Genomic DNA, 72,089 nt, shown 5'->3' with positions numbered 1-72,089 from the left:
CTTCATGGCTAAAACTCAGCCTGTATTAGAGGTAAGTGGGGTGCGAGCAGTGCGACTCCACCAGCAACATCTTCATGGCTAAAACTCAGCCTGTATTAGAGGTAAGTGGGGTGCGAGCAGTGCGACTCCACCAGCAACATCTTCATGGCTAAAACTCAGCCTGTATTAGAGGTAAGTGGGGTGCGAGCAGTGCGACTCCACCAGCAACATCTTCATGGCTAAAACTCAGCCTGTATTAGAGGTAAGTGGGGTGCGAGCAGTGCGACTCCACCAGCAACATCTTCATGGCTAAAACTCAGCCTGTATTAGAGGTAAGTGGGGTGCGAGCAGTGCGACTCCACCAGCAACATCTTCATGGCTAAAACTCAGCCTGTATTAGAGGTAAGTGGGGTGCGAGCAGTGCGACTCCACCAGCAACATCTTCATGGCTAAAACTCAGCCTGTATTAGAGGTAAGGGGGGTGCGAGCAGTGCGACTCCACCAGCAACATCTTCATGGCTAAAACTCAGCCTGTATTAGAGGTAAGTGGGGTGCGAGCAGTGCGACTCCACCAGCAACATCTTCATGGCTAAAACTCAGCCTGTATTAGAGGTAAGTGGGGTGCGAGCAGTGCGACTCCACCAGCAACATCTTCATGGCTAAAACTCAGCCTGTATTAGAGGTAAGTGGGGTGCGAGCAGTGCGACTCCACCAGCAACATCTTCATGGCTAAAACTCAGCCTGTATTAGAGGTAAGTGGGGTGCGAGCAGTGCGACTCCACCAGCAACATCTTCATGGCTAAAACTCAGCCTGTATTAGAGGTAAGTGGGGTGCGAGCAGTGCGACTCCACCAGCAACATCTTCATGGCTAAAACTCAGCCTGTATTAGAGGTAAGTGGGGGTGCGAGCAGTGCGACTCCACCAGCAACATCTTCATGGCTAAAACTCAGCCTGTATTAGAGTTAAGTGGGGGTGCGAGCAGTGCGACTCCACCAGCAACATCTTCATGGCTAAAACTCAGCCTGTATTAGAGGTAAGGGGGGTGCGAGCAGTGCGACTCCACCAGCAACATCTTCATGGCTAAAACTCAGCCTGTATTAGAGGTAAGGGGGGTGCGAGCAGTGCGACTCCACCAGCAACATCTTCATGGCTAAAACTCAGCCTGTATTAGAGGTAAGTGGGGTGCGAGCAGTGCGACTCCACCAGCAACATCTTCATGGCTAAAACTCAGCCTGTATTAGAGGTAAGTGGGGTGCGAGCAGTGCGACTCCACCAGCAACATCTTCATGGCTAAAACTCAGCCTGTATTAGAGGTAAGGGGGGTGCGAGCAGTGCGACTCCACCAGCAACATCTTCATGGCTAAAACTCAGCCTGTATTAGAGGTAAGTGGGGTGCGAGCAGTGCGACTCCACCAGCAACATCTTCATGGCTAAAACTCAGCCTGTATTAGAGGTAAGGAGGGTGCGAGCAGTGCGACTCCACCAGCAACATCTTCATGGCTAAAACTCAGCCTGTATTAGAGGTAAGGGGGGTGCGAGCAGTGCGACTCCACCAGCAACATCTTCATGGCTAAAACTCAGCCTGTATTAGAGGTAAGTGGGGTGCGAGCAGTGCGACTCCACCAGCAACATCTTCATGGCTAAAACTCAGCCTGTATTAGAGGTAAGTGGGGTGCGAGCAGTGCGACTCCACCAGCAACATCTTCATGGCTAAAACTCAGCCTGTATTAGAGGTAAGTGGGGTGCGAGCAGTGCGACTCCACCAGCAACATCTTCATGGCTAAAACTCAGCCTGTATTAGAGGTAAGTGGGGTGCGAGCAGTGCGACTCCACCAGCAACATCTTCATGGCTAAAACTCAGCCTGTATTAGAGGTAAGTGGGGTGCGAGCAGTGCGACTCCACCAGCAACATCTTCATGGCTAAAACTCAGCCTGTATTAGAGGTAAGTGGGGGTGCGAGCAGTGCAACTCCACCAGCAACATCTTCATGGCTAAAACTCAGCCTGTATTAGAGGTAAGTGGGGTGCGAGCAGTGCGACTCCACCAGGAACATCTTCATGGCTAAAACTCAGCCTGTATTAGAGGTAAGTGGGGTGCGAGCAGTGCGACTCCACCAGCAACATCTTCATGGCTAAAACTCAGCCTGTATTAGAGGTAAGGGGGGTGCGAGCAGTGCGACTCCACCAGCAACATCTTCATGGCTAAAACTCAGCCTGTATTAGAGGTAAGGAGGGTGCGAGCAGTGCGACTCCACCAGCAACATCTTCATGGCTAAAACTCAGCCTGTATTAGAGGTAAGGAGGGTGCGAGCAGTGCGACTCCACCAGCAACATCTTCATGGCTAAAACTCAGCCTGTATTAGAGGTAAGTGGGGTGCGAGCAGTGCGACTCCACCAGCAACATCTTCATGGCTAAAACTCAGCCTGTATTAGAGGTAAGTGGGGTGCGAGCAGTGCAACTCCACCAGCAACATCTTCATGGCTAAAACTCAGCCTGTATTAGAGGTAAGGAGGGTGCGAGCAGTGCGACTCCACCAGCAACATCTTCATGGCTAAAACTCAGCCTGTATTAGAGGTAAGTGGGGTGCGAGCAGTGCGACTCCGCCAGCAACATCTTCATGGCTAAAACTCAGCCTGTATTAGAGGTAAGTGGGGTGCGAGCAGTGCGACTCCACCAGCAACATCTTCATGGCTAAAACTCAGCCTGTATTAGAGGTAAGTGGGGTGCGAGCAGTGCGACTCCACCAGCAACATCTTCATGGCTAAAACTCAGCCTGTATTAGAGGTAAGTGGGGTGCGAGCAGTGCGACTCCACCAGCAACATCTTCATGGCTAAAACTCAGCCTGTATTAGAGGTAAGTGGGGTGCGAGCAGTGCGACTCCACCAGCAACATCTTCATGGCTAAAACTCAGCCTGTATTAGAGGTAAGTGGGGTGCGAGCAGTGCGACTCCACCAGCAACATCTTCATGGCTAAAACTCAGCCTGTATTAGAGGTAAGTGGGGTGCGAGCAGTGCGACTCCGCCAGCAACATCTTCATGGCTAAAACTCAGCCTGTATTAGAGGTAAGTGGGGTGCGAGCAGTGCGACTCCACCAGCAACATCTTCATGGCTAAAACTCAGCCTGTATTAGAGGTAAGTGGGGTGCGAGCAGTGCGACTCCACCAGCAACATCTTCATGGCTAAAACTCAGCCTGTATTAGAGGTAAGTGGGGTGCGAGCAGTGCGACTCCACCAGCAACATCTTCATGGCTAAAACTCAGCCTGTATTAGAGGTAAGGGGGGTGCGAGCAGTGCGACTCCACCAGCAACATCTTCATGGCTAAAACTCAGCCTGTATTAGAGGTAAGGGGGGTGCGAGCAGTGCGACTCCACCAGCAACATCTTCATGGCTAAAACTCAGCCTGTATTAGAGGTAAGGGGGGTGCGAGCAGTGCGACTCCACCAGCAACATCTTCATGGCTAAAACTCAGCCTGTATTAGAGGTAGGACATTGATATCTTTCCTAATACCTGTCCTGATATCTTTCCTAATACCTGTCCTGATATCTTTCCTAATACCTGTCCTAATATCTTTCCTAATACCTGTCCTAATATCTTTCCTAATACCTGTCCTAATATCTTTCCTAATACCTGTCCTAATATCTTTCCTAATACCTGTCCTAATATCTTTCCTAATACCTGTCCTAATATCATTCCTAATACCTGTCCTGATATCTTTCCTAATACCTGTCCTAATATCTTTCCTAATACCTGTCCTAATATATTTCCTAATACCTGTCCTAATATCTTTCCTAATACCTGTCCTAATATCTTTCCTAATACCTGTCCTAATATCTTTCCTAATACCTGTCATAATATCTTTCCTAATACCTGTCCTGATATCTTTCCTAATACCTGTCCTAATATCATTCCAAATACCTGTCCTCATATCTTTCCTAATACCTGTCCTAATATCTTTCCTAATACCTGTCCTAATATCTTTCCTAATACCTATCCTAATATCTTTCCTAATACATGTCCTAATATCTTTCCTAATACCTGTCCTAATATCTTTCCTAATACCTGTCCTAATATCTTTCCTAATACCTGTCCTAATATCTTTCCTAATACCTGTCCTAATATCTTTCCTAATACCTGTCCTAATATCTTTCCTAATACCTGTCATAATATCTTTCCTAATACCTGTCCTGATATCTTTCCTAATACCTATCCTAATATCTTTCCTAATAATTTTCCTAATATCTTTCCTAATACCTGTCCTAATATCTTTCCTAATACCTGTCCAAATACCTTTCCTAATACCTGTCCTAATATCTTTCCTAATACCTGTCCTGATAATTGTTTTAATATTTGTCCTAACATTTGTTTTCGCATCAGATAGGAGGCTGGAGCGAAGAGTTACTGATAGCAGAACATGCAGATTTCTTCGTAAAAATGAAAGCCGTGGGAAATAAAATAGTGTACTGTGACGATATAGAGGTTATAAATCAACAGGAGACTCCGGAGGAACGATCCAAAAATTATCAAAAACTCAGGTTAATAATTTACTATAGCAATACTATAGGTTACTATAGCAACGCAGCAAGTCACTATAGCAACATTATAGCTAAACTTCTAGTTACTTATTTACTACAGTAACGCTAAAAGTTAGCATCGTTACAGACAACTGGACAACAGTACAAGTTACGGTTCTTTTGCGATAGTCAAAACGCGACAACTAGCGCTGGATGGCGACAACTAGCGCTAGTTGTCGCTATCCAGCGCTGGATAACGCTGGCCAGCGCAAAATATATATGTGTTCGATAATTGTCGCTATCCAGCGCTAGTTGTCGCCATCCAGCGCTAGTTGTCGACATCCAGTGCTAGTTGTCGCTATCCAGCGCTAGTTGTCGCTGTCCAGCGCTAGTTGTCGCTATCAAGCGCAAAATATCAATTTTTGATAATTTTTCGATAATTGTCGCGACAAATAGCGCTGGATAGCGACAACTAGCGCTGGACAGCGACAACTAGCGCTGGATAGCGACAACTAGCGCTGGACAGCGACAACTAGCGCTGGATGTCGACAACTAGCGCTGGCCTGCGCTGGCCATCGATAGCCAGCGCAAAATTTTTGCGATATTACTCGTCAGCTAGCGCTGGCCAGCACAATGTATCAAAATCAATATCATATACTTGCGATATTACTATATACTTATTAAGCAATATATTATTACTATTAGAATAGAAATTCGGCGGAATGACAGGCTGAGCGCCGCCCAGTAAGTTGAGCTCCACCCAGCTAGTAAGCCAACGCTAACGATTGTAAATGTAGGTTTATAACCGTACCTTTAGTTTTAGTTTTAGTTTTTACAAATATTTGCGCACCGAGTTGGACTTGGATTTGAAAAATATTTCCAATTTTACGAGTATCAGACTATCACCCGTTAACTTTAAGCTGACAAAAAATATTGCAAATATATTGCGCTGGTCAGTCAGCGTCAGCTTCACATAGCCATGTGCCTACGCGTACTGCGTGCGTGACGCGCTTGTTGTCGCGCGCTACTGCAAGCGAGAGGGCTCTGGTTAGAGCAAAGCGTCAGCTGACGATTATAATAATATCGCAAATATTTGATTTTGGTATATTGCGCTGGCTAGCGAGAGCCGGCGCAAGCTGACGAGTAATATCGCAAATATTTGATTTTGAGTTATCATGGCATTGCGCTGGCTAGCGCTAGCTGACGAACAATATTATTATTGCAACTATATTCCGCTGGCCAGTGCTGGCTGACGAGCAATATCGCAAATATTTGATTTTCATATATTAGCTGACGAATAATATCGCAAGTATATGATTTTGATACATTGTGCTGGCCAGCGCTGGATAGCGCTGGCTAGCGCTGAATGGATGATGATTAATCACTCTACACTCGACTGTCACGTGACTTTTTCAACCCGTTCTCTAGCTGGTTCTGAACGACTTTTCGAAACCCTAACCCTCTAGTCTAATCTGATCCCAACCCTAACCCAATCCTTAACAAAAACATATGCTGAAACCCTAACCCTAACGAAAAATTAGACTAACTTCCTTATACGGTCATATCACGTGATCAAGACAGTTTTTCGCCAATATCTCGTCAGGGGAGCATTTTAACCCTATGTCATGGGGGGGGGGGGGGGGGGGGGGGTGATTCGGAATCAGCGTCCGAAAATACATCGATTGAAGTTGGTTTCAACCGTCGGGGGCCCTTTTAGAACAATCTCGAAGATCGACTGTAGAGTGATTTAGCACGCTCGGCGCTGGATAGCGCTGGATAGCGCTGGATAGCGCTGGATAGCGCTGGATAGCGCTGGATAGCGCCGGATAGCGCTGGCCAGCGCTAGCTGACGAGTAATATTGCAAACATTTTGCGCTGGCTATCGATGGCCAGCGCTGGCCAGCGCTAGTTGTCGCTATCCAGCGCTAGTTATCAAACTGTTTTCTGCGATGGCCAGTTGCGCTGGCCATCGCAAACTATCGCGTGCGACAGTGTCGCATAGCCAGCGACAACTAGCGCTGGATAGCGACAACTATTAGTTGTCGCTATCCAGCGCTAGTTGTCGCTGGCTAGTTGAACTAAGGCTGGATGGCGTCAACTAGCGCTGGATGGCGACAACTAGCGCTGGATGGCGACAACTAGCGCTGGATAGCGACAATTATCGAACATATAAATTTTGCGCTGGCCAGCGTTATCCAGCGCTGGATAGCGACAACTAGCGCTGGATGGCGCCAACTAGCGCTGGATAGCGCTAGTTGTCGCCATCCAGCGCTAGTTGTCGCGTTTTGACTATCGCAAAAGAACCCAAGTTACTATAGCAACACTAGAAGTTACTATAGCAACATCATAGCAACACTAAAAGTTAGAGTAAGTTAGAGTAAGTTGATGTTGCTTGTTCTCAGGTACGATATGGGGAGAAAGAACAGGATGTTCCGATTAATGAACGCTCGTTACAACGTTAACGGGCTGTTCTGGTGTTCAAAGTACGAAGTTGTAGAAGAAACTCAAGAACTTAAGTGTCTGGAAACAAAACACAAGATTGGATACTGCTAGGCTTTTTGACCAGATACCAAAAGCCTGCCCACATTTATATATCACAAATTGAGAGATCATTTTTGTGGGGCAGAAAACCGATATTATCATCAATATTATCACCACTATAGTCCGACTTTTGACTTCGAATCTGGAATCCCAAACTTTTTTACAAATTGTAATTATTTCGTTAATATTAATAACTTTCAGATAATAATTTGTTTTTCCTTTTATATTGTAAGATGGAGTGATTAGACAACAACTTTTATTTTCGGTTTGATCAGAGCGCGCATGTACTACATGCTTTTTCATTTTGGATATCGCAGCTTCCTACATGATGTAGGAAGCTGCGATATCCAAAAAGCTCGATCACTCCGCAAAACGATGTCGTCATAACAACGCGCAATTTTCAGCCTGATCACTCAGGGACAAGGTTAAATTTGCCGAGGGTGGAATTTCAATTCCAAATTGAGTGAACTTGATAGAATAGTTTGTTAATAAACAAAAAGCTTGATTAACCTAAGATTATTCAAACTTTATAATAAATAAAGGGGGGGGGGGGGGGGGGGGGGGAGCTTCGCGCCACAGCCTTATTAATATTTTTTGACGCTTCGCGCCAAAGCCAAAAATTCCAGGGTAAGGACAAAAGGAAATTGCAGCATGTTGATGTGCGGTATCGCGATTTTTCAGATCCTGGCATCACAAAATCTTACATGGGGGCCTCAGGCTATTATATTCATGTTTATAATCATATTCATATGAACATAAATCACCGATCAATAGAGATTCGATTTCGGCGGAATGACAGGCTGAGCGCGGCCCAGTGGCTCTGGCAGTAAGACAAATCGCGATTTTTTCAGTTCTCCGCGTCAAATTGTGCATTTTCCTTTAAATCTGAGGACCAAATTCGCGTATTTTCCTTCAAATCTGTGGGCCAAATATAACGTTTTTTATAATTAGTATATTTGACCAAAACCCATAATCATGAGTAGGGTGGACCGCTAGGCTGCCAGTGTCTCTCTTTCCCAAACAAAAGGATATGATATCAATTTGATTGACCGTTCTCAGAGGATGATGATTAATCACTCTACACTCGACTGTCACGTGACTTTTTCAACCCGTTCTCTAGCTGGCCCTGAAAGACTATTCGAAACCCTAACCCTCTAGTCTGATTCCAACCCTAACCCTAACCCAATCCATAACAAAAGCATATGCTGAAACCCTAACCCTAACGAGAAATTATATGGTCATATCACGTGATCGAGACAGTTTTTCGCCAATATCTCGTCAGGGGAGCATTTTAACCCTATGTCATGGGGGGTGATTCGGAATCAGCGTCCGAAAATATACATCGATTGAAGTTGGTTTCAACTGTCGGGAGCCCTTTTAGAACAATCTCGAAGATCGACTGTAAAGTGATTTAGCACGCTCGGTTCTCAAATGCAAAATGATACCGAGAATGAAATCGGTCGCTCGCTTTTCCCATTCATTTACAATTGTAATAGATTAAGAAGAACTACCCGAAGGCAGCTGTACTGGGAAACAAAGATTCAATAAACTTCAGCTAATTCACTAACTACCACCCTTATCCCGAAATACTAGGTATCGACCCGAACACAACCCAAAGAGATTTTGACAGCATGTGATTGATGTAATTAATCGAAACTTATTACAATTCGTAAGCCGTGAATGAATGGGAAAAGCGAGCGACCGATTTCATTCTCGGTATCATTTTGCATTTGAGAACGGTCAATCAAATTGATATCATATCCTTTTGTTTGGGAAAGAGAGACACTGGCAGCGGTCCACTCTACCCATGATTATGGGTTTTGGTCAAATATGTACAGGGTGGGCCAAAAGTCAGAACCCATACGTTGGGTCTTATACCTCCGCCGTGTTTTATATTTGAGAGCTGTTGCTTTGCAGATGGCATACTGTACTTATTACTGGTTCGAGGATTCCGTCGTCAAAATTTGAAAATTCGAATATTTTAGACCACGCCCATTCAATATTAAAACAACTATATTGTTTTCTCTGAACATGCTGAACGCCTAATTTTTTCAGAGACGGTAGATTATCAAATGTTGCATATGAGCTGAAAACATGAGGCAAAACGGATAAGAAATGACGAATTTATCAAGCATTTTCTGTATCTCGTTAACAAAATTGACTGGGTGATTATGTGACACCGTGACACGACACCTTAATTGGGCACCCTTAACAATTCCCATAATGTTTAACGGGGTAGTTAACGGGGTCACCTGGTAACTGAGCAGCCTGATAAGCTACACTTTATCAGAAACGGTGCTATAAAGAGTACTGATAAGACTAATAAGACTGCAGAATGAGCTTGTGTGTTTTTAATAATTGATTATTATTAGTGTATTCAAGTTTTTGTTGTGTGGAGGATGTTTTAACTCACTCTTGTGTGCCCAATCTTGCACTGTCAGTATTTCTCGACACTTTGAGCACACAAAACTGTCAGTTTTCGCGACAATTGTCAGATTTCGTTTTCAGTTCTGTCAATTTCAAGCGCTACTAGCTCTACTACTAGTAGTCTACTTCAGGTCACAGTAAAGGGAGTTTTCGTCGTGCGTGTAGCGCCCTTCAAGTTTAACTTGGACGGATAGGATTTATAAAACTTCTGATTATAATATGTATACTATATTGTATTTTGTATTTATGTATTTTAGTAAATGGTCATTAGAACCACCGGCACCGTCCGGGCCCAAAAAAACAAAAAACAAACACCTTATCACGTGATTAGGTAAACCAATCACCTGATCACACGTAATGAATAAACTCGTTATGCTTCATATCTCGGTCATCTGAGAAGCTACAGTTCTAATTCTTTCAGGACAAACGTAATTCGAATGGCCAAACACAATTCAATAACATTTAGCTTTATCCGACTATCCAAACTATAAAATAAATGTGAAAATGAACCTCCATTTTAAAAAAATTAACGTGAATATTTTTCGAGTTGACAAATTCCTCGAACCAGTAATGGTACTAAGTCATACCAGAAAGAAGTATTAAAATTGAGCACTCAGTGACTGAGCTATTAAGGCCAACGTATGGGTACTGACTTTTGGCCCACCCTGTATATTATATATATGTATGTATGTATCACGACAATCTATCGTAAAACAGGGGTTCCAGAAAACCCATTTCCCGATACTCCTGAAACACGACATTTTTTTACAGTCGATTTGGTCAACGTCTAGACGCCCTGTAAAGTTTCAGATCTCTAACTCAATTTTCACATGGTTTTTAAGGCACCTGAATATGGCGATTTTGGTTTTTTAACCTAATTTCGTATAACATGCTGGCGCGTATTTTGCGCAAATTTCTTTAAAACCTCCACATAACTATTTCTTATTCCTGACATCTTTAACATTGAATTAGAATGTTTTTTACCTAAATATACCTGCTGAACTACTTTCGATGAGTCTTAATGCCTGGAAAACAATAAAGGGGATATAATACTAATAGTATAGGGGGCAAATAGTATTGTGAATATAACGGCAACGGTAATGCTTGCCAGCATTGTGATATAATACAATCATTTAACTATCCTTATTTACCTGTTTCAATTGCAGTTATCTTCCAGATATAAATTCACATAAAATTCTAAAGTCCATAATTGCAATATAAATTTACTGTCCTAATAATTATCTGTACAATGAGAGTTTGGGCTTGAACTTCTTCCCTGAGTGAGTCTCAAACCGGGAGAACCATAACATTTAATGCGATCCTAATTTAATGAAATATAAGAATTAAATAATCTCTAGTAGTCATGGGAAAATAATACTTGAAGTAGGTAGTTTTAATAAGTTGAACGTGCTAAAATCCGAGCTAGCCCCTTAACAGGGGTGCACGATAAAAAATAAACTTGCTCGGATTTTCGAAATTTTTGTACCATTGTTTTCTAGAGACTGTGAGAATTTTCACAATACCAAATTTGTCATACCTTTTTGAAATGATCACTTGATCAGTGAGTTTCGCCTTGTTGCCATATTTGATGGTGCGCGGCTTTCGGAGCAAAAGTAGGTGTAAAAGTCGCATAATTTGACGAAATTCGTTGATTTTTGTCGTATTATTCTGTCATATCTTCAGTTCCTTGAATGAGATTATTCTGAAAATTGGTGAAGACCTTCCAATAGGGCATTCACAACTGTCCGAAAAATTTGGTGGATATTGGAGTTGATATAGTGATAAAAATGGGGCAAAATGGGGCAAAATACGCTACTTTTAGCTGTAACGTAATGTCTGATGGTTGGATATGCTTTACATTTTTCGGACACTTTCCTTGTAAGTGAAAGTCTATGAGTAAGCTAACCAATTTTTGTTAAAATTGGATAATAAATAAATTTATTATTGAACTATGCCTACAACAATTACAAGTGTTTCTTAAATTTTAATTGGTGGTATTTATACATAATTATGGGATTTTAATAAAATCATCTTTGTACAATTGAGTTGAAATTATATTAGTTCATAGTTTGTACTGTGCAGTGTAAACGTAAAATATTTAAAATTTATGTACCAGTTTCCCAAATGAGAAATAATATAATAAAACGTTTTGTTTCACTTGGCGATACTGATCTTTGTTAAATCATTTTCTTTTGCTTTTAAAACTTTCATCTCAATCATTTGGACTTGATCATGGCGACACTCATTTTTATTGATACAATTACAGGTAGTGTTAAATTGTTCAGGGGAAACTTTCTTATTTCTCCACTTCTTAGCAAAAACTGGTTTCGATTTTTCTTTGACTTTTTCTAATAAAGTTGTGGAGAAATCGTTGTACAAAATAGGGTTGATTACAGAGTTGATAGGTAAAAATACTATGGAGATAAGAGAGTAGTATGGTGTAGCGTCGATGACTGCTCCCGAGTGGAGACAGGAAACTATGGTAACTGGTAACCAACAAAGAAAATCCGTTGCTATGATCAGCGATATTTTTCGCTGCAATCTTCTGTTCCTTTTCCTTACTTCATGACCTGTATGTGTTTTACCCTGGGTAAGCACTTTTGACGTGGTTCTGGTTCTATTGTCGATGAAAATGTAGCAGACTGAAATTACTAAAAAGCAAACCATGTTTAATGATAGGATGCCCCAAGCATAAATTCGTTGAGGATCGTCTGCTTTAACAAAAAACTTGAATAGACAAACTCCTTCATTCCCGTAAAATTCAATCTTCTTTCGACCAAGTACATCACCTCCATAATCACTAGAAAACATACCATCAACAAGATCATTTATCACTCTCCATTTAAGATTTTTGCCCTTAATTTTGCCATAGTACTCCTGTAGGATGCTGAGATGGATTTGTTTATCGGGAGCTCCGATAAAGAGTCTTACTGAGGGTCTGTATGTCATGCCATTGACAAAGAAGTCTTCAAATTGAGGCACCAGAGGAATTACTGCAATAGTAATACAAATCATGACGATAATTAGTGCACCTAGACTAATTTTGAAAAGGACTCTTCTTGTAAATCGTTCGCTGATCCGAGTCTTATCTTTTATCACCCCCAACCTAGTTACGGCAAGAATTGTCATGGAAACAAGAGACATTTCATAACCAATCGTACTGATGACGCCTATTATGTTACAATGAGCGCTAGACAGCCAATTTATATGTTCGGAGCAGTATCCACTCCCATAAACTATTGTGTCCATTATTGCTATATAGATCAAATACACTCCGATCAGCAGATCACCGAGATTTATGAGAAGTATCAGCATCTTATTGTTCATAGCCACTTTTGACATTTCTTTGTTGAAATCGGTTAGAGTTCGATAGAGTGAAATCAAGTTAAGGAATATGGCTAGCACAGCTAGATTCCAGCTCAAAATCTTTAGAAAAATGCTTTGTAATATTTGTTTGCCACAGTGTAAGTTACACTCGTCTGAGAAATCCATGCAGTCAATATTTCCATTACACTTTTCAGTGATCGGGACCAGTTGGTCTTTGGAATCACACAAAAACACATTAGTACAGAGTATTTCGTCAGAACCATCCCCACAGTCATCGACCACGTTGCAAACTTGTTCATAGTTTAAGCAAACACCGTTGTCGCATCGAAAATAGTCATTTCTGTACGACTTATTACCTATTTTTGTCACGAACGAAAGGAAATTATTATCAGCAATTGTGTATATTCTATTTTGGTGTTGCTGAGGACAAGAATTGTATTGGATCTTTTTTTGCAAAGGGCAAACTGAGTCTTCACAATACCCTGCACAACTCAGAGTCACGTAAATATCTCCAAAGGTATGATCACAGTTAACTATTGCGTTAGGGCGGATAATTGTCAAAATGGATTGAACTCCGAAGACATCAAGTCCCGAAAGATTAACTTCATTGATAACGCAACGATTTGCTATTTCCTGCAGACTCTCGAGACCAGGCAAGCAATACATCAAAGTTTTCAATTCTCCACCTGATTTCTGCACAGTCAGTACACTGTCAAAAGTAGGATTGATCTTATGCGACTTCGCACATATATTCGTTTCAATACCACATGACGTATCAATCCCATCACATATATTTTTGAATTCTACGAAGGCTGCTTGATCATGTTTACAAAGAAACACCTCCTCGCACGTTTCATCTATTGACACTACGAATCGTTTTGTTGAACCAATGCCACAAGTTTTCCACACGTCCTCCTCGTCGATTGCATCTAAACAGTCCTCAACCCCATCCCTTAGCCATGCAATGGGAATTTGTAATGCCTGGTCGGGCTTGTAAGCTCTGTGACAAACCCTCTTTGTCATGGAGCGACAGATTGCTATGTTTTCATCAGCCCCGCTCAGACAATCTTCAATTTCGTCACACAGTTGGTGTTTATGTACCTCACAGGTGAGGGATACCTTGACACAGACCTGGTCTATTCCGTTGTCACATAATGTTGGAACCTCCTCTTGACCATGACACACAAAAAATTTGGATATGGTTGAAAGATAGCCGTTGATATAACAGGTTAGTGTTGAACGGCTCTGGTCTGTACAGTTGGTTTGATCTAGAAAGTTATCACAGATTGATACAGGGTCAACTAATACTTCAATTAGTTCAAAGCTGAATGGAGCGCCACACCTTGTAATATTGATAATTGGGATCACCGAAGAAGTTTGTCTTCCTGTGAATGAACTAAAGGTGGACCTTCTACATTTTTCGTGCCTTGGTAAGGAGTCTTGTTCTGGACAGTTCCTTTCGTCCTCACCATCTGGACACAGGTACGTCGAGTACCCATCGCACACTTCACTTGGTTTGATGTAATTGAGTCTTTGTTTCCAGCCAATGCAGTACAAACCGTACAGATAGCCACCACAGAAAGCCTCGTCCTCACAACTACGTCCATCACAGCGTCCATTGCAAACTGAGGACTTGCCCACTGTTAGTCCGCTTCTTAAAGTTAAAGATGTATGAGCTACATCTTCCTCTTCATTTTCTGCTGAACAAATGTTGTCCGGTAAATTGGAGCAGCTTTGTGAATAGAGCAAATTGTCAAATGCTGGGTCTAATTGCAATTGGCACAATATCGCTGAAGAAACTGTGACGGTAGACATAACACCTTTCGTCTGGAAGACGGTATTTTTCTTCACTTCGCAGACGTACTCGTCACAAATTGCAGCAGAGTTTGATGAGGTCAGTGAATTTCTGATACCACAGCTTTGATAGAAATGAGGGTCGTTGTCGCAGACGGTGTTAAATGTAGAGTGGTGGTACCCGGGTCTGGCTATGTAAAGCTTGTCAGAGTGGTGACATTGAAATACTAAGGAGCCCAATTCCTCAATACAAACTCTCTTAAGGAAATTATATCGCTCCACGATTGGACAAGTGCCTTTAAAAGGACCGCAGAAGAGGACAGCGGCTGATGGTATATTTGAAGAAAAAGCTGTTAATTCCTTTATCTTTTTTATTTTAAACGTCGCATTACCAGTTACGTTGTTATCTGCTGGACAGAAAATATCGTCGAATGTAAATGCATGCATAGACTTTCGCTTGGTGTCAAGAACGGATTTTAGATCTGAGAACCAACTTATTGCAAACTGGTACCCCATCATTTGGCATATGTGGTTAGGCAGACACTCTTGATCGAATCCTTTGTTTCCTTCAAATAAAACATGGCCCGAGAGTTGGCCCTTCTGGACCCACAAGACACCAAGTCCATTCGTTGCTTGTGCACCCTCTCCGTTGATCAGGTAAAACTTTGCGTTACCTGTTTAAATTATTTTCTGAGAAATTAATTGCTTGCTGGTAAATTAGGTTGAGATTTCAGCCACCTAGACACGTAAACTTTCATATCTGATATGCCTTGAAGTTGATTAACTAATTAAATTAGCTGTCAAGACAAAGTTTTAAACTCTAAAAGCAACGGTTTTGTGTCAGTTAAGAATAATCTTGTCAACAATCCACAACATATTCTGAAATCGTTGGAAAGAATACCCACTAAACAACTAGCGTAAATACTCACTTTCGGGCAGAGTATGTAGAGATCGTATCAGTATAACTATTAGCAGCAACATGTTTCCAGATTTAACTATGCTGTATATTTCAAATAGTGAGGAGTGTCTCAATACCTAAAAGTACTTATAGTCTCCCGTTCCCCCAGATAATGAAAAAAAAAAACGCGTGAATTGTTCACTCGAAACATTTTAAATGCTAACATTGTTCGTGCTGCTACATATTTAGTAGCAATGGGGACCCCATCGGCAGATATATACATAAAATGTTCGAGATTCAATATTTTTAACTAAAAAAAAGTTAATGTGCTGTTTGTTAACCATTTAGTGAGGCGTTTTTAATCTAAAAAACGTTGCCAACAAAACACATTTTTCCGTTGAGCTTTTATTTAACTTCAACGTGAATTATAAAATAGTTGTAACATGTAAGATAAAGGCTTTATTCTCTTACGCAGATCAAAGATCCATTTGATTGACCACTGGATGTTTTGAGAATAGGTGCAGCAGAATATAAAGCCGTGATTTTTAAGTGGATTCGATAAATTCATCATGCCCGCGAATCACGATGGTCTTTCATTTATTGAATTAGTGAGCGTATCAAAAAGTGGAATCTTTCAAAATTATCAATTGTATTGTTTTTTTCCTTTATCTTTAGCCACCAAAAATCACAGTGCTGGCAAGCACGATCATAGTAAAGGGGGTAAATAATAAAGGGGGTAAATTGTAAAGGGGGTAAATTGTAAATAGTATTGTGAATATAAGACTCTTAACCCATATTCTTCCACGGTACTTTTAAAAGTACGGTTCATAAACAGTGACCTAACTTGTCTCGTGACAAATATTTTTTGATACAGTTTTTTGCATTAGGTAAGAAAAGGTCTGCTGATGATTTTAGCACCCTGGCCAGATGGTTAAAAAAAGCAAGAAATTTATAGGATGTTGGCAAAGGTGGTCAAAAATGGTACTTTGAAAAATGGTAAATTTCGGTACCACCAGCCAATTCTCCAACTTTGATGGATCCCAAATTTGGTTTTTTAATATTGCCTAAACGATTGTGCAATAAATAGGCAATAATGTGGGGCGACATAAAAATCATAAATTGCCTCTAATTGAGATGTTAATTGGGTGTACTTTTAAAAGTACATCATTCTAGACAATGATGTACTTTTAAAAGTACGTACTTTTAAAAGTGCATTATCTTCGAATATTGTACTTTTAAAAGGACAGGTTTCACGAAAAATGTACTTTTAAAAGTACAGGTTTATAATCTATTTAGACTACACAATGTGTGCTGGCATGATTAATGTCGGTAAGACTGTAATGGCAGGTAAATTGTTCTGAATCAGAACGGAAGTCACAACAGAAACTTTCTGTTGTGACTTCTGGGATTTAGTCGATCTTGAAGGATCCACGTTTTCACCCGGTTATTCCACGTCTTCCAGAGCGGCCTTCAATATACTCTTACTTAATGCGGGGGGTGGGTCATATTTTATTTGGGTTTTGAGGTTTTTTTCCTTTTTTTTGGGTTTTTTTATTTTGTTTCCTTTTTTTGTAACTTTTTATTTAATTCGACTGCATTGAAAACAAAACCCCTATTAAATAGTGGGTATACTTTGTCCATTTCCCAATGTTCAATGAGCTGTTTAAAGCAATTTATGGGTGGGTATCTTATTTTATATACCAAAACACAGTCAGTACCGTGATTTCTCAACAGTTAGTAGCGCAAAAGGGGTGGGTGTCCTAAATATTATCCGAAAAAAAACAGTTAGTACCGCGAAGGGGGTGGGTGGGTCTTTTTTGTAAATTCCAAAGTTGCACTTAGTCGACGTCACGTACAGCACTTGTTACCTGATCCCCCCCCCCCCCCCCCCCCCCCCCCCCCCCCTCAGCTTCTGCTACCTTCTCCTGCTCGTCTAGAACTCTCTCAGCTTCTGCTACTCTCTTCTGCTCCTCTAGAACTCTCTCAGCTTCTGCTCCTCTCTTCTGCTCCTCTAGAACTCTCTCAGCTTCTGCTACTCTCTTCTGTTCCTCTAGAATTCTCTCCACCTCTGCTACTCTCTTCTGTTCCTCTAGAATTCTCTCCACCTCTGCTACTCTCTTCTGCTCCTCTAGAACTCTCTCAGCTTTTGCTCCTCTCTTCTGCTCCTCTAGAACTCTCTCAGCTTCTGCTACTCTCTTCTGTTCCTCTAGAACTCTCTCAGCTTCTGCTACTCTCTTCTGTTCCTCTAGAATTCTCTCCACCTCTGCTACTCTCTTCTGTTCCTCTAGAATTCTCTCCACCTCTGCTACTCTCTTCTGTTCCTCTAGAACTCTCTCAGCTTCTGCTACTCTCTTCTGTTCCTCTAGAACTCTCTCCACCTCTGCTACTCTCTTGACTCTTCTGTTCCTCTAGAATACGCTCAGCTTCTGCTACCTTTTCCTGCTCCTCTAGAATACGCTCAGCTTCTGCTACTCTCTTCTGTTCCTTTAGAACTCTCTCCACCTCTGCTACTCTCTTCTGTTCCTGTAGAATACGCTCAGCTTCTGCTACCTTCTCCTGCTCCTCTAGAACTCTCTCAGCTTCTGCTACTCTCTTCTGCTCCTCTAGAACTCTCTCCACCTCTGCTACTCTCTTCTGCTCTTCTAGAATACGCTCACCTTCTGTTACCTTCTTCTGCTCCTCTAGAACTCTCTCGGCTTCTGCTACTCTCTTATGCTCCTCTAGAATTCTCTTTACCTCTGCTACTCTCTTCTGTTCCTCTAGAACTCTCTCAGCTTCTGCTACTCTCGTCTGTTCCTCTAGAATTCTCTCCACCTCTGCTACTCTCTTCTTTTCCACTAGAACTATCTCAGCTTCTGCTAGTCTCTTCTGCTCCTCTAGAACTCTCTCAGCTTCTGCTACTCTCTTCTGTTCCTCTAGAACTCTCTCAGCTTCTGCTACTCTCTTCTGTTCCTCTAGAATACGCTCAGCTTCTGCTACTCTCTTCTGCTCCTCTAGAATACGCTCAGCTTCTGCTACTCTCTTCTGTTCCTCTAGAATTATACGCTCAGCTTCTGCTACCTTCTCCTGCTCCTCCAGAACTCGCTCAGCTTCTGCTACTCTCTTCTGCTCCTCTAGAACTCTCTCAGCTTCTGCTACCTTCTCCTGCTCCTCTAGAACTCTCTCAGCTTCTGCTACTATCGTCTGTTTCTCTAGAATTCTCTCCACCTCTGCTACTCTCTTCTGTTCCTCTAGAATACGCTCAGCTTCTGCTACTCTCTTCTGTTCCTCTAGAACTCTCTCAGCTTCTGCTACTCTCGTCTGTTCCTCTAGAATTCTCTCCACCTCTGCTACTCTCTTCTTTTCCACTAGAACTATCTCAGCTTCTGCTAGTCTCTTCTGCTCCTCTAGAACTCTCTCAGCTTCTGCTACTCTCTTCTGTTCCTCTAGAACTCTCTCAGCTTCTGCTACTCTCTTCTGTTCCTCTAGAATACGCTCAGCTTCTGCTACTCTCTTCTACTCCTCTAGAACTCTCTCAGCTTCTGCTACTCTCTTCTGTTCCTCTAGAATTCTCTCCACCTCTGCTACTCTCTTCTTTTCCACTAGAACTATCTCAGCTTCTGCTAGTCTCTTCTGCTCCTCTAGAACTCTCTCAGCTTCTGCTACTCTCTTCTGTTCCTCTAGAACTCTCTCAGCTTCTGCTACTCTCTTCTGTTCCTCTAGAATACGCTCAGCTTCTGCTACTCTCTTCTGCTCCTCTAGAATACGCTCAGCTTCTGCTACTCTCTTCTGTTCTTCTAGAATACGCTCAGCTTCTGCTACCTTCTCCTGCTCCTCCAGAACTCGCTCAGCTTCTGCTACTCTCTTCTGCTCCTCTAGAACTCTCTCAGCTTCTGCTACATTCTCCTGCTCCTCTAGAACTCTCTCAGCTTCTGCTACTATCGTCTGTTCCTCTAGAATTCTCTCCACCTCTGCTACTCTCTTCTGTTCCTCTAGAATACGCTCAGCTTCTGCTACTCTCTTCTGTTCCTCTAGAACTCTCTCAGCTTCTGCTACTCTCGTCTGTTTCTCTAGAATTCTCTCCACCTCTGCTACTCTCTTCTTTTCCACTAGAACTATCTCAGCTTCTGCTAGTCTCTTCTGCTCCTCTAGAACTCTCTCAGCTTCTGCTACTCTCTTCTGTTCCTCTAGAACTCTCTCAGCTTCTGCTACTCTCTTCTGTTCCTCTAGAATACGCTCAGCTTCTGCTACTCTCTTCTACTCCTCTAGAACTCTCTCAGCTTCTGCTACTCTCTTCTGTTCCTCTAGAACTCTCTCAGCTTCTGCTACTCTCTTCTGTTCCTCTAGAATTGTCTCAGCCTCTGCTACTCTATTCTCATTCTCACCATTTTCGGTGTTCTTTAAGTTGTGAAAAGCGTCTGGCTATTAAGTGTGAAGTGTGTGACGTTGCACTTTGTGTGCTTTGTTTATCCTTAGCCTTATCATCAGTTAGAGTAAAAAGCACAAAACCTGAAAATTTTCGTAAAATTAATATAACCCTAAACGGTGTCAAGACTCAAGATACTAAAATAATAATTACCTATTTTATTGGCGTTTTTGACACCACTTAGGGGTCCAAGTTTTCTGCTCTAAAATCATTATTCCTTGGCCAATTTTTTATTTTTTCATGCTGATTTGGAGGCCATTAAAGCATTTGACCCAGCCAAAAAAGTTCCAGTTGTATATCTTTTACGGTTTTTGCGGAAAGTCGCGTTAAAGTTGATGCCATGGTGTCAGTAAAATGGCACGGATATATATCGTCTCGCTTTATATATAGTTAGATATAGCTGTTCCCACTATCATGATTTGTTTAGTGTACCACTTAAATTTTGTATGTATTGTTTAAATTTTATTCAGCCATTCTGACAAGGGCTTTTAGGTTAATTATCTGACCCTGAGTTTCTGTTTAATTAACTAACGTACCTCCAGAAGTACACTATTCATTAAACCCGTACTTTTAAAAGTACATTATTTATTAAACCCGTACTTTCAAAAGTACATCATTCAAATATGATGTACTTTTAAAAGTACGATGCAATGTTCCAAAAAAGCAAGCTCCAACAATGAACTTTTAAAAGTACGGGTCGAAAAAGCTATAAAAAATATAAATTTTTTCAAAATAATTATTGCACCGTCGGAGTTGGTACCTCAGTGCTTAGGAAACAAAATTTCACCAAAAAATTCGAACGTTTAGAGTTGTTGGTATTATATGGGTTAAGGGGGGGGGGGGGGGGGGGGGGGGGGTTCACCCTGATTTTTTGTGAAACTTGGTTTCGAGATAGCAGTTGACCAACAAACTAAAACCGGTGACCGAACTTTTGAGGGGGTCCCGGACCCCAACCGCCAAACGGTGCCCGCGGGGCAGCCACGCCCATATTTGGTCCAAATTAGGCCCAATTTAGCCAAATACCCTCAACATGCCCAAAACCCAGATTTTAGGTGCTTTACTTGTAGCTAGTGGTCCCCTGAACTCGTATACGAATTTTCATTAAGATTGGACAAAAAATGACTGAGTTATGAGCCAAAAACCATATGCCCATATTTGGGTATACGCACCAAATTTGGTCGATTTTGGCCCATCAATTGGTCAAATATCAATATTTTTGAATGAAACCAACTTTATATGGAAGGTAAGCCTATACTACACATTCTCTATGATTATCAGCTCAGTATCTACCTAACTGTGGATTCTGTGTTCAATTAATCGCAAAAAATGAACAAAATCGCCCATATCTCAGTTCGCGATATTTGCGAAACTGAATTCGTTCAAAACAATAGAACTCAATAGGGTTTCAATATTTTTACATGAAATTTTCAGAAACAACGTAGAATCGCATTTCGACCTTAAGTTTTAATATGGAATTTTGAGTTAGGCCTTTAAAAAAATTGGCGGCCAAATTCTAAAATTTGCCGGGCATTTTTCAGAATTTGGCCGCCAAATTTTTTTAAAGGCCTAACTCAAAATTCCATATTAAAACTTAAGGTCGAAATGCAATTCTACGTTGATTCTGAAAATTTCATGTAAAAATATTGAAACCCTATTGAGTTCTATTGTTTTGAACGAATTCAGTTTCGCAAATATCGCGAACTGAGATATGGGCGATTTTGTTCATTTTTTGCGATTAATTGAACACAGAATCCACAGTTAGGTAGATACTGAGCTGATAATCATAGAGAATGTGTAGTATAGGCTTACCTTCCATATAAAGTTGGTTTCATTCAAAAATATTGATATTTGACCAATTGATAGGCCAAAATCGACCAAATTTGGTGGGTATACCCAAATATGGGCATATGGTTTTTGGCTCATAACTCAGTCATTTGTTGTCCAATCTTAATGAAAATTCATATACGAGTTCAGGGGACCACTAGCTACAAGTAGAGCACCTAAAATCTGGATTTTGGGCATGTTCAGGGTATTTGGCTAAATTGGGCCTAATTTGGACCGAATATGGGCGTGGCTGCCCCGCGGGCACCGTTTGGCGGTTGGGGTCTGGGACCCTCTCAAAAGTTTGGTCACCGGTCCTAGTTTGTTGGTCAACTGCTATCTCGAAACCAAGTTTCACAAAAAAATCAGCCCGGCAAATTTCAGAATTTGGCCGCCAAATTTTTTTAAAGGCCTAACTCAAAATTCCATATTAAAACTTAAGGTCGAAACGCTTCTACGTTGATTCTGAAAATTTCATGTAAAAATATTGAAACCCTATTGAGTTCTATTGTTTTGAACGAAATCAGTTTCGCAAATATCGCGAACTGAGATATTATATGGGCGATTTTGTTCATTTTTTACGATTAATTGAACACAGAATCCACAGTTAGGTAGATACTGAGCTGATAATCATATAGAATGTGTAGTATAGGCGTACCTTTCATATAAAGTTGGTTTCATTCAAAAATATTGATATTTGACCAATTTATGGGCCAAAATCGACTAAATTTGGTACGAAATAATAGTATTATTGTCCAAGATATGTATTTACTGGGCAGCACTCAGCCTGTCATTCCGCCGCAGCTTAATTTATAGCCCAAGTAACTCTGTACACTGTTTGTAATTGTATGACTACTTTATAATTTCTTCGATTTCAATTTCTTTCATCAGACTAAATCATATCAACATTTTGACTGCTTAACAAATATTTTTCGTGCTTGCTGTATTAACAAATTTATTAAAACATTATCGTTCAAATTGGATTAAAAGCGCCCAAAAATATGACAAAAATCTTTAATTTTCAATGGTTTTGAATTTGAATTCCTTCGAGCGGATAAGTTAAAATAAATCAACTAGCTTTCTAAAAATCTGAAAATGCAAACTTAATGGTTTTGTACACTGTATAGTAAAAACAAATTCGTAAAAACAAATTCCCTATAAGCGGAATACACTATATGTAAAGAAGAAGTAAAAACTACAAAACTACACGTGTCTAAGCAGTACACTCTAATATTTGAGCACGTAAAGCATTCCATTAGAATTGGAGGCGAGCAGTAGACGCAGACCAGTCTGAGAAACTGCTAAACACTTCATATCCTGTGATCTGTGGTTGAAGAACGCATAAACACACTCACCTGCGGGTAATATAGTAATAGTATAACTACATTATAGTAATTACCATATATAATATAGTAATAGTATAACTATGTATAACTATATTATAGTAATTACCATATATAACATAGTAATAGTATAACTAAATTATAGTAATTACCATATGTAATATAGAAATAGTATAATTATATCTTACTATATATAAAGCGAGACGATATATATATATATATTTATTTATCCGTGCCATTTTACTGACACCAGGGCATCAACTTTAACGCGACTTTCCGCAAAAATCGTAAAAGATATAAAACTGAAACTTTTTTGACTGGGTCAAATGCTTTAATGGCCTTCAAATCAGCATGAAAAAATTAAAAATCGGCGAATTAAATAGGTAATAATTATTTTATTCTCTCGAGTCTTGACACCACTTTAGGGTAGACGGGTTCCTGCTAGTTATAGTAATTGCCATATATAATAATATAGTAATAGTATAATTACATTATAGTAATTACCATATTATATAATATAGTAATAGTATAACTAAATTATAGTAATTACTATATATAATATAGTAATAGTATAACTACATTATAGTAATTACCATATATAGTATAGTAATAGTATAACTAAATTATAGTAATGACCATAAACAGGATTAAACAGGATTAAACATAAATTTGTCAATGAGAGCCCTAACACTCACGTCTTGACTATACATCAATATAATAGAAATAAATAAATAAATAATGTGCAAGAGTTTTCTTAAAATAAAAATTTAAAAATCATAAAAATTTAACTTCGTCACATCTTTTGTTGAAAGAGAAACAAGTGCAAATAAAATAATTTAATTCCCATGAACATGTTCCAAAATGATATGATATGGTGATCGTGATATGAAATGAAATGAAGCTCGACTTGACCGTCACGTGTCCGCAGAGGAGTTCTGTTGAGGTGTAGCGGGGACTTTACAGCTGGACTTCAGCAGATCCTTCTTAGTGACTTCCTTCTTCGGGAAACGCCTGTTGTTTGCTCTCACCAAGAACCTCGCTGTCTCTCTTATGAGGCTGGCATCTGTGAATAGCCCCTCTAAGTTAGCGAAAAGACAGGTTTTGGCTCTCTGACTAAAGCGGTGTCGGTAGTCTTCATACAGGGAGCAGGTCCGGAGGACGTGTACCTCATCTTCGATGATGGGGTCGAAGAATGGCATTTCTGCGAAATTTTCGAGCATGTCCATGTCCTCTGTTGAGCAAGCTTTACATATCCGAGGTACGATCTGGTTTCTTTTGTGGGTTCCATGACGTCCTGTCTCAATATTGAAATTGTGTGAGCTTGATCTGAATTGAGCCAGCTTTTGGATTCAGCGTGCGACAGATTCATATTGAGGTACTGCTCATAGCCAAAACTCATCTTTATGGTGTTGTAGAACGTTAGTTTCTTGTTGTTCCATCTCTCAGTGTTCCATATCTGCCTGAAGTTGGAACGCATCGCTTCTTTGGTTTGTGAAGGTGAGAGTTTTAGATGATGTCCATTGGGTTGGTTTAGAACCGACCGTGCAGTCTCGATGTTGGTATTCCAAGAAAGACTGAGGCTGCGTTGCTCTTTGAAGGCATGTCGCACAAGACTGTTAGATCCAGCTTTCTCCATTTTATCTAATCTTTCCCAGTAGTTATACACTTGGGATGATAGCTCTATCGCCAAAGGGTAGCGTCCTGTGTCATTCCTAGGTACGTGTACTCACGAACTGAGTCGATCGGTGTTAAACCAAAAGCCAAGATCTTGCTGTCTTTGAGTATACGACCAGCGCGGTTGAACACCATGATAGCGGTTTTAGACATGTTGACCACTAGGCCCCACTCCTGACAGTAGGGCGGTACAGAACAGAGGCGCATTATTATGTAGGCTTCAGGAATCCAAGCCAGAAGTACTTAAGTCCATCAGCCCAGAGCAAGATGTGTCACCTGATGGAGTTAAATGATGGGCACTTCGATGATATCTAGCTCGTTCAGTCTTTCGGGAGGGGCATGTACGAAGAATTTGAACAGTTCCGGGGACACTGGGGTGCCCTTGTTCAGTTCCACAGAGGACGTACATCTTCCAAGAGGCTTGTGGGAGAGGTTTTAGTTTTTGCAGATGAATGGGTGTACATGTGTTCCATACAATTGAAAAATCGCCCCTTGAACTCCTAGTTTTCCAATGTTTGTAGAGTAGCGCTTCCCTACAAACAGTGTCAAAAGCCTTTGCATAGTCTACAAAGCCAAGAAAACCTTCTTTTATTTAACTATTTTTAATCTTTTAACAATTTTCCTTTTACCCCTTAAAAACCCCCCAAAAATTTTTATCACACTAATAAATTCATTATCTTACAAAATTCCCCAAACCCCAAAAACTACTTACCCTATTTTTAAAAAAACCCCTTTTTATTAAATCCAAATTTCCCACTTAACACAAATACAAATTTTAAATCAAACACACAATTTCCCATAAAACTCATTAAAAACATAAATCTTCACACCCTTTATTTTTTTTTAAAAACCCCTATTTTTAAAAACATTTTAAAAATATCATTCAAATTTCCAACTTTTCTTTCCCCACCCCTTTTACCCTTTTTTTTTACCCAAACAAAAATTTTTTTAAATTTAAAAATTAACATATCAAAAAACTCCCATACTTTTTACACATCTTTTAATCCCCCCAAATTTTTTCCCCCAAATCCCTTCTTAAATAACAACCCTTTACTTAATTTTTTAAAACCCTACATCAATTCCTAATTATTTATTTTTTCCCAATTTTTTACTACCTTTAATCCCCTTTAAAATCCAAAAAAAAAATTTTTTTAAACCCCCTTTTTATCTTTTTATTTCCCTTTTCTTTTTCAAAATTTTAAACCCCCCTATTCCTTAAAAAACAATTACTATTAATTTATATCTTTTTTTTTTCCCAAAACTTAAACCTTTACCTTTAAAAATTTTTCACCAAATTAAATATCCCTTCTTTCTTTTCCCCATTTTATTTTCCTCTCAAATCAAAATCTACTACAAATTTTATTATACACTTAAAACACAAATTATTTTATCAATGCTTTTTCACCAAAATTTTTAAAAAATACCGCTTCTTTGGGGTCAAACTCCTTATCAATACCCCCCCATTTATTAAAATTAACTTCCAAAATTTCCCCCAAAATACACCCATTAAATTTTTATTTTTTACACCCCAGGAAGTCCATAAAAATTTCCCCTTTTGACTTTTTGGCCTTCGGGCTCTTTTCATGTTCCAAAACTTCGTTAAGTCTTAGATTAATCACTAGCTTCTACAACGTAGGGTTCCCTTACCATTCTTCCCCCAACCCGGATTCCCCCATATTTGGATTTGCTCAAACCCCATGATTTCTCTAATTCTTTTTGGGGGTTGGCCCACTCCCTTTGGCTTTATTTTGGTTTTGTATGAAACGTTTCCGGAATTCTAACATTAAAAATTTGAATTTCATCTCTTCAAAAAAGTCCCCTTTTTTAAAATTCGGGGAAACCTTAAAATTTAACCTTTTCCTTTTCCTGAGATGGCGGTGAATCCGATACGACCCCGAGCGAGAGTTTTTCTAGGCTATTAAAGCAATAGTTAGGTAAAAAATTTCGCTTTTTTTCGGGAAAAAATATTGACTCTGCACCCGCCGTCTACAAAACCCTTTTCCCTCCGTTTTTGGTCCCCCTTACTTGTCATAAAACGTGGACATTCCATGATATATTGGGAGTCTTGTAGACGGCCGTGTCTCTAAATGGAGATGCTTTTTAAAATTTTTGGGTTTTTTTTTTATTTGTGCGTCGAGATAGGTTAATTTTATTTTCGCGGTCTCGGTTAAACCAAAGGGGATTTTGTAGCGCATTTTTGAGGGGAGCCCAAGTTTTTTGCTCCTTGGGACGGAAGATGGTCCACCGGGGCTTCATTCCCTTTAGTTAGTATCCCCTAACTGTCTTTGCTTGAGGTAAAAAATGGGGGCGGACTTTACCTTGCCCTTTTCTCAAGTTCGAAAGAAGGTTGATAGACGATCATTGACGATTTGGGTGTCTCTTTAATTGGGAAACCCGGGGCAGGAAAATAAGGGTTTAAAAAAGATTTTTGCTCTGTTGTTCCAGGAGTTTGTAATGCTTGTTTGTTTTTTAGAAGCAGATCTTCGGCACTGGCTCTGCCAAAGTTCCGGTGTCCTACATTAGGAGCATCTCAGGTTTAAGTTCGCATTTGGGGGTTAGAAAAAACCCCCTTTGTAAGGATGTCGTCAACTGAGAACGCTCTGTACTTGTTTATGTCAAACTGTCCACTGAATCTGTCGCTATCGAAATCATCGAAGAGGTCGTCGTATACAATTAGGCACTTCCTCTTGTGGGGTGCTTGGTAGCACCTGACCGCCGGGGCTGAAGAACATTGGTATTCACGCGCACGGGGTGATTGGTATTCAGTTTTACTTTAAGAGGTGCTTTGTCGGTGACTTTAGCTTTGTTTTCGATCATAACACTGACCTCTGTCGGAGTGGGTGAGCTAGAAAGGTCTTTGAGTATTTCATTCATCTCAGGGTTTAGATTACCTTTTATGGGTATTGTGAGAGTGTCAGGGGATGGTGTTTTTAACACCGGTATCGCTTGAGGAGGTACTTCAATCACGTCATCACATTCCCACCACATCAGTTGTCTCACATATCTCTATTTCTTCTTCGCTAAAATAGTATTGCTTGGCGGTGGCAAAACAGTTGCCTCCTCCTTTTCTTCCTCAACCACGTGAACATTCGACTTTTTATCTCTAGCTTTTGAGTACCTATGATCAAGGTTGATGGTAGATCTTTGGATGTTTGCTAACCAGCAATTTTTCCTTTGGTACTCTGATTGATTCCACATGATTGCAAGTAGGCAGAATATTTGTGAAAAGTGCGCATTACAGTTTCCACAGCTGTGTGTAGGTACCATATATAATCACAATGCTGGCAAGCATTACCGTTGCCGTTATATTCACAATACTATTTACCCCCTATACTATTATATCCCCTTTATTGTTTTCCAGGCATTAAGACTCATCGAAAGTTGTTCAGCAGGTATATTTAAGTAAAAAACATTCTAATTCAATGTTAAAGATGACAGGAATAAGAAAGAAATAGTTATGTGGAGGTTTTTAAGAAATTTGCGCAAAATACGAGCCAGCATGTTACACGGAAATTAGTAAGTACAAACCCACAAAATCGCCATATTCAGGTGCCTTAAAAACCATGTTAAAATTGAGTAAGAGATCTGAAACTTTGCGGGCGTCTACGACCTTGTCCAAATCGACTGTAAACAAAATTTCATGTTTCAGCAGTATCGGCAAGTGGTTTTCTGGAACCCCTGTTTTTACAACAGATTGTCGTGAAGTATATATATGTATATAATTATCCATAGACACAGTGTTTCGTCCTATTAGGACTCATCAGTATGGCTCAAATCATCAAGGTTTGGTTTTGCCGATGGCGGGTATCGATTCCAGCAACCTTGCGATTACTGGCTCTACGCCGCGCCACTGGGCCACCAAGGCCTTAATAATGAAGGAATTACATAGGTACCAGAGTGCTCTAACAAACTCATTACAAGTTAGGAGCTTTGCATTAACGCTGAACGGTAGATCTATTCATTTCCTAGAGTGCTCAAGCTTAGTAAACTAGGCGAGCATATTTATCCATAGACACAGTGTTTCGTCCTATTAGGACTCATCAGTATGGCAAATCATCAAGGTTGTTTTGCCGATGGCGGGTATCGATCAGCAACCTTTGCGATTACTGGCTCTACGCCGCGCCATGGGCACCAAGGCCTTAATAATGAAGGAATTACATAGGTACCAGAGTGCTCTACAAACCTCATTACAAGTTAGGAGCTTTGCATTTAAGCTGAACGGTAGATCTATTCATTTCCTAGAGTGCTCAAGCTTAGTAAACTAGGCGAGCATATTTATCCATAGACACAGTGTTTCGTCCTATTAGGGACTCATCAGTATGGCTCAAATCATCAAGGTGGTTTTGCCGATGGCGGGTATCGATCCAGCAACCTTGCGATTACTGGCTCTTACGCCGCGCCACTGGGCCACCAAGGCCTTAATAATGAAGGAATTACATAGGTACCTAGAGTGCTCTACAAACTCATTACAAGTTAGGAGCCTTTGCTTTAAGCTGAACGGTAGATCATTCATTTCCTAGAGTGCTCAAGCTTAGTAAACTAGGCGAGCATATTTATCCATAGACACAGGTTTCGTCCTATTAGGACTCATCAGTATGGCTCAAATCATCAAGGTTGTTTGCCCGATGGCGGGTATCGATCCAGCAACCTTGCGATTACTGGCTCTACGCCGCGCCACTGGGCCACCAAGGCCTTAATAATGAAGGAATTACATAGGTACCAGAGTGCTCTACAAACTCATTACAAGTTAGGAGCTTTGCATTTAAGTCTGAACGGTAGATCTATTCAGTTCCTAGAGTGCTCAAGCTTAGTAAACTAGGCGAGCATATTTAACCATAGACACAGTGTTTCGTCCTATTAGGACTCATCAGATGGCTCAAATCATCAAGGTTGGTTTTGCCCGATGGCGGGTATCGATCCAGCACCTTGGCGATTACTGGCTCTACGCCGCGCCCACTGGGCCACCAAGGCCTTAATAATGAAGGAATTACATAGGTACCAGAGTGCTCTACAAACTCATTACAAGTTAGGAGCTTTGCATTTAAGCTGAACGTAGATCTATTCATTTCCTAGAGTCTCAAGCTTAGTAAACTAGGCGAGCATATTTATCCATAGACACAGTGTTTCGTCCTATTAGGACTCATCAGTATGGCTCAAATCATCAAGGGTTGGTTTTGCCGATGGCGGTATCGATCCAGCAACCTTGCGATTACTGGCTCTACGCCGCGCCACTGGGCCACCAAGGCCTTAATAATGAGGAATTACATAGGTACCAGAGTGCTCTACAAAACTCATTACCAAGTTAGGAAGCTTTGCATTTAAGCTGAACGGTAGATCTATTCATTTCCTAGAGTGCTCAAGCTAGTAAACTAGGCGAGCATATTTATCCATAGACACAGTGTTTCGTCCTATTAGGACTCATCAGTATGGCTCAAATCTTCAAGGTTGGTTTTGCCGATGGCGGGTATCGATCCAGCAACCTTGCGATTACTGGCTCTACGCCGCGCCACTGGGCCACCAAGGCCTTATATAATAATGTATGTATAGACGCTTTTGGCAGTCAATTGTAGCCTACATTTAGGTGGTCCGTAGATCCAAAAGTATATACGATACAGTCATCTCGAAACCACAGGTTTTAAAGATAATCGTTTAAGCTTTAGTTTACATTGTATTGAAAAATAATTTAACGTCATCATCATCACTTGATGACGTCATCAATTAAGTGTTTTAAAACTTAATTTTTGACAAAGTAACAACTTTTCAAATCGATTTTACACCATTAAGGAGTAATTTTATTTAAAATCTGAGGACATTTTTACCTAAGATAATTGTTTAAGAATTCCGAAAATCTAGCGGAAAAGTTTCCTACCTTGCTCCTTCATAAAGATATTTGCTATTGAAGTTAGTGCTTTTTTGAAGAATAATTTTATAAAAACACAAAGTTGTGAATAGTATTCTCTGGTGTAGGGCCATTCCTTGGGGTTTTGGAGCTCAAATTTGCTTTTTTAAAGGTCTAAATTGTGTTATAGGCTAGTTTTAAAGTTGAAAATCGAAAAAGTTGCACACGTGGGGACACGCCCAAATTGATTTAAAATAGCTAAAATCACTAAAAATTTTATTTTCACGATTTTTAATCAACTTTGGAGGTCCCGTTGTGATCCAAGTTCTTTTGAAATCTTCTGAAACTTTGCATGCTTATCAAACTATATATTAAATACCACTATGCAAAAATTTACCGGTGATTCAATATTGTATGCGCACGCAACGTCCGCTCAAAGTTTGCACGTGCGAAAGGTGAGGAATTTTGCCATCTTCGTGATTTCGAATATATTCTGCTTTCCACGATATTTAAATGCATTATATAATGAATTTAATGCCAACCTAAATGAGTAAAAGTGCCATATTCAGTCGGTTATCGACCAGATATACCTACCTAACACAAGGAAAAAGTTTTCAAAGGCAGAATATCGAAATCGTTGAAATTATCTCCTTATTTATAATTATGTAATGAAGTTTCGACGGTGTAAATTATCCTGACATTATAATCAAAAAGAATGATATTTGACCAAAACCATAATCATGGGTAGAGTGTACCGCTGCCAGTGTCTCTCTTTTCCAAACAAAAGAAATGATATTAATTTGAGGAACCGTCCCGCTAATGCAAAATGATACCGAGAATGAATTGGGTCGCTCGCTTTTCCCATTTAATAAGCTTCATTACAATTCGTAGCCGTGAACGAATGGGAAAAGCGAGCGACCGATTTCATTCTCGGTATCATTTTGCATTAGCGGACCGGTTCCTCAAATTAATATCATTTCCTTTTGTTTGGAAAAGAGAGACACTGGCAGCGGTACACTCTACCCATGATTATGGGTTTGGTCAAATATAGTAATAGTATAACTACATTATAGTAATTACCCTATATAATATAGTAATAGTATAACTGTATTATAGTAATTACCATATATAGTATAGTATAGTATAGCTGGTTTGGATACAAAAGGCCTCAGGGGGTCCAATAAACTATAGGGGCGCATAAAAAAGACCTGACCTTTTTTGAGAAATAGGTAAGTGTTTTAGGGGCGCCAAAAATTCAGGGGGTTTTGGGGTTCCAAAGGTTTCTGGGGGTTCCAAGGGTTTTTGGGGTTCAGGGGCCGGGGGCAATGGTAACGTTCCATCCCACTCCTCGACCACTTACCTGTCTTCATATCAAACAATCTGACAGTTCCGTCTTTACTCCCCGTAACCAGGTGGTCCTCTTGAAAAGTACCAGTCTCTACTTGTGCCTGGTGGCCGAAGAAGCTGGTGACTGTATCCCCTACCCGTCTTCAGAGTACAAGTACACTCCACTTCCATCTGATTAGGAGGAGGAATAGTGTTTATAAGGAGGAGGGATAGTGTTTATAAGGATGAGGAATAGTGTTTATAAGGAGGAGGAAAAATGTTTATAAGGTTGAGGGATAGTGTTTATAAGGAGGAGGGATAGTGTTTATGAGGAGGAGGGATAGTGTTTATAAGGAGGAGGGATAGTGTTTATAAGGATGAGGAATAATGTTTGTAAGGAGGAGGTATAGTGTTTATAAGGAGGAGGGATAATGTTTATAAGGAGGAAGGATAGTGTTTATAAGAAGGGGATAGTGTTTATAAGGAGGAGGGATAGTGTTTATAAGGAGGAGGGATAGTGTTTATAAGGAGGAGGAATAGTGTTTATAAGGAGGAGGGATAGTGTTTATAAGGATGAGGAATAGTGTTTATAAGGAGGAGGGATAGTGTTTATAAGGTTGAGGGATACTGTTTATAAGGAGGATGGATAATGTTTACAAGGAGGAGGGATAGTGTTTATAAGGAGGAGATATAGTGTTTATAAGGGGAGGGATAGTGTTTATAAGGAGGAGGGATAGTGTTTATGAGGAGGAGGGATAGTGTTTATAAGGAGGAAGGATAGTGTTTATAAGGATGAGGAATAAATGTTTATAAGAGGAGGTATAGTGTTTATAAGGAGAGGGATAATGTTTATAAGGAGGAGGGATAGTGTTTATAAGAAGGGGATAATGTTTACAAGGAGGAGGGATAATGTTTATAAGAAGGAGGAATAGTGTTTATAAGGAGGAGGGATAGTGTTTATAAGGAGGAGGGATAGTGTTGATAAGGAGGAGGGATAGTGTTTATAAGGAGGAGATATAGTGTTTATAAGGGGGAGGGATAGTGTTTATAAGGAGGAGATATAGTGTTGATAAGAAGGGGATAGTGTTTATAAAGATAGGATTTCTAAAAGATAGATAAGAGAGGTTGTCTAGATACTTACTCTCTACAACGAACTGATAAGAGTTGGGTAGGAATGCAGTAAAGAAGCACCCACTATCTACAGATATCCTCGTTTCCCCCGTATCTAGGTCCAGTATCATTGCACCTGAGTGTCCTCCTACAATTCCAAGTTTGCTGTCGTGAGATACTCCGCACGAAAACATACGCGCCCCGTAACCACTGAAATAAATTATTTAGGAGACCTCAAAACATTGTAACCAACAAATCAGATAATGTGAGATTAGGAGACACATCATATCAGATGTTATCAACTCAACAAAGTCTGATATCCAGCTCTATCTTTGTTACTCTGTATCTAGGAGACCTCAAAACCAGAAAACTCGTCTTCATTCAGTACAATAATACAATGCTGGGCTGCCTGTACGGAGTCTTCAACGGCCAGGTAACGCAGTTGGTTAGAGCACCAGCTTTGCAATCGTAAGGTTGCGAGTTCGAAACCCGCTGTCTACCTAGTCGTGAGGTGAGCGTCGTCGACGTTCTGCTAAGGATCCCATAGGATCTATGCAGCCTCCGGTTCACCCCAGCCGAATGCTCGAGAAATCGTGTGTGAGGTTAAAATGGGGAGCTGTGCAATTATAGTACAGGGTAAAAGCAAAAACTCAATGGATGGTTACCGTAATGGGTGCCACATGCCTAGCATGAAATATTTACTTACTTACTTGCACTTGTGTAGGTCTGTAGAAGCATTAGAATCGGGCGTTGCCTGCTACAGGCTATCCCGAATTTAGAAGCTTAAGCTTTAATAACAAAATTTCATTCTATAATTCTAATTAATTTCAGTTGTAGGTCTAACATTAAGGGTTAAACTTTATTTTGTAAAATTGTTGTGTTTTATCGACTTGAATAAAGTAAGTTATTGAAGAGTTGTATGTTTTGGACAGGATATTGCCTGCCAAACAAAAAGGTGGCTGCATTTCTTCATGTTTACTCGACCACTGCATTGAGTTATTAGATCATGAACTATTTGTTCCTTTCAGCTAAATCTTAATATAATTAACTATTATATTTAGAAGATGTCACTGTGGAAGTTGTTTGAAGGTGCCAACTGCCAGGTCCTTGAGGTCCTGTGGAGGGGTGAACACAGTCTCAGAAGATACAAGAGAATAAGAGATAACAGAGATAAGGAACTGGGTTTTATGACACTAGATGAACCACTGGAATGTGACCGGACTGAAGAATGGGAGGAACACACCACAGCTTATCACAGTGTAGGTTAATGTAGATTACTTATGTCAGCAAGCTAGCATTTAAAGAGCTGTCTACTACCATGTTATTTCTCTCGCTCCTCATGATCTCTCAGCTGCGTCAGCCTCCTCTTTTCTCCTCTCATCTCTTCGTCATCGTTCACGGTCCTTTCATACTCCCCGTCTCTCCATTGTCACATGGTTGACAATACCCAACCATAGAAGTTGCTGTGTATTACGGAGACTGGGCAGCTGTTCGCAATGAGATTATGTTTTCTATCAATTCCACGTACAACTCTTTTGATGTGGAACTGCAACTACCAAAATGACCATACATATATATATATATATATACTTCATGCTATAAAAAACTGATAATTAGTTCCTTCAGGCGATGACTTAACATGTTGAGTAATATAACACCGCAGCTTGATTTAATGAAATGTCACGTTACTCGTCACGTTACCTAACCTGCTATCCAGAGCACTCCCTGGCGGGTCATGTGAAGCGCACGTGACTCATAGTAATATCATGTTCGTACACGAATAATATTAATCTACACTCAAAGAGAGACTCGTGAATCGTGTTCCGTTCAGTTCGCTCTGACCCATTTCTTTTTCTTGAGACCTAGTAAGCTTGCACTAAAACTCAGGCCTGATTTGTTAACGTGTTTTAATTGACGAGTGTTTGTCAGCAAAACATTTACAGCTTCTTGGCAGGTACGTGGAAGATTTATAGTAAAGAGGTTTTACCAAGTTATAAAACTCATTTACATTTTGGCATAGTTTTATTAATCAACTTACATATTATAATTAATACCAAAGCGGATTTTAAGCTATGTAATTAAATCATAACAATAAAACGAAGGTTCATCATAACTTGAGAGATACATATTTCAATTTTTGAGTACAGTTCATGGTTATTGAATGCAAATGTTTTCAGTGATTGAATTGTCCGAAACTTTAACAGACGATCTGAGAGGAAAACTATTTCCAAATTCCTAACTGTAACCAGAACTTATCTTGTGAAGAGCCAAGGATATCAGGTTTGTGAATGTTTTTATAGTGTTCAGGACAACTAACTTTCTTTCATATTGGCTCTTGATTGGGTAATTAATTAGTTGATATTTTTTGAGGAAGTTCAGTTTGTGTCATTTTAGAATACGGCAGCCCAGCCGCTCCCACTAAATCGCTCGCCCAACGGCACAAAACGTTTTGGTCACGTGACAGGCTAGTAAAACACGAATTCAATTGTTTAGGGCTCGGGTTAGGGTTGTGGTTAGGGTTATGGATAGCTTCGGGCCGGGTTATGGTTAGGGTTAGGATGAAGGTTTATATAAAACCGTTTTGTTCGGATGCAAAACCATACAACCATGAAAGTCACGTGATAATTTTTGGGCGAGCGAATTATAAAGAGCACAGCCAGCACGCCGTTTTTTAAAGCGATGCCGATAAGATTAAAAAACTCACGTGGAGTTTATCAGATTTCAGTGAACAGAAGTACGGTACCGTAGAGGATCATAAGGACTTATTCAAGAAACTACTTCCTAACTTAAGTCAATCTTGTGAAGACTGACATATCCTACCCTAGATTATCAGGTTTGTGAACATTATAGTGTTCATACAACTTAATCCTCCTTCGTGAATCATTATTACATATTAATTAGCAATCTCAATAATAATCTCAGAATGTGTGTCTGTCTGTGTGTTTGTCTGTCTGCGTGTAATTTCCGAGTGGCTTAATTAAGAAAACGGTAAGAGTCATGGGACTGGTTTTTTCGGTATATTTTAGAAAAAACTCTGACCAAGCCAATTATAAGCAACATTTTTAAATAAGCCGTTGGTAAGTGGTTTAATTGATGGTTTTGTACCACAAATGTGACATAAAATGACTCACTTTTTCTCCCTCCTCGCTCTCTCCCATTACTGCATAGGCAGCATGGCCAGCATTGGTACATAAATAATAATTAGGTTAGCCGCAATATTTACTGTTGTGTAATACTATAAGCTTATTAGGGGGAGAGGGGGTGGAGGGAGCACTTATTGCGGTCTTTTTGGACTGTAGAGAGAGTTCATACTTTCATACGACAATGTTATACATGTGTTTTCGAATATAATAGACGGCCGCGGGTTTATACCTTTGCATTTCAACTGCGATAATGAGGTCCCGGCCGTAGGGTTACACGACTCAATTACGGTACAGCTAATTTTATACTATTATAACTTTTAAACTACTAAGTATAAGAAAATAACATGGAGAATTTCAGGATTCAGTACACAGTAAGAGAGGATCAAACCAACTCAGACAATTTTAACAATCTCTCAACATCAGGTACCAAATTAAAATGCTTCACTAAATCCGGCCTGATTTGTTTTTTTTTTTTTTTTTTTTGTTTTTTTTTTTTTCTTTTTGTTTTTTTTTTTTTAATTTTTATTTTTTTTTTAATTTTTTTTGGCCTGATTTGTTGACCTGTTTAAATTGACGCATGTTTGTCGGCGAAACATTTAAAACTTATTGGTACACGGAAAATTTATAATTTAAAGGTTTTGCCAAGTAAGGATAGTGATGCCTAAGTAAGAACGACAAATTTAGTCGACCATAAATGTAGTCAAAATTTTGACTAAAATTGTTGTAAACCAAATAACATATATCTATTGTGATTTCAGTTACTGAATTTTACGAAAATTTAAAAACGGTTCTGAGAGGAATACTATTTCCTAAATCCTAACTGCAATCTATCTTGTGGAGACTGATCTTACCTACTCCAGGTTTTTAGCTATATGAATGTTTGGCTGTATTCAGACAACTCAATCTTCTTTCTATACGGGTTCTTTATTAGTTAAATAATTGGTTGATTCATTTGAGGGACATTTTAGTTAGTGTCATTTTAGAATACGGCAGCCAGCACGTCATTTTAAAGCGATAAGATTAAGAGACTCTCGTGGAGTATATCAGATTTCAGTGGACAGAAGTAAAGGATCAAAACAACTTGTTCAAGCAACTACTTTCTACCTGTAGTCAATCTTGTGAAGACTCTGCCCTAGGCCTATTTTATCAAGTTTGTAAATGTTTTAGTGTTCAGACTACTCAATCTTCCTTCTGCGAATCATTATTGATTATTGAAATAGATAAAAACAATAAAATTTGATGCATAACACTTTTTTTGTTGAGAGAACGCACTTTCGAAAAAAAAGTCTTTTTGGAGATTTTTAAAAATTTCATAATATTAAGTCAAATCCCGAATCCTGGCAAAAAAGTTTTGGTGTACGTCCCCTTATAAAGTATAAGAAAATAACTTGGAGAATTTCAGGATTCAGTACACAGAAAGAGAGGATCAAACCAACTCAAACAATCTTAACAGTCTCTCAACACCAGGTACCAAATAAAAATACTTCTTTATGTAATTTTTATAAGGGGCATACACCAAACGTTTACTGACCATCTAGCGCACTGTTTCCCACAACTAATATTTTTTGAGGATTCCCATTTTTGTAATCGAGCATTTCCTGGTCAAAGTGCATCATATAAGTACCTAATCCCGCGTAATCACGTAATGATCGATAAGCTCTTGATTCTTGATATGTCATTCATCTCAGTAGCAAGAGCTCCCATTTTTTTCAGGACAAGTGTCCTGAAGTTTATTAAACTTATTACATTACAATTCGACTCGATCCAATTATTCAAAATTGAACGTTAATAAGGAAAAATGAACATTGTTGTTATTTGATTTGATGTATTCCTCGAATGAGTGATAATAGCAAGTCATACCAGAGAGAATCTTATTAATTAAATATTGCTCATAGTATGTAATTATTCGAGCACACCTGGCTTTTTTACATAACTTAACTACTGCTTTATAGGACAAGAAGGAAACACGCCACTAAAACCAACCTCGGACCCACTATTTTATTTCAAGGTAATAAACGACCACTTTAAATAAATGGTAAGTCATTTTGGAAGTTGACTGAAATTCAATAATTAGGTACTACGAGAGCTGTGTGATATAGTATAAATATATTAAGTATTAATCCTTGATTCTTTCATTTTTTAAAACCGCATCACTCCTAAATATTACACCTGTTTTCATTTCAGATATATCAACTGATCAGCAATGGATAAATATTTGGAAAATGGGAAACAAATTTACGAAGAATACTGCTCATCGGCTGGAAACCTGCCCACAATGCTTCCAAGAGCTCCAGAGCAGACCTACGTAGACAAATATCCAGAAGAAGATCAACCAGCTGGTCCAAGCTTTAGAGATGACAGACAACATCAGTCAGACTATGAGACCGAGGTTAAAATGTATAGGGCTTCAGAATTAGGGTTTGTTAAAAACTTTATTGTTCTCCACAGTTTTATGTACACACACAATCAGTATTGCCTGTGTGCAGGTAAAAGTCATGTTAGGAACAGAAAAACGTGTGACAAGTGCAAGAGTCCATTTAACAAGGAAGGCGAGTGCGATTTTATCATCATTTGTCCGGACAGTTTCATTGTTATCGAGGTGAAGAACATGGAGCATGTTGATAGAGAGATGATGGAATGTGAACCAGACTTCCACTTGTGTTCTATTGGCGAGGACTGGCAACCTGAGTGCACAACTAGAAAATTGGAGGCATTGATTGGTACGTACAGGAAGTCAGCTGAGCAAAGAAGCAAGGTAGTGGAACTGATCAGATTTATTGACAAGGACGCAACTATTCTTCAATTCACAGCGTACCCTAATTTTAGTAAACAGTTTGAAGAACAGTTTCAATTTAGTGAGTTGACAGAATTCCGGTTAAGTGATGATGAAATTTCGACTATCATATTTGAAGAGGACATTTCCAATTGCCGCATCAAATCAGATTTTTCAAAGGAAACCCTCGATAAACTCGGCGACAAGTTTAACGGAGCAGACTTATCCTGATCAAAACTATTTTTCTCGTATAGTAAGCTGCTTTTCTCGCTGCTGCAATAAAACCACTGATACAAATGACACGAGCAGTGAAGGAGAAGTAATTTCTGACTCAGACAATAATCCATCAAACAAGAAATTAGTTAAAACAGATGAGGACTTATCTACTTTTGCTGCTTGGTGGGCAGACAATGTAACTCAGGCCATATCATCTATAAGAAGAGTTTCTGAAGAAATAGTATCAAATACAGAAATACCAATATCTGGATACAATCAAGATTCTCATGAGAAAGCAAGGAACATTTTACTAGCCATATGGGCCACAGACAGAAACAAATGTGATCAATCAAAGTGCAGTTTAGGACGTTGTATTATGGATGTCAACGAACAACTTAAGGAGGGTCGCATTACTTTTGAGCCTAAAAAAGGTAAAAAACGTGGACAAAATCCCGGGGTTGTAAAAGCTCCTGATGTCATAAGCAAATACGTTGGGGTTCTCAATTTAACCACACAACAAAATAGTGTGTTTAATTCAAGTGAGAATATGTTGTGGATCAATGGACCCGCAGGGGCGGGAAAGACTGTCATATTATTATTGTGTGGCAAAATAATACACTTAATACAATCTGATAGTAACAATAAAGTAGTTGTATTTAAGTTTGCAGGAGAAGGGAACAATTCGCAGCATTATCAAGATGCATTGGATAAAGCTAGTATAGAATATGAACTGATAAGCACTAGTTTTGATAATCACACTCCCGCACAACTAGCTGATCTGATTACAGAGAGTTCGTGTAATGTTATTATTGTGGAGATAACAGATCCTCCAAGTACCACATATTTAATAGATAGACTTAGTTTATTGAATGGTTATCATTTGTTTGTTGATGATATACAGAGTACAGACAATAATTAAATATGATATCACATCTAAAATGTGGAGTGAACTGATTAACAAGTTATTAGAATTATCAGCAGATAAGAATGTGTGGATTGCATGTGATTATGTTCAGGCTTGGGCGTTCTATTCTACAAACACAGGTGCCATTTCAATCGTAGCTAATGTAAATACTGATATATTAAGCACCTCATCAGAGTACTACTTTATCTATGAACTTGAGAATACGTCTGATTTATCGAGTATTTTATCTGTAATTAGAGATGAATTCGTTAAATATGTTCCTTAAATCAGATATTTTAGATATAGTTTTACCTACACAATCACCAGGGACACTTCATACCCGGTACATTTACTGTCATGCATGTGTATTAAAGATTACAATGTACTAGTATTATGCGTGTATTTAATAATGAATTAGATAGATTGTGTGATGGATTAAATTACTCTGATATAGGTATAATTACTGATGTCACTAGTAGTGTAATGTCACTAGTTAAGAACAGTGTTAATATGAGATGTGTTAACACTGATAGTATTGCAGTGTGTCACAGTAGGTCTAGTTATTCTGCTCAGTGGCCAGCTGTAATAGTACTGCACAGAGTGTTGTACAGTGAGAAGAGGGACCTGACTCACCTTTACTTAGCGTTATCAAGAGCACGTGTTTACTGCTCTGTTTTTATATTCCCACGGGAGGGTTATACATTAGACGATACACCTCACATGTTACGTTTGTTACGTAAACTGAGTAGCTTTGCTCGTATTATACGGCATTCAATTTAATATTACTGTGTAATAACGTTGGTGGGTGACTAGTTCTATTTTTCTGAAACATGTATATACACAAGCCTTTATTAATGCTTGAACTAATTGACGATTTTTGAAATTTTGACGGGATTCGAACTCGCAACCTCCGGGCTGAGGGGCCAAGGCTAACCAATTGTACTAACCAATTGTGCCACTGAGGTGACATTTGTACAAATATATTAGGCTAGCAATTAAAACTTGCAAATAATTTCACCCACTTACTATTATTACTATTATTTAATTGAGTTTCCTTTCTGATTTATTGTTAAATATTACAGTGTTTTGTATCGAAATGTTTTATACAGTTATTACAGTAAATGTAATATGAATGGGCCAGAATAGACAAAGTGATTACATTCGTCATACGTGGTTTGGAAACAACAACAAATTACCCCAAATTACCAAATAATGAAGAATTTAAAAAAGTAAAAACGGGACTAGTTTGCTTAATGATATCAATTAGCATTTGAATTCACTCATAATAGCAGAAATAGTGTAAAGTCTAATTTGTAGACTAAGTGCCTAGTGACAGAATATAAAACTAAATATTGAGAATAACAAAACATTTGTCCAAAGAACGTAGCCATCCTCGAAAACCGATAAGATCAATTTATAATTGTGCACTTAAAATGACATAAATCGCAGCTCAACGTTGCGCATGACTGGTGGTCAAACTTTCAACGAAAGCAAACAGAACAGAACGCAACTGGATATATGTGCGCGTTCTTCCTAAAACTGCACGGTACGCGCGCATCGCATAACACGTGCTATCATTCCATATATGGATTATCAATTATGGTAGAAAGAAAACTCCATTTACGGACGTGAGGAGAGTTAGGACTCCGCAATAACTACATTAAATACATTCCTTCTGTAACTTGTAGCGCGATGCACTACTGGGTCGCGCCGCGCATCAAATAATTCTTCTCGCAACCACTTCGGTAGATCGGCGAAATGCACCACTGTGCCTCACCGAGCTGCGAAGGATTGACATCCTGAATCAATTCTGTAACGTCTTCAATAAATGTAATAGATGTGTATGGTGTAGTGTTGTAATTAGTTTATAATATATACTTATATACCGCAATCTAGGTAAACTATAGGTAAAAAGAAGAAACATTGTCAGTCAGTCGAGAAAATTGTCAGTCAGGCTATATGGCAGCTTTGTAGATGTTGTGACTATGCTAGTAGTGGTCCCAGGCTTGCGACTGGAATTGCGGTGTTAAAGCGAGAGGGTTACAGGGCCGGGCGGCGCTCAGCCTGTCATTCCGCCGAATCTCTATTCATGTTTCAGTTTATGAATGTAAGAACCTCGGCCCCCTATTCTTTTTGTCGCTCAGTTAATAACTGAGCACTGGGAGTTGACACTTACACTTCATACCTAGTTCATACCGTGATGGACCGGACGGGACACCTGCCTAGGAGCGAATGAAAACTCATTAAGAGTTGCAGTGATGAGGCTCCCATCAGACTGTGGAGCGCGCCAATCACCGTAGCAACCGTACGAATAGCAACCAATCACGGAGCCCCCGAACCGGTGTCCTGACGGCGAAATCTCATATTTCAGTGCACCGGGACAGGACGAGACAAACCGAGCTGATACGACCAATTAATTAGCGGACCTCTGAGTTTAAACGGTAAATTAACAGAACCTGGGAGACTATTCGAGATGACGACCTGGACTTCTCCCCACTTCTACTCAGTTCCATTATTCCAACTTCGAGTTGGTCACTCGGCCTCCGATCGTTCCGACACTGAACCTCTGGATCTCTTCACTTCTACTCTGTTCCTGCCCTGATCCCTAAGATGACGCCCTGATTCTGCCTCCGTGCGACTGAAGATGATCAGACTCATCTCCAGCCAGCGATCAGACTCATCTCCGGACTTGTTGAGGAAAGTCGACTCTTTAAGCTGCGGTGGCGATATGCAGATTAGAGAACCAGCTCTTCAACTGTCCACCCCTCCTACTCATCCTAAGGTCGGTTAGCTCGGTCGATACTATATTTTATTGTACTATACTATGATACTTGATACTACTTACCTTGATGACCAGATGTTCTGCTGGTCTTTTCATATACTGTCATTAATCGCTTACACGACAACTGCTAAAACTGCTATATTGCAAGTCTCTGAGACTATGATTGAAAGTTGAGTCGTTACAATTACTAAAAGTGTGCAGTGCCACAAGTAAATTTGAGTCCTTGACACAGAAAATCGTATTTAATCACAAGCTTAACTCGTACAGTTTCAGGAGGATACAAGTTCTTGGCGAATTAGAGTAACACCATACTGGTGGAGACTATCGATCCCGAAGACCCTCAAGCTAGTCATCATTAGAGCGCTCTAGCTACTAGTAGTTAGACCGCAAGTTATTAAGACTTGTAGTCAGTACTATATACCAGGCGTAGTTAGATCCTATACTGGTTCTTATAGGATGGAGCCCTATAAATTGCGTAGACCTAGTGACTAGTTAGTAGCTACTCCCACGGGAGGTTCCTACAAATTGGAGACTGAAACGAGACTCTGATTCTAAAAGAACTTTCCCACACAGTAACGAGTTGAGACAATCAAGGAAGACGAATCCTACAGACGGCTATCTCTCTGACGAACTCCGAGAAGGACAGAGAGAATACCTCAGAAGCAAGACAAAACAAACTCAAAAGATCTCTACTCCACATTACGGCGACAAAGTGGATAAGAAGAGGACAACTCCCAAGAAGAGGCATTGCAGGCCACCAAGGTAAGAGTTGTCGTTCCATAAAAGCGCTCAGTTTGCACTAGTAAAGAATTGTAAGCTAAATGTGCTACTTCTGGCGGAAAATTTTTGGCGAAATGTGATAGAACATAATGAAATATAACGGGCCATACATGGCGTTACTAAATCAGTAACTAAGAAATAGAGCTCTGAGGAGTAACTGTACTGTATAAGTTGTGTGTTACCGTGCTGGTCAGTAATTGCGTCAATATATTATCCACATCACAACTCATCGTTACAAGCATGTTAATTTAATATTTTAAGTTATGTAGGCAGTAGCATCGAGGCTAATTTTATAAGTTTATAAAATGTTCCACGCCCATATATGGCGAAATCGAACTTTCTAGAAAGAAAGCAACAGTTTAATACAGGGCGAAGGCCAATGTGATTGAATTTTCCAATTATTCAGTTTTTTTGACGACAATAATCTCTGATAATAATTGTATTTGTAATGAAGCGAGAGTTGATACACTATGGTAACCAAAGGCCAGGCTACGTGGTTACTGCTGGGAAGGCACATTTTGTCGTATGTGCAAAAGAGAGGCCATAGGCAAACCTTTTGTAACGCCCCAGAATGCCAGCATTTTAAAGTAACTACACAAAAAATTCTGAGATCGAATATGGCTCATATTCAAATTAACGGCACCAATACAAACCACGGTTACCGAGTGGACCAGCTTAAGCCAAACTTATTAATTCACTCACGCTCAGTTCACCCCACTATTTTTATTTTACTTATAAATCAATATTCATCACGTCGAACCCGTCTCAATCAAAGAGACAAAGCACTGTGTCCAATGCCAGCCTACTGATTAACGCGGAATTTTTACATTATTTACCCGAATATTTTACGGCCATTATTGCAACTAGACTTAAATAGGCGTGATGTGTCCGTGGTTAAACAACTGCGGACATTCTTACATTTTACCATAAAACACCAATAACACTACTAAATTATATAGATCGCCGTTAGTTTAATGAAAAAGGCGGCTGTATGCAGAACTGGCCGAAAGATTTTGACGACCATGCAGTGGTAAGTCTGCATGGCCTTAAAGTTCTGTACCTTTTTAAACAGGTTAAAATATTCCTTTAATTTTCTTTAATTCCTTGACAAAGAGGAAGGCGAGCACCTACTTGATGACCATGTAGTCATTAATTCTGCATGGCCTTAGTTTGCGTAGTTTACACAGTAGCTCTCACTTGGTGAGACTACTATTAACAGCTTAACACGCGGATTATATGTTTTTTTGGGCGAATTATATTCTACGAACCCCCCCTCATTGATCCAAGCAGATTTCTTGCAGCACTTTTGGGTAACACGTCAATTCCATTTTCCACAGTACAATTTGTATAACATTACAGTACACTAGTAAACGAGGACTACTAAAAATTTAACAAAATTTGTCGACTCATATACACCCTCCTTGACCAAATTCAAAAGGTCATTTTAGCAAAAGCGACCGTTGAATTACTAAAAGTTTCAATTAACTAAACTCTGATAGTTTTTGATTTTTATAAAACTTGCATTTAAGACCAATGTAACGGGCACAATATGAACGGAGTTAACGTACCAGCCATATTATTATTAACTCCAAGGCATTTGCACAAATATTGACGGGTAGATTACCAAAATTTCTGTCTATGCCCAAATTAAATTGATTATCGTGAGTTAACGGTGAAAAGTAAACAGATCAGAATCGGTGGAACTGTAAAATGTACGCAATGAAAGAAGTGTATTTATGTGTATCAAGATTAAGTACGGTATTATGACTGTAATTAACTTTAAGCCCTTTTAGCATGATTACACCGGTCTGCTCCGATATTATTATTTGTAATTAATCATGGAATCTGGCGAATAAGTTCCATATTTTAGTGGCGAACACGTAATGACGTGGCGAATACGACCAGTCCTCCTAAAGTTGTCAGGTGACAGGTACTTTCCTGGAATCAGCGGCACATTCTAAAATAAAGTCGGACAGGCTAATTATATCAGCTGGAGAACCCATCCTTCTGAGTGCCAATTATAGGGAGCGCTGTCCGATAATGACAGTAATTCGTACCCCACCATGGACAGCAATGAGACATTTTAATACATATCGCAGTCTGGGAACCGTGCATAATAATAGAACAAGTTTGTCTCCAGGCCGGATCATTTAAACACAACTTTACGAACGTCACCCGGGTCAGGCTGCATTCAATATCTCAATGAACATTCGCAGGCTGGTGCATTTAAGTAAAAATATAATCTTAAAGACCTCACATTTTATATAATGTAGTCACGTACGGAAACGTACGTGACACATAACCAGGTCACTGAACTAAATAGGGCACCCAAGATTCACATGTCAACAGTACCTGTGTAGCACAAGTTGAACTGGTAAGTAATGGCGATCGTGAGTATAGACTCAATAAGAGAGACCTTGTGTACGAATGTGTCAGTAAATAAGGGCGAGCGAATGCAATAGCGAAAGTGGTGTGGCAAGGCCTAAAAGACACAGTCAGATAGTTGTCAGCTCGCTGACTGTAAGGGAGAAGGTATATCCGTATTTCGCTGCTACTGATGCAGTCCTTGATCTGGCAATCAAGGCTTCTCTGTCTTTCGTCTAACTATGTACCGTCGGGCTTGTGGAACCCGTAAGGGGGACATACATAGGTTGGAATGGTTTTGTGCACCACAAGGAGTTACAGAAGATGTGTTTACTCAAAGTCACACGCACTGTCCCGGTCACCAAAGGTATAACTATAAGTTGATAAGATAAACCATGAAATCACCACCAATTAATTTATATACTACTTAACAAAGCCCTCAGCGTGGCTAATACGGCGATCCTGGCCGACAACGGAACCGGCCGATATACTATAAATACTTATATTAACGTAAGGTAAGGCCCCTTCCAGCCATTGCCACTGCGAATTTAACCTAAAACCTGCCCAGTTAATAGCGAAGACTGCGAAATTACCACTCCTGCCTAGTAATCTAATTTACACTGTCCAGATCAGCAGTATATTACACTAAATCCGCAGGTTTTCTCTTAATTTTTTACGTCAAAACCTGCCTAATTAACTAGTGATCCTGCATCAACAGCGCAGGTATTTGTTATTTGGCAGGTTTTCTATTAACTTGGCAGGATTTGCTATAAAATTATCAATCCTTCCCGGATGGATTACGGCAGTGATAAAGTTAAATCGGCAGGTTTTCCATTAACTTGGCAGAATTTTTTATAAAATTATCAATCCTTGCCGGATAGATTACGGCAGTGATAAAGTTAAATCGGCAGGTTTTCCATTAACTTTGCAGGATTTGTTATAAAATTATCAATCCATGCCAAATAGATTATAATGCTATTATCTTATTATGGCAGTGTTAAATTTATAAATTGGCAGGTTTTCTTTTATCTTTCTTTTAAGTTCTTAAGTTATTTGGAATTTTGCTTATTTGGCACCAAAACTAAAAGTCAATAAAACCGAGTTGATATAAGCGCAGTCAAGAAATTGGCCGGAATGATAAAAAGCTGACAACCATGGCACTGAATCTCCAAATGAGAGGTATAGTACGCTATATACTTATATAGTACGGTACCGCAACAATTGACCCCCTCCCCCCCCCTCCGACAAATGACCCCCTGATGCAATTTACCCCCGACAATTGACCCCCCATGTAATTACACTGGGGTCAATTCAGGGTTAGGGTTAGGGTTAGGGTTAGCGTTAGGGTTAGGGTTAGGGTTAGGGTTAGGGTTAGGGTTAGGGTTAGGGTTAGGGTTAGGGTTAGGGTTAGGGTTAGGGTTAGGGTTAGGGTTAGGGTTAGGGTTAGGGTTAGGGTTAGGGTTAGGGTTAGGGTTAGGGTTAGGGTTAGGGTCAGGGTTAGGGTCAGGGTTAGGGTCAGGGTTAGGGTCAGGGTTAGGGTCAGGGTTAGGGTTACTGGGTAACACGACTCCTGTCAGCGACATCTGTCCGACAGCGACATCTGTCCGACTCAGGGTACCAGAAAAAACGACATTTGTCCGAAATTGTGATCTGATTTCAATACAACACATTTCCAATTAGAGACGTGATCTGAACTGTTAATTTGAATACGTAACATTGCCAATTTGAGATATGATCTGAGCCATAGTGTACTACTAGTTTATTTTCGACCTAGGCAGGCAGGCATGAAGCAACTGCGTTGTGAATGGCGAGCTCGTAGTCCATGAGAATGTATTGTGGTTGGTAGCCTCAAGGCCCAAGAAGCCCAGGTGTCTATCTCCTTGAACATGTTGCGGTAGAGGGTCGTCGATTTTCCAGGAATGAGTCCTTAGAAGAGGGGGAGGTGCCAGCCGTCAGGGAAGAGTCCGTGGACTGTGAAGAGCTGATGGAAGAGATTAGGTGCGGATTTGAAGGTACCGTTGGTCGTTGACTACGCAATGCTCCGCGTCCACCATATGATCTGCGTTCTTAGGAGTCCCCCAAAGGAATGATCGACGAGTCTGTTCGTCCCATCCAGAGTCCCAGAGCATCATTGGATTGTTGTCGGTAGAGGATTTAGTTTGCAGGAATGGATAGCGTTTCCAGATCTCTCGGGTCTGTTTGCTGCAGATCTGGGTCTGTTTACTGAAGATTGGTTGCCATTGTGGATTGCGATAACTGATCTCCATACGGCTGCTATCCTATAGGCTATATGTGCTTATGTAGGCTGTGTCCTGTGATGTGATCGACAGCTTGTTAGTGTACGGCTAGCACAATCCTGTCCTTAAATAGTCAATCAAGTATCGATGGATCAGATCTCAATGGATCAAATCAGCATTCGAACAATGGGAGCAACGTCACGAAATTAACCGTGAGCTTGTGAAATACGAATGTGAACCGGAATTACAATATGATCCGAAATTCGGACAGATGTCCCCAAAAACGACGGGTTACTGTTAGGGTTAGTATAATAAATATATTTGTTGGGTCAATTGTCGGGGGGGGGGGGGGGGGGGGGGGGCCAAATTTTCGGAGGGTCAATTGCCAGGGGGTCAATTGTCGGGGGGGGGGGGGGGGGTCAATACTCGGGGGGTCAATTGTCGGGATTTCAATTGTCGCCCAACCGCTAGTACTCCTACTTTTCAATTCTACGGTGTCATGCGTATTGAAAAGTACTGTCCCACCAATTGACTGGCCATGCAATAAAATTGAACCTCCTGTGGCGTAATGATGCACAAAGTTCCGACAACTATGGCAATCTTTTAATTTCATTTCAAATCAATACACCTCTTAAGTTATAAAAAGTAAAACAATAATTGTATTTTAGGATTTTGAGAACTGAATTTAAAATACTACGAAGAGTTACCTGCAAATTGCAAAAAAACATAATTAAAAACTTAAACATTGAACCAGCATTATACCAGTATTATACCAGTATTATACCATTACACATTGACAAGGTTGTAAAAATCATGCATAAATGAGCTTGATACCCTGTAACATCTATTAACAGAATAACTCGGACAACCCATTACCTGACCACTTGTTCGATCAGTTAGAAGCGCATCTTCCTCAACACTGACATACTTTTCTTCTAAATCTATTAACTGAAAGCAGTCAGCATGGTCGTGGCACTCTTGGACGAGTTTGCCAACGACAGCCTTATGGAGAATAAAATCGTTCTGTGAAATATTTTCCACGATTATCAGGATACTGTTTGTGCCGTCAGCATTTTTAAACATGAACAAGTCATTTTCGAAAAAGATAATTCTATCTTTAGCGTCTTGGATAACCTGCGTGTTCATGACGGGTCGATAGCCAGCTTCTTCCTTGTATTTTGTCCTGGTGGTGCGCCTAGGCTGGGCTTTTGCGATATTTACCGCTGACAACAGTTTTGTGAGGTCTGTGTTGCCTTTGCTTGTCTTGCTGGAAATAACAACGTACTTTGGCCCATTAGCTAAGGTAACGGCAAGCTCTTTAACCATGCTGTCAACTTCCTCTGACGGCAGTGAACCTTCCGATGGAGTTTCCAAGTAGCGCTTCCTGTACTGTTTGGGACAGGAAAATGCTGTCACCGAATGATTTTGCAACATGATAAGCCTATTATTTCTTTGACCTATGGCATAGTCAAGGAATGTATGAAGAGTGCCGTCCGGCTGGGCTGCAAAGCCATGCTCTATAAATGCTTCATTTACAGCAGTGTACAGTTGTAGTTTGTCTAAGTTCCCCGTTTTCAAATATCCCAGCCGAGACAGAATTATTTCAAGGGACTTGACTGTAACATCTATACATTTGACAGATTTTGATGGGGGTGACCCGTCTGGTCCTGTGACACTTGCTTTGCCTGTAAGATAAAATTAATTTTAGTAATTCACATATTATTGCGTAAGTGGTCGTTCACGTATTACGTAAGCACTTTTTGAACAATTTTTACCCTCCCCCCTCCCTCCGTAATCAGTTTTACACATAGCTAATATGTCAAAATTACACATTTACACTAGCGTTATACATAATTTGGAAACCCCCCTCCCCCCTCGGCTGATTATGTAATATAATGTGAACGACCCCTATAATCAGTAATCACTTTTTTAACAATTTGATAAAAAAGTATTGAAGAATGCTATTAGCTTCTACCCTATGAGTATGACCACAGGCTTTCTACTTTTCTAGTAATACTATAATATGAAATAGAAGTTCAAGCGTTTGATGCACAACCTGTTCGTGTTTTAGAGCTTGTATCGAGGTTATTGAAATATTGCGAAAACCGCTTTGCCTCTTCCAACGTTTCGTTGCTTGTCGGTTTTCTCGCATTCTTTGCAGTAGTGGTATCAGAAATGTAGCCGGCTGCTTTATAAGCAGAGTTCACAGCTCTGCAGAAGTTTGTCCCAAAATCCATGGAGGCTAGGACAAAAAGGCGTTGAGAAGCTGTGATCACGTAAGTAAAATTTCCGAACTTACCTGCTGAGTAAAGTGCAGTAATTCGGTCATTTACTGTGATCACTTCTTCAAAACTTTCCACAATGCAGAAGTCATCGGTAAATCTTACACGCACTACTGTCGATGGCTTTCTGTGCAATACCAGAAGGAATGTGTTTTGATGGTACCTCTTGTCAAACGAAGCAAACTTTACTGGTTCCGGAACAGCAACATATTGGATGTCTGTTCCGAATCCACTGCAGTCAGTCCTGAATAGCGCGATTCTCTCGGAATCGTAGCAAAGCCATCTCCCTTCCAGTTCATCAATACAGATTAAGTTGTTTATTGACATCGCTTCAAAGCAAACCACCACTCCACTTTTTGATAAACTAAACTCAAGACGGCTTTTTCTGTCGATGACTAATTTCTTTGCTGTTAATGTATAGACGACTATCTGATTGTTAGTTCCAATGTACACCTTCATCCGCTGCGGATCGAATCCGATGCAGCTACACTGATTGTCTTTGCCTTCTTCGATGTCAAACTTTTTCAGGAAAAACATTTTATTACCGGTAGCTTCAGTCAAATGAATGACCGTTGAAGTTTTTTTTAAATAAAACTATTCATAATATGAAAGGTGAATTCTGATAATATATTAATCATACTAATGATACAAATGTTCATGTGATATTCTAATTTCTACCGGATATTCAATTGATCCGGCAAGTTTTTGAATATTACCACGGCACCACAACTTCTCCTTGGAAGGGTCGGAGGAGTGATTCTCTGTAGCAGTTCGCTTGGATTCATCTCCTCAGCTTCCCCCCATGTTCGGAAAATCCCTCTATCCCTTCCCGCCGGAGCTGATTTAAAGTATTGCACCAATATTAATGCTCCACGACACTCCAGTACTTTGATAATGGCAACCGATTTACCAATTGTTTTCTTGAAATTGTTGTTTTCTTGAATCAGAGGTGTTATGTAATATTCACCTGCCTCTACCACAACCATCTGAACCTGAGAAAGGACCAACGTTCAACAGCCACTCAAAAGAACATATTATATGACAGCTTTTATTAGTTTAGAAGATCATTATTGTAGTAAGTCTAAATGACAGTATTAATTTGCAACTTACTCGTTCTTCTAGTACCAGTCTTGGATCTAGTTCTAATACTGGTTCAGGCTCTATTGCCAGTTCTGGATCCAGTACTTCTGCTGGTTCAGGTTCAAGTACCTGCAGTTCAACCTGAGAAATGACCAACGTTCAACAGCCACTCAAAAGAATATATTACAGCTTTTATTAGTTTAGAAGATCATAATTGTAGTGAGACTAATTAATGACAGCATTAATTTGCAACTTACTTGTTCTTCGAGTACCAGTCTTGGATCTAGTTCTAATACTGGTTCAGGCTCTATTACCAGTTCTGGATCCAGTACTTCTGCTGGTTCAGGTTCAAGTGCATGCAGTTCTCGAACTCTTACTACTACAGCTGGTTCTGGCTCTGATTCCAACACTGGTCTTAGTTCCTGTTCTCTGTTAGATTCACTGGCATTCCGTTTTCGCTTCTGCCTTAAGCGCTTTGAATGGACTATGATCTTATGCAGTCGTGGGGAGGGTATCAACTTCAACGCATTGAAGGTCAGAGGGCAGTTCACAGTTAACGTGATCCGATTTCCATCGTTTGATGAGAAACCAGCTTCCAACCACATTTCGTGCATGTCCGTGAGGCAAAACTTTGCTTTTAAAGAGTCCCAATCATGTTGTGACACTTCATACGTCACACTCTTGAATATTACAAACATTTTTAAAAGTGCTCAAGAGTTTAAAATAGCAAACAAACAGAAACGGACAATCGGAAACAAATAGATTATGATTTATCATAATCTATCACCAAATTATTCAACTTTTGGAAATCATTTAGCACTTTTTGATTTACCTATCTTGAGATAAACGTTCTCAGTACTAAACTTATCATTGTTTGCATTTTCATGTTGGGCAGATTGGGGAGCAATTATTATTAGGATTGGAGATAAATTATATTCTCTTGGCCAATTGGAGACCCTTAATTACAGATCTTCTCGTTTATCATTACTTACCTCACAGAACTGCGGCTTTCCTTCTTCGATATATCTTAAGTATTATATCACTCGCACCGTTTATCTCCACATGGTTTCTTAAGCTTAAATACTTAACTGTCGTGTCAAGATAAAGTAAATCACTATCACCTCTCATTCTTAATAAGTTAGTAAGCAAGCATCTGATCATTTAAAAACAGTCACCTCCCAATTTAGCAAGTTCTTACATCTATATTACAGTCTAGACCCTTCAATAATGAGATAATATGTTTGGCCGGTAGAGGGTCCGCAGTAGTCCCATTACAGCATTACCTCATTACCTTAGCATTGCTGTACAGTGTACAACTGCTATAAGAGTATAAGATATACATCCTTCACCAAAACTGGTTTGTCCGCTTTCTATTACTAATTTTCCGCTGAAAGTGCCACATCAGTGATCAATTAATATTGGTAAATAGCAATAATTTGAGTTATAGGTTGACCTCCCACTTAGAGCATATGTGGGAGGTCAACCTATAAATTATAGTACGAGCTATTTCCAATTCGTGAATAGGAATTTCGATTAAGGTCCAACTTATTAAGTGTCACTTTAACGTGTGACAAATTTCCGATCAAATATCTCATAATCTGAAAATAACTGAATATTTAGAACTATTATATTAATTGTAATTGAAGATTCTTTCAGAATCACTTCATTCACTAAATCTTACAATGTGAACAATGAACAGGTAGAGGCACTGCAACTGAAAAAGTGCTGTCCTCACTACTTAAGAACATAGCAATCTAATCTAAAAATGGCAACCTAAGAACTGAAGTTAAGCAAACACAAAACAGTTATTTTCCAATAATCGGTTTTTATACTTTTATACTCAAACTTATCATAGACCCCGTGTTGGTAACAGTTGACTATAAGTATAATATGCAGTGGCGAAACGTACCTAAGAGGCCGCTGCTGCACCCCCCGGCCCCATCCCCCTTCCGCATAGCAGGGGTTGCCGGAGTGTCGGGCGGTCGTTTCGCCACTGACTAGTGACTGCATGTATAAAAGTATAAACTATAGAGCCATGTAGGCATGTAGCATTCTCTACTTCTGTAGCTTTGCACAAACCAAGTCTCAGTCCTACACCCTACCTAGTAATAAGGTTATACGATCATTACATTGTACACTCAAATTATCCAAAACCCCTGCCAATATAGGTTTAATCACGCCACAAGTTGATTTAAATTATCTCAGCTTACGCAGGATTTGCGTTAAATCTGCAGCATTCGACTTTATATTTAACGGAAAACCTGCCAAAATAGAGCAAACCTGCCGAGAGTAGGTGAAAGGTGAGGCAGGTTTTGTGTTAATTTTGCAGGCTTTTCTATAAATCAACAACTCGATTAAATAATTACGTGAGATAAATCTCTGCACGAATACGATAAATAGGCAGGTTTTCGGTTAATTTTGCAGGAATCATTTTAAGACTTCAAATTGATTATCAGTCTTAATGTAAAACCTGCCAAATTAGGTGGCAGGTGGCAATGGCTGGAAGGGGCCTAAGGTAAGGATAAGTGAGGGCGCACTACAGTGGCCAGCTATAGCTACAGGAGGTAATCATCAGGTACATCAAATTCATTCACTTATCAATTCACCCATTCACCATTCATCTCACCAGGTAAAAGGTTTCATTAGGCAACTGTAGTAAAGCAACCTCACTTTTATGAATAGAGCTCTTAGAATAGAACTGATGATTAACCGCCTACATTTTAAAGTTGAAGTTCGCCGCTATATAAATTGCACGTGCATATGAACCGCTATATAAATGAGATATTCCGATAAAGCGCTATATAAATGATGATGCTCACCGGTATAAAAATTGAGATGTGTTTATGTATATAAAGGTTGACCGGTTATTTTATTCCTCCAAAAGTGAGAAGATCGTAGAATGATAATTAAAGCACGTTTTGCGGCGCGATATAAATAGCCTGCGGCGGTATAGAAATAGCCAAGTTGATATTGAAGCGGGATGATATTTATAATGATAAATAAGCGGTAGTTTGCGCCTAGTTTAATGAAATATTATATGAGTATAACCAATATGGGCACTGGGCCGTTATATAAAACATTTAAAAAAAAAATTAAAAAAAAGTAAGGTGAGTAGTAAGGTAAGCAAAGGTGATCGGAGACAAGCCGTCATTACATTCATAATGATAAACCATCATTTAGTGTAAATTACAAACTTATAGAAAAAAAAAACACACAGATTCTGGTACTGCAGCCCCCACTGACTTAGAAGTAGTAAATTAACCACAAGCAGCAGTTGAAGCTCCTCAGGCGGACACAACTCTAGAAGTAGAGCAACCTGAGCTTAAAGTGCGCAGGTCAACCAAATTGGCGAACAGACTACTTGTGCGTTATAATGTAAATTGTTGTTTTACGGCACGCAAACGGCGAAAATGGTTGTTGTGAACATACTAATACTTTTACGTACGAATTTCAAACTTTTGGGCTACTTTCCGAGAATTTTACGTGATCACATCTTGGGCGAATCTTCGACAATAATAAATGTTATGTTTCTGTCCAAAACGACGATATTTTGGGGAACACTTTGAAAGTTTGATTGACAAAAGATTGTGGAAATGGAATTGATATATTAACAAATACCAAATATATAAATTTACGTGTTTAATTATAAGACTAATATGTGTCCACAAACTTGAATTGTGCTTTAAACTTTTGTTGATTTTATTCGTAAATATGTGTTACCCTCGTATGGTTCCGCACTATTGAAGTGATCAACTCAATGGTCGGCAATAAATACTTTATTTTTAGGCAGAGTACTCCAGGTAAAAAAAAAAAGAAAAAGGGAATACACCTCGCTAGCCCAAAACTCCTAAGTAAGACACCTAGCGACTGGGCAACTGGCGAAAACTTCGAAATTCTTCACAGAATTTCCCCATCTTCTGTATCAGACGGCGACAGCGACATAAATCGATGCAGATTTTGAAAATCTACAATTCGACACCAGCTGGACTAATTCTACGAACTAAATCGACGGCGATAAAGATAGAGTCCCACACATCCTCGGAACAAGGTACTTCTCACCCACACATGCAAACCACATCATCAGTGGCGGAAAGAATAATGCCGGAGCATCAGGTGACATTTGTGAAATGGGATCGGAATACCACGAGTGTTAGCTTCGGTAACATAGTGATACACAGTCCCGAGAATGCGGCGCCCAACAGTATCATGTACCACAAACCACCTCTACTGGCGCCAATGATAGATCGAGAGGATATGATAAAAATTCCGGGGCTGGGAGCAGAGAGCTTGGCTAAAGACGTGAAAACTTCCAGGAGGACTTACAGAAGCTGAAAGAAGGACAAAAGGAGATTGCCACTATGTCGGGTGCACAACCAATAATTAAAGACACCATACAAAATATCAAAATGATCCCCAAGTACTTCAAAATGGCATGCATCGTAGGGGTCACACTGCTGGCATTTGTGGTATTGAAAATGATCAAAGACTTTGTCGCTCCTAACACTAATATGTGTCCCCCACCGTGTTGCAAGTGCAGGCGAAACTCAACCAGAGTGCACTTCCGAGACCCCGGCTTAGAAAGATATGGCGAAGAACGATGCAGTACCTTACCGAGATCAGAGAGCCACATATCATTAGTGGTAAATGCAGGGGAAGCCCCTAAACCGACAGCACCCATCGGACAAGCAGAACAGCAAGATGGCACACTACCCGGACCTTACGCATCACAATACATGTACCCAAGCGGATATCATCCAGTCTACCCTGGCTTACAGGACGAAGAACGAACTTTCCAGTAATGGCGGCGCGTGAGTATAGTAGTGTGACTTTTATAAATAGGAGGTAGTTTTCTTTAAAATGGTGGTATTTCCAAACCTCTGAGTAGATGTCTGGATACGACCTGGTCATAGGCGTTCCATGATAAAATCAATTCCCTCTTTTTCCTTCTCTGCCTCTCTCCTTTACCGTCGAACCTTAGGTCACACTCACTCACAAACGCACTAAAATCTCGGTTCTGCCGAGTGGGCGAGTGCTGGTCCGCCCGAAGAAAGCAGGTTATGGTCTCCCAATCATGGGAACCCTCTACCTGCGATCACCCAGTCGCAACCCTCGGCTTGAATAAATGAGGAAGAAGAAGCTTTTCACAAACCGTGCCTTAGTACTTGCAGTTGTAACTTTTCTTTTCTAACAAATGTTGGCGATATTGTTAGTCATTCAAAGTCATACACTTAACACCGCACAGCTCCATTCATCAATAACCATTGGCCTAATGCCGAAAACTATTTACGAACTAAAGTAAAAGATAATTGGCAAAATGTTTGTTGTAAAGAAAAAAAAACAAGTTTTATTTTAACTATTTACAACCGGGTTAACTTAAATTATTGCGGCGAAACCACGTTTTTAGAAGTGTATTAATGTATCGACCAAGGTTAACCGGGCCAACAACTCCTAACCATCGTGGATCTCTCTCCCAAGCAACCCTTGATGTCAACCTCCATTCTCCATGTCAACTCCCCGATTCCAAAAACGCAGATAGACTCATGGCGGGACGCCAGTTTGGAAGAAAGGGACGTGTAAGAACCTCGGCCCCCTATTCTTTTTGTCGCTCAGTTAATAACTGAGCACTGGGAGTTGACACTTACACTTCATACCTAGTTCATACCGTGATGGACCGGACGGGACACCTGCCTAGGAGCGAATGAAAACTCATTAAGAGTTGCAGTGATGAGGCTCCCATCAGACTGTGGAGCGCGCCAATCACCGTAGCAACCGTACGAATAGCAACCAATCACGGAGCCCCCGAACCGGTGTCCTGACGGCGAAATCTCATATTTCAGTGCACCGGGACAGGACGAGACAAACCGAGCTGATACGACCAATTAATTAGCGGACCTCTGAGTTTAAACGGTAAATTAACAGAACCTGGGAGACTATTCGAGATGACGACCTGGACTTCTCCCCACTTCTACTCAGTTCCATTATTCCAACTTCGAGTTGGTCACTCGGCCTCCGATCGTTCCGACACTGAACCTCTGGATCTCTTCACTTCTACTCTGTTCCTGCCCTGATCCCTAAGATGACGCCCTGATTCTGCCTCCGTGCGACTGAAGATGATCAGACTCATCTCCAGCCAGCGATCAGACTCATCTCCGCATGCAAACCTCCGATTTTTGCATGCTGCTGGAAAAAGCCGAACAGACGCTTGACGAATACAAGGAGGTGATAAGGAGCTCTAGTTCTCTCGTCGCTAGGAACTCTACTCCCAACACTACTTCAGATCCCTCAACCTTCGTCACAGGTTCGCCAGCCGGACACGAGGAAGTACTAGAAGCTACTCCGGTAAGAAGTTTGCGATCAAAGTTTGAGTTTGAAACGCATAATGTTTGTGATGGACTGGACTTTCAACGCATAGGATCACGTGACGTCTCTTACTTCGGCTCCAGTAAATACAGTTACGGCAGTATTACCCATCGCGCTAAGGCCTACCCACCATCTGATCACGCTGTAAATAAGATACTAGACTGTATAGCTGAGGAACTAGACGATCCCACCTTCAATAGGGATAACGTTACTTGCATGGTCACTAGATACCAGACAGGCTCAGACTCTATCCCGTTTCACTCGGATAATGAAACAGGCTTAACGGGTGAAATCATCACTGCCAGCTTTGGGGCCACTCGCACCTTAACTTTCCGTAACATAGTCACTGATGAGCGACGTGAACACGAACTAGGGAATGGCACAGTGTACGCAATGACCACAGAGTCTCAGTTTTTCTGGGAGCATGCGATACACCCCGAACCTGGCGTCACCTCGTGTCGTGTGTCAGTGACCTTTAGACGCATAGACAAGGTTGTATTACATGCTGTCTAAACCTAATACCTGGCTATAGAGTAACTTCCTACGAACTTAATGATAATTACAATACGATAACCCCCACTTTTAACCCCTATATTCGTTCTCACGTACTGAATCAAATAGGCGAACTTACTGATGATATAGATTCCAGCGAAATCGATCTCAACAATTGTATATCGGAGATATTGGTTAGCTGTAAGTACCAACACCCTGATAATATCAAGACCCCTAGCAATCGCGAAATTAAGATACTTTCGTTAAACGTTAGATCACTCGTGAAGAATATCTCAAATTTTAGAGAAGAAATAGAAACATTCTCCAAATTTGACCTCATCTGCCTCAATGAAACCAACTGTAAAATTTCTAATCTTCCTAATGGTCTGAACGACATTGAAATCGAACAGTTTTACGAGCCCTTTATCAAAGAACCTGCACGTAAATCTGGAAAAGGAGGTGGTCTTGCGCTCTATGTTAACAAACGCGTTTGTGATTACGATAAAATACAGGAACTCGAACTCAATCTGAGTCCAGAAGAAGTTACTTGCGGAGAATTTCAATTGCTTAAAATCAACAATTTTAAAAACGGAAATAAGACAAAAATCATCGTAAATTTCTACCGCTCGCCATCCACAAGCCCTAAAAAATTCCTTGAAAAGTTTGAAAACGTGCTCAGGGGTCTTGATAGACACTCCAGAAAACAGATAGTCTTCCTGGGTGATGCAAATATTGATCTTGTAAAATACGATACCGACGCTTACAGCCAGGATCTTATAAGCTTACTAGAAAAATATGGGTTTGCCCAGACTGTCTCCAAGCCTACCAGGGTAACTGACCACAGTGCAACGCTTATTGATCACGTGTATACTAATCACGTGACCAACGTTATTAGTTGTAATGTCGTGACGTTGGATATGTCAGATCATCTCGCGGTTAGCACGACCATTAGTTTAGGAGCCACACCTAGTTTGAACGAGCGATTCCGTAGTCAACGTGTAAAGAACAACAACACTAGCTTGAAATTAGAGGCCCGTGTATTTAACGAAGCTAATCATGCTAAATTCAAAGAGCTTATTGTAAGTGAGACCTGGGATGATGCTACCTCCTCAACGTGCGCTGATGAACAATACAATTCCATCTATCAAACGTACATGAAACACTACAATACTGCATACCCCCTGAAGCGCGACAGTTCGAGAAGAAAATTCGAAAGAGCTGACCCAAAGCCTTGGATCTTACCCTGGCTTGAGGCGGCATGCAACCGCAAGAAGTTACTTTTTTTTGACAAAACTATAAATCCATCACAAAAAAACTGCGACGCGTATGATAAAATGAAAAAGTTTTGTCACAAACATGTGAATCTAGCCAAAGAAAAGTACTATAAAAAAATGTTTGACAAATACCAAAACTGCTCTAAAAGTCAATGGAAAATTATCAATGGCCTCCTGAACCGTAACAGAAAAAAGTTCGGACACACCCGTCTGAAGGACGACGATGGCACGATTATAAGCTCCGATCTGGCAGTCGCTGAGAAATTTAACGGCTACTTTTCCGGTATTGCAGCCAGTATCAAGAGGCAAATCGCTGCCCGTCGAACCTTTGACCCAGGTGGTTTCAAGCATTTTCTTAAGGCTTCGTGTAGTAACTCGATGTTTCTTAAGCCTACATCACACGGTGAAGTCCAAAAGATAATATCAGGGCTTAAGAACAAGTCCACACTCGATTGTAAAATTGAGCCACTGAAAATTGCAAACAGCTGCGAAAACTTTACCAGGGCACTAGCTAATGTCATTAACTGTTCGTTCTCCAGTGGTACCTTCCCAAATGCTCTAAAAACTGCGAAAGTCGTTCCTATCCACAAAGGTGGTTCAAAATTGGAAGTAGCTAATTATAGGCCGATCTCTCTTTTGGGATCATTCTCGAAAATTTATGAGAAACTTATGCATGCTCGTGTTTTAGAATTTTTAGATAAGAACGATTCTCTTTTCGAAAATCAATACGGATTTCGGCCAGGAAGATCGTGCGAACATGCACTGCTCAATGCCCAAAATTCTATACTACACTCTCTGAATAAGAAACAAATTTCCCTACTGCTCCTGCTCGATTACAGTAAAGCCTTTGACGTGCTTGATCATGAGACCTTGCTTAAGAAGCTTGACCATTATGGGATCAGGGGAGTCGCGCACGAATGGTTTAGATCTTACCTTTGTAATCGATCTCAATACGTAACTTTAAACGGAACTTGCTCTTCTAGCATGCCCATAGTTTACGGCGTTCCTCAGGGTAGCATTCTAGGACCTCTCTTATTTGTAATTTATATAAACGACCTACCTGGAATTAGTGATTTTGCAAAGTTCATCCTTTATGCCGACGACGCAAACATATTAATTAGTGGAACCACCCTAGAAGAAATACAATTAAAAGCTAATCAGCTAATTTCACGTCTTGTAGATTGGGTAGGTGCTAATGGGCTATCTTTAAATGTAAAAAAGACGTGTTACATGATTTTCACTAGAAAAAGAATCGACTTCAGCGGCTTTAATTTGTCCATTGACAACACTGTAATCGAACGTAAGACTGAAGCAAGATTTTTAGGAGTGATCCTAGACGAAAAGCTCACTTGGAAAAAACACATTACGGCAGTTAGAATAAAGATGGGTCGCTACCTCGGAGTTATGTATAAGCTAAAGCACCTTCTACCTATCAAAGCCCGCCTAAACATTTTCCAAAGCCTTATCCAATCCCATCTAAATTTCTGTTCTTTAGTGTGGGGATTTGCCTCAAAATGTCACATTGAATCTCTGTTCACCAAGCAAAAGCAGGGAATTAGAGCTGTTATGTCAGGATACCGATATGTAAATTATAGATATAAAGACGGCAATCCCCCGGAGCACACAAAAAGTGCGTTTAGATTGCATAATATCCTAACAGTCCATAGCGTCATTGTAAAAAACGCTCTTATTCTACTACACAAAGTAAGGAACATGCCAAGCCTTCTCCCTAAATCCATCAAAGAACTTTTCCCTCACGATATTCCCACCTATAATTCCACATACGAACATAACCTTTCTTGGTTCACAACTTACAACAGCCCAACATTTAGAAATACTCTTTTCTTCAAAGGACCCATGCTCTCTATTACAAAACTAAGTAAGGATATAACTATTCCAAGTTCTACCTTTTCAATTGAAATCTTTAAAAATTCAGCTAAGCGCGAACTCCTCAAGCTGCAAAGCTCAGGAGACGATGAAAATTGGCCAAATTTCTTACTTTATAGTATACCTGGGCTAAGAAAGTCTCAAAGAGAAGGGCGCTTGCAAATAGACTACAGCACCGAGTTATAAGTAAGCGACAACGCGTAAAGAAAGATCACTCGCGACAAATGACTATGATCTTTTATCAACAACATATCATTTTAATTTCACTGCCATTTATATTGCCGAATTTACATCTGCCGCGCAAAACTTTTTATCTATTATTACTAAATAGTAATTAGCATGTTTACAAATTGCGACTTCAACCAGTTTTGCAGACCGTTAGTTATATAGTACTTTTAGTAGGGCATTTATTTTAATATATTTTATTTAACATTATTATATTTTATTGTGACTTCTATAATTTCATTTATGTAATAACCATTGATTAATAAATTGCGGCACACGCCAACCTCCACCGTGGGGTTTCAAAACAAACAATGTTGAGGAAAGTCGACTCTTTAAGCTGCGGTGGCGATATGCAGATTAGAGAACCAGCTCTTCAACTGTCCACCCCTCCTACTCATCCTAAGGTCGGTTAGCTCGGTCGATACTATATTTTATTGTACTATACTATGATACTTGATACTACTTACCTTGATGACCAGATGTTCTGCTGGTCTTTTCATATACTGTCATTAATCGCTTACACGACAACTGCTAAAACTGCTATATTGCAAGTCTCTGAGACTATGATTGAAAGTTGAGTCGTTACAATTACTAAAAGTGTGCAGTGCCACAAGTAAATTTGAGTCCTTGACACAGAAAATCGTATTTAATCACAAGCTTAACTCGTACAGTTTCAGGAGGATACAAGTTCTTGGCGAATTAGAGTAACACCATACTGGTGGAGACTATCGATCCCGAAGACCCTCAAGCTAGTCATCATTAGAGCGCTCTAGCTACTAGTAGTTAGACCGCAAGTTATTAAGACTTGTAGTCAGTACTATATACCAGGCGTAGTTAGATCCTATACTGGTTCTTATAGGATGGAGCCCTATAAATTGCGTAGACCTAGTGACTAGTTAGTAGCTACTCCCACGGGAGGTTCCTACAATGAACATGAAATTCTGCGGTCCCAGGTAAGCGAGAGGGCTTTGGTTAATTGGTTAGAGCAACTATTCACTTGAAATGATTATTGGAAAAACTGATTGTGCGTAGTGGTGTAACCGCGGTAAAATTCTTTTTATGGCAAAATTTTAGATCTTGATGACGTGAGCTTTCACTAAATCGCTCGGAAAATTTTAGGAAAATTCTTTGAAAAGGCCCTGAGGGTACGAAACTAATTCAATTTAACCCCCATGACGTAGGGTAAAATAATGCTTCCCTGGATGGGAAAACACTGTTTTGGTGGTCACGTGTACAAATTACAATTGTACATTATTTAATTATTGTTTCAAGGGGGAATAATAATACAGCAAAAAGTTATCCTAGTAAGTTTAACAAGTTTAACTTAGTTATCCTAGTAAGTTTAACAAGTTTAACTTAGTTATCCTAGTAAGTTTAACAAGTTTAACTTAGTTATCCTAGTAAGTTTAACAAGTTTAACTTAGTTATCCTAGTAAGTTTAACAAGTTGAACTTAGTTATCCTAGTAAGTTTAACAAGTTTAACTTAGTTATCCTAGTAAGTTTAACAAGTTTAACCTACTCTTTTATAAGATGCTCCGAAGCAGAACTCGGATCGGAGCAGTTCCACACAAAAGCCTTGCTCAGCTCACTGTTACTGTTCCTACACTCTGTCACTAGGAACTTGCTGCCATCAGGTGTTATCTTCAGATCAGTGGTGGAACCATCCTCACTCTTTAGCACTGAGGTCGTTTTACATCAGCTGTGTTGAAATGTTAAGATTAAACTAGTCAATATTAACTTCCTAAACACAATGAAATATTTTAAAAACTACAACAAGAAACATACCCTGATAAGATTCCAGTAGTTGCAGCTGGAGGTTGTAGACGAGAACTCCCATTCTAGAGTTTAAAAACAGACACTCCCCATCAGGATGAAATGCTCCTTTAGACCTGTAGAAACCCCCAAATTTTACAGACCTAACCACCTTGAGATCCACGGAGTCCCACAGTCTGCATCGGTTGTCTGTGACTGTAGCGAACAGTTCCTCCCCTACACTGAACCCTACCCACTGCACCTTCTCATCAAGTTCCTGTTTACAAGCGTCTACATCTCCAGAGGAGGGCAGGCTCCATATAAAACTAACACTGTCTCTATCAGAGGAGAGGATCTCTCTACTTTCCCCCGGCACTGTGGAGATCTTCATTACACAATCAGAGTGTCCCTTCAGTTCCCCAACCTTTTCACTTTCCTTGTTGTAGATCTTGATGCTCTGAGACTGTGGCTCAGTACAGTAGATCAGATCCCCGTCCACACTGTACTTCACACTCCACACTCCCCCATACGCCCAGCCACTGATACAGGGCAGCTCCACCTTCCTTAGTATCTGCAGACCCTGCTCTGTTAGCTCCCACTCAACTACCTGCAACTCATTGTTACCTGATATAACTAGACGCTCTGTCAGGTGACTGTCTACACAATAAATACACCCACTGTCATCTGATCCAGTGAAGAGTTTCTCCCCGGAGTCAGGGTCCCACACAGCAAGGAATCCTTTGTGTGAGCTGATGAGTTTGTGGGTAGCTGTGTTGTAGGAGTGATGGAAGGAAGGGTCCTCGCACCCCCAGCTCCTCACTAGACTCAGGTCCTCTGGATCCAGCACCATGTATTTACCGACTGAGGTGTGGCCGTCCCAAGATATTGCTTTCCTGGAGTACCCGGGCCCTGCGATAACCAGCCCCGCTCTGTCAGTTCCAAGCCAGGTAATACAGCCCTCTCCCGCCTCACTGCTGCACTTGTGGGCCCCGGAGTCCACATCGTAAGAGTGTACTACTCCCTCCCCATCTCCCACAAACAGGGTCTCCTCCCCTTCTGCTAGGTGGACTGAGTAGGCACTCACTGGTAGTTTGTGTAGCGTCTCCCCACTTGATAAGTCGTATATACCAGCGTGGGATTTAGCTGCTATCACAACAACATCTTTTGCTACCGAAGAGGCTACACAGTCGACCCCTAAAGAGGGTATCTTCACGGAAATAGGGTCATCAGCAGCAGGAATGTTAGCCCAGGAGAGGGGGTAACCAACCTGAGGCTCCGGAGCAGACAGGAGCAGAGTGTCCTGACTTACTACAGAGCTAGGGGCCTGGTTAGTGGCCATGTTGTACGCGAACTGAGGAAACTCCTTGATAGCTGGTGTGTAAAGCTGAACAAACTTAGCCCACAGTTTAAAGGCTGCCTTGTCTAGTGGAGCAGCTTCTATTGCTGCTAGGTACTCATTGTTAAGATTGTTATGCTGGTTAAACTGGATCCGCTCTCTTACAAAGTAGATATTCCTCAGCGTGAGTTTGAAAGTTTCAAAAGACTGAGTAACCCTTGCCACCTCTAGTTGGTGATGCACAATTTGGTTGAGAACGTGCTCGTAATAATCTGGAGTTTTCGCCTGAGGTTGGCTGCAGAGTTGGGGCTGGATGATCGCCATGAAGAAGTCACAGAACCACTGGTGGGTGTTTTGGGAGAATGTATCGTCCAGAAACTTATCCCTGATAGTGTATTTAAGCTGGTCGTGGAAGAACCTGAGGTAACCCCCACCCCCGGCCGCTAGAAAACTACTGACAGAGTCGTATATCCTGGAGAAAGAAGAGTCATACAGGAAACCTCCTTTCTCTCCCTGAACCATCTCCTCTTTGAACCTCAGTAGGTCATTAATCTGGTTCTCCAGCAGTCCGTCTTTAGACAGACATATCAGTCCACACACGTCCTCTGTGAAATCCTTACCGTACTCCCCCGACCACTCGTCTACCAGGAAACTAAACAGTCCTGTTATTCTGTCAGGGAAGGAAGCTATGTACTCTGAAACCTTCTCAAAGATCCCGAATTTTCTGAGAGCCTCGCAGGCTGCAATGAGAAACAGAGGAGATGAGCTTTTAGAGAGGAGAACTTCAATCTGGTTTCCCAGCAGTCTGTCGTCGTAATTAGTGAGCTTTTTGTTGTACCTCTCCAGTGTTCTGTTCACCATGTCTACCAGATCTTCTTGGGACATTTGTGAGACTTCAAGTGACCGTGAGTGTTTGCATGATATCATAGCGTTCTTGTAAGTGTTGTTTTCCTCCGTAAGGGTGGATATAATAAACCTCAAGTTGGGGGCCCCCTCGTCTCTAATCATCCACCACATGTCCCATGCTCCCAGACTGTTATGGAACTGGTTCACAGCGTCTACAATTATTACAAACTTACTCCCTGGATACTGCTCTGCTGTGCTCATGATGAAGGAGTGATGCTCTTGCTTCAGGTCAGTAATGGATTCTGGCGGATCAGATGATATGTTGATCTCCCCGCGCTCTCGTCTGAAAGTTCTTAAATTTACATGTAGTCTCCTGAGAAACTTCTCTAGCAGATTGGAGCCCGGGCAGGAATCAACTGCATGCACGAACACGAAATCGTCTTTACCTTTACAGTCGATAGTGCGTTGAGCCACAGCAGCCAGTAACCCTGACTTACCACAACCTGGATCCCCGTGCAGTATCAGCGTGTGTTCACCTTCAGTACTTTTAGTGTGTTCAAACGTCTCCTCTGCCATTTCTGTCCTCCCAACAAATGTTGATGCTTTTAATTTAATGGCATTCTCATGCTGAATTGTGTCAAAAAGATAACCGTCAAGGTTGCTTGCATCAGGCACAATGAAGTTCATTTTTATAGCCGTCAACAGATCTCGCTCAACTTTTTGCGCGAACTCGCCCAAGTTGTCGGTGTAGCCGACCCCGAAGCTCTTAGCATTCTCCCTTTTGTTGGTGTAGTAAGCTTGTTTATAATCAGCACTATAATCAGAGTACAACATGTGAGACTGGTCTTTCAGGAAGTCATCTAGCTCGTCTTTATCCTTAGCATAGGCTCCAGCCTTGTCAATAAGAGTGTACTGATGTTTCAGTTCGGGATCCAGAACTTCTTCAGCTGTGTACTCGAAATCAAACACCCACCTCAGCTCGTCCCCACTCAGCTTCTCCTGTGCTGCAGGGGTGAACTGACGGTGATAGAAGAACACAGTCGGGTAGGGGGGTAGAGTCTCCGGGACACGAGAAGCATGGCACACCTCCAGAGAAGTGATGCTCACTGCTTTCTCTGTCCCACTCAACTTGTCTATCCAGCCGTAGTTCTGAGGAGTCTCGAAACCTTGACTGGGCATTACCTCGTTTTGGAGCCAGCCGTATCGAGAGGTTCTGAGCCCCAGGAACCAGGGGCTCTGTTTCTCCGACATCCTGCAGTTGTCTATCTGATTCAGACAAGTCTTCTGAATATCATAGCAGCTCTTACATTCCTCAGCCAGCACGCCCCATCTTAAATCTACTGGGATTATCCTTATAAAGTTAGGGGCCATCTTCCGGTTTATCTCCGGGATTATAGTTTTAATAATCTCATCCCGCTCCGCCTGTGTGTCAATAAAGGTGGAGCTGAGGAAGAGGCGTATTTCCGTCCACTCCCCTACACTCTTCTCCTCCGCCTGCTCGTGTGTCAGGTCCAATTCACACAGGTGCTCATTCAGCCAGTCACTGAAGTCTATATCCTTCAGCTGTGTCGCTGCCTCTTCCACAGACCCCTCCCGCACCCCGGCTGCCTCTTCCACAGCGCCTTCTAAGGCCTCGTCAGCGGAAGGAGCTCTTTCTTCTGACTTCCTAAAACCATTTTATTACAAAAGTTTTGGATCACCCTGATTTTTCGTTATTTTGTGACATAAACGACGAACCCTCTTAAGTTTGATATGCAGTTGAACAAGATCAAGTAAGTAAGTAACGTATATCACGTGATATTATCAAGTAAGTAACGTGTATCACGTGATATTATCAAGTAAGTAACGTATATCACGTGATATTATCAAGTAAGTAACGTATATCACGTGATATTATCAAGTAAGTAACGTATATCACGTGATATTATCAAGTAAGTAACGTATATCACGTGATATTATCAAGTAAGTAACGTATATCACGTGATATTATCAAGTAAGTAACGTATATCACGTGATATTATCAAGTAAGTTACGTATATCACGTGATATTATCAAGTAAGTAACGTATATCACGTGATATTATCAAGTAAGTAACGTATATCACGTGATATTATCAAGTAAGTAACGTATATCACGTGATATTATCAAGTAAGTAACGTATATCACGTGATATTATCAAGTAAGTAACGTATATCACGTGATATTATCAAGTAAGTAACGTATATCACGTGATATTATCAAGTAAGTAACGTATATCACGTAATATTATCAAGTAAGTAACGTATATCACGTGATATTATCAAGTAAGTAACGTATATCACGTGATATTATCAAGTAAGGAACGTATATCACGTGATATTATCAAGTAAGTTACGTATATCACGTGATATTATCAAGAAAGTAACGTATATCACGTGATATTATCAAGTAAGTAACGTATATCACGTGATATTATCAAGTAAGTAACGTATATCACGTGATATTATCAAGTAAGTAACGTATATCACGTGATATTATCAAGTAAGTAACGTATATCACGTGATATTATCAAATAAGTAACGTATATCACGTGATATTATCAAGTAAGTAACGTATATCACGTGATATTATCAAGTAAGTAACGTATATCACGTGATATTATCAAGTAAGTAACGTATATCACGTGATATTATCAAGTAAGTAACGTATATCACGTGATATGATCAAGTAAGTAACGTATATCACGTGATATTATCAAGTAAGTAACGTATATCACGTGATATTATCAAGTAAGTAACGTATATCACGTGATATTATCAAGTAAGTTACGTATATCACGTAATATTATCAAGTAAGTAGCGTATATCACGTGATATTATCAAGTAAGTAACGTATATCACGTGATATTATCAAGTAAGTAACGTACATCACGTGATATTATCAAGTAAGTAACGTATATCACGTGATATTATCAAGTATGTTACGTATATCACGTGATATTATCAAGTAAGTAACGTATATCACGTGATATTATCAAGTAAGTAACGTATATCACGTGATATTATCAAGTAAGTTACGTATATCACGTGATATTATCAAGTAAGTAACGTATATCACGTGATATTATCAAGTAAGTAACGTATATCACGTGATATTATCAAGTAAGTAACGTATATCACGTGATATTATCAAGTAAGTAACGTATATCACGTGATATTATCAAGTAAGTAACGTATATCACGTGATATTATCAAGTAAGTAACGTATATCACGTGATATTATCAAGTAAGTAACGTATATCACGTAATATTATCAAGTAAGTTACGTATATCACGTGACATTATCAAGTAAGTAACGTATATCACGTGATATTATCAAGTAAGTAACGTATATCACGTGATATTATCAAGTAAGTAACGTATATCACGTGATATTATCAAGTAAGTAACGTATATCACGTGATATTATCAAGTAAGTAACGTATATCACGTGATATTATCAAGTAAGTAACGTATATCACGTGATATTATCAAGTAAGTAACGTATATCACGTGATATTATCAAGAAAGTAACGTATATCACGTGATATTATCAAGTAAGTAACGTATATCACGTGATATTATCAAGTAAGTAACGTATATCACGTGATATTATCAAGTAAGTAACGTATATCACGTGACATTATCAAGTAAGTAACGTATATCACGTGATATTATCAAGTAAGTAACGTATATCACGTGATATTATCAAGTAAGTAACGTATATCACGTGATATTATCAAGTAAGTAACGTATATCACGTGATATTATCAAGTAAGTAACGTATATCACGTGATATTATCAAGTAAGTAACGTATATCACGTGATATTATCAAGAAAGTAACGTATATCACGTGATATTATCAAGTAAGTAACGTATATCACGTGATATTATCAAGTAAGTAACGTATATCACGTAATATTATCAAGTAAGTAACGTATATCACGTGATATTATCAAGTAAGTAACGTATATCACGTAATATTATCAAGTAAGTAACGTATATCACGTGATATTATCAAGTAAGTAACGTATATCACGTGATATTATCAAGTATGTTACGTATATCACGTGATATTATCAAGTAAGTAACGTATATCACGTGATATTATCAAGTAAGTAACGTATATCACGTGATATTATCAAGTAAGTAACGTATATCACGTGATATTATCAAGTAAGTAACGTATATCACGTGATATTATCAAGTAAGTAACGTATATCACGTGATATTATCAAGTAAGTAACGTATATCACGTGATATTATCAAGTAAGTAACGTATATCACGTGATATTATCAAGTAAGTAACGTATATCACGTGATATTATCAAGTAAGTAACGTATATCACGTGATATTATCAAGTAAGTAACGTATATCACGTGATATTATCAAGTAAGTAACGTATATCACGTAATATTATCAAGTAAGTTACGTATATCACGTGACATTATCAAGTAAGTAACGTATATCACGTGATATTATCAAGTAAGTAACGTATATCACGTGATATTATCAAGTAAGTAACGTATATCACGTGATATTATCAAGTAAGTAACGTATATCACGTGATATTATCAAGTAAGTTACGTATATCACGTGATATTATCAAGTAAGTAACGTATATCACGTGATATTATCAAGTAAGTAACGTATATCACGTGATATTATCAAGAAAGTAACGTATATCACGTGATATTATCAAGTAAGTAACGTATATCACGTGATATTATCAAGTAAGTAACGTATATCACGTAATATTATCAAGTAAGTTACGTATATCACGTGACATTATCAAGTAAGTAACGTATATCACGTGATATTATCAAGTAAGTAACGTATATCACGTGATATTATCAAGTAAGTAACGTATATCACGTGATATTATCAAGTAAGTAACGTATATCACGTGATATTATCAAGTAAGTTACGTATATCACGTGATATTATCAAGTAAGTAACGTATATCACGTGATATTATCAAGTAAGTAACGTATATCACGTGATATTATCAAGAAAGTAACGTATATCACGTGATATTATCAAGTAAGTAACGTATATCACGTGATATTATCAAGTAAGTAACGTATATCACGTAATATTATCAAGTAAGTAACGTATATCACGTGATATTATCAAGTAAGTAACGTATATCACGTGATATTATCAAGTAAGTAACGTATATCACGTGATATTATCAAGTAAGTAACGTATATCACGTGATATTATCAAGTAAGTAACGTATATCACGTGATATTATCAAGTAAGTAACGTATATCACGTGATATTATCAAGTAAGTAACGTATATCACGTGATATTATCAAGAAAGTAACGTATATCACGTGATATTATCAAGTAAGTAACGTATATCACGTGATATTATCAAGTAAGTAACGTATATCACGTAATATTATCAAGTAAGTAACGTATATCACGTGATATTATCAAGTAAGTAACGTATATCACGTAATATTATCAAGTAAGTAACGTATATCACGTGATATTATCAAGTAAGTAACGTATATCACGTGATATTATCAAGTAAGTAACGTATATCACGTGATATTATCAAGTAAGTAACGTATATCACGTGATATTATCAAGTAAGTAACGTATATCACGTGATATTATCAAGTAAGTTACGTATATCACGTGATATTATCAAGTAAGTTACGTATATCACGTGATATTATCTGACTTACTTCTCAGTAGTGACCAGCTTGTCGTCAGCTCTCTCCTCCGTACCCCGCCTCATCTTTCTGCAGAGGCCGAACATAATCTGTACAATAAACAACTGTTAAATCTACTATCAAGTAAGGAACATAATCTGTACAATAAACAACTGTTAAATCTACTATCAAGTAAGGAACATAATCTGTACAATAAACTCAGGCTTCATATCTTGACGAAATGAGCTTCCGAGCCCTAGACTTTAATCGGGCAGACTTCGAACCGATTACTGAGATCCTGAACAGAGTGAATTGGAAGGACTTGAGAGACGCAAGCACTTTTGAAGAATTTCCCGCAGAGTTTACACGGACAGTGCTTAATATATGCCTGGAAAATGTTCCTCGGAAACGACCACCAACTGGCCAGCCGAAGCTTTATAATTCGCTGAGAAGGAAGAAGTCACGACTTAAAACCCGTCTCTCTGCTGCAAAGTGTGCCAATGACCTAGCTCGAATCAAGAAACTTGAAGACGAAATTGGATTAATTTGCTATGAGATCAAGGAAGCTATAGTCCACCATCTTGATAAAGGTGAAAAGAGAGCAGTGGATAAAATTAAAGTCAATCCTAAATACTTTTACTCATACGCTAAATCTTTTTCTAAAGTTAA

The 72,089-nt window shown here is 39.8% G+C and overlaps 2 protein-coding genes and 1 long non-coding RNA gene across 5 annotated transcripts in view; 2 read left to right on the top strand and 1 right to left on the bottom strand.

The window, feature by feature from the left end:
- LOC134824255 (uncharacterized) overlaps window positions 1–7,244 on the top strand; it is a 15,599-nt gene extending 8,355 nt beyond the window's left edge. The window contains exons 12-13 of the mRNA XM_063836040.1: window positions 4,359–4,516; window positions 6,898–7,244. Coding sequence (XP_063692110.1) covers window positions 4,359–4,516; window positions 6,898–7,048 — 309 coding nt within the window. The 3' untranslated portion in view covers window positions 7,049–7,244. The remainder of the gene's footprint in view (window positions 1–4,358; window positions 4,517–6,897) is intronic.
- Window positions 7,245–22,559: 15,315 nt separating this feature from the next.
- Window positions 22,560–71,568, bottom strand: LOC134824595 (telomerase protein component 1-like). Of its 2 annotated transcripts, XR_010161440.1 has the most exons (6): window positions 71,454–71,568; window positions 63,586–67,400; window positions 63,320–63,479; window positions 33,032–33,210; window positions 31,925–32,082; window positions 22,560–23,063 (listed from the first exon to the last, which is right to left on the bottom strand). XR_010161440.1 is itself a non-coding variant. In XM_063836499.1 (5 exons), exons 1-5 carry the CDS (start codon window positions 71,525–71,527, stop codon window positions 32,045–32,047), a joined length of 4,266 nt encoding a protein of 1,421 aa, XP_063692569.1. In that variant the 5' UTR covers window positions 71,528–71,568; the 3' UTR covers window positions 31,908–32,044. The 2 variants fall into 2 exon arrangements, 1 of the variants encoding a protein (XP_063692569.1); XM_063836499.1 differs by lacking the exon at window positions 22,560–23,063 and having other exon boundaries at window positions 31,908–32,082.
- Window positions 33,928–38,916, top strand: LOC134824597 (uncharacterized). Of its 2 annotated transcripts, XR_010161442.1 has the most exons (8): window positions 33,928–35,280; window positions 35,719–35,833; window positions 36,502–36,566; window positions 36,902–37,003; window positions 37,127–37,293; window positions 37,546–37,610; window positions 38,096–38,151; window positions 38,328–38,916. It is a non-coding gene; the product is annotated as an uncharacterized LOC134824597 (long non-coding RNA). The 2 variants fall into 2 exon arrangements; XR_010161441.1 differs by having other exon boundaries at window positions 36,902–37,293.
- Window positions 71,569–72,089: the final 521 nt, after the last annotated feature.

This window comes from Bolinopsis microptera, chromosome 12 (genome assembly GCF_026151205.1).
Source record: "Bolinopsis microptera isolate Bmic1 chromosome 12, MBARI_Bmic_1.0, whole genome shotgun sequence".
NCBI lineage: Eukaryota > Metazoa > Ctenophora > Tentaculata > Lobata > Bolinopsidae > Bolinopsis > Bolinopsis microptera.
Note: the sequence above shows the minus strand (reverse complement) of the source record. Positions and strands in the feature narration are given on the sequence as shown.

Bases quoted from the DNA above. Each gene is read 5' to 3' on its own strand.
- LOC134824595 (XM_063836499.1), bottom strand. From the start codon at position 71,527: ATGTTCGGCCTCTGCAGAAAGATGAGGCGGGGTACGGAGGAGAGAGCT. The intron at 67,401-71,453 runs GTAAGTCAGATA...AAATGGTTTTAG, and splicing joins AAGCTGGTCACTACTGAGAA to GAAGTCAGAAGAAAGAGCTC. The intron at 63,480-63,585 runs GTATGTTTCTTG...AAACGACCTCAG, and splicing joins ACTACTGGAATCTTATCAGG to TGCTAAAGAGTGAGGATGGT.